This window comes from Coregonus clupeaformis, chromosome 19 (genome assembly GCF_020615455.1).
Source record: "Coregonus clupeaformis isolate EN_2021a chromosome 19, ASM2061545v1, whole genome shotgun sequence".
Taxonomy (NCBI): domain Eukaryota; kingdom Metazoa; phylum Chordata; class Actinopteri; order Salmoniformes; family Salmonidae; genus Coregonus; species Coregonus clupeaformis.
Genome location: NC_059210.1, coordinates 2156 through 74244, shown reverse-complemented (window position 1 = coordinate 74244; position 72089 = coordinate 2156). Strand labels below are relative to the sequence as shown.

Below are 72089 nucleotides of genomic sequence, written 5' to 3'. Positions count from 1 at the left end.
TTACTACTTTAATACACATAAGTGAATTTGTCCCAATACTTATGATCCACGAAAATGGGGGGACTATGTACAAAAAGTGCTGTAATTTCTAAACAGTTCACCCGATATGGATGAACCTCATAGTCATTGTATCATTTAAAATCCAAAGTGTTGGAGTATAGAGCCAAAACAGAAAATGTGTCACTGTCCCAATACAACAGGTAGGTACAGTTGAAGTTGGAAGTTTACATACACCTTAGCCAAATTTATTTATACTCCGTTTTTCACAATTCCTTACATTTAATCCTAGTAAAAATCCCCTGTCATAGGTCAGTTAGGATCACCACTTTATTTTAAGAATGTGACATTTCAGAATAATAGTAGAGAGAATGATTTATTTCAGCTTTTATTTATTTCATCACATTCCCAGTGGGTCAGAAGTTTACATACACTCAAGTAGTATTTGGTAGCATTGCCTTTAAATTGTTTAACTTGGGTCAAACATTTCGGGTTGCCTTCCACTAGCTTACCACAATAAGTTGGGTGAATTTTGGCCCATTCCTTCTGACAGAGCTGGTGTAACTGAGTCAGGTTTGTAGGCCTCCTTGCTCGCATACGCTTTTTCAGTTCTGCCCACAAATGTTCTATAGGATTGAGGTCAGGGCTTTGTGATGGCCACTCCAATACCTTGACTTTGTTGTCCTTAAGCCATTTTGCCACAACTTTGGAAGTATGCTTGGGTTCATTATCCATTTGGAAGACCCATTTGCGACCAAGCTTTAATTTCCTGACTGATGTCTTGATATGTTGCTTCAATATATCCACATCATTTTCCTTCCTCATGATGCCATCTATTTTGTGAAGTGCACATGCCCCTCCTGCAGCAAAGCACCCCCACAGCATGATGCTGCCACCTCCGTGCTTCACGGTTGGGATGGTGTTCTTCGGCTTGCAAGAACCCCCTTTTTCCTCCAAACATAACGATGGTCATTATGACCAAACAGTTCTATTTTGTTTAATCAGACCAGAGGACATTTCTCCAAAAAGTACGATCTTTGTCCCCATGTGCAGTTGCAAACCGTAGTCTGGCTTTTTTATGGCGGTTTTGGAGCAGTGGCTTCTTCCTTGCTGAGCGGCCTTTCAGGTTATGTCGATATAGGACTAGTTTTTTTAGTGGTCCTCTGTAGCTCAGCTGGTAGAGCACGGTGTTTGTAACGCCAAGGTAGTGGGTTCGATCCCCGGGACCACCCATACACAAAAATGTATGCACGCATGACTGTAAGTCGCTTTGGATAAAAGCGTCTGCTAAATGGCATATTATATTATTATACTGTTGAAATAGATACTTTTGTACCTGTTTTCTCCATCATCTTCACAAGGTCCTTTGCTGTTGTTCTGGGATAGATTTGCACTTTTCGCACCAACGTACGTTCGTCTCTACGAGACAGAACACATCTCCTTTCAGAGCGGTATGACGGCTGTGTGGTCCGATGGTGTTTATACTTGTGTACTATGTTTTGTACAGATGAACGTGGTACCTTCAGGCATTTGGAAATTGCTCCCAAGGATGAACCGGACTTGTGGAGGTCTACAATTGATTTTTCTGAGGTCTTGGCTGATTTCTTTTGATTTTCCCATGATGTCAAGCAAAGAGACACTAAGTATGAAGGTAGGCCTTGAAATACATCCACAGGTACACCTTCAATTGACTCAAATGATGTCAATTAGCCTATCAGAAGCTTCTAAAGCCATTACATAATTTTCTGGAATTTTCCAAGCTGTTTAAAGGAACAGTCAACTTAGTGTATGTAAACTTCTGACACACTGGAATTGTGATTATAAATGAAATAATCCGTCTGTAAACAATTGTTGGAAAAATTACTAGTGTCATGCACAAAGTAGATGTCCTAACCGACTTGCCAAAACTATAGTTTGTTAACAAGAAATTTGTGGAGTTGTTGAAAAATGAGAGAATAAGTTAGGCTGTTTGAGAAGGTTTGAGTCCTAATCAACCTGCCTACACATTGTTTGAAGTACAATGTACCAACATAGCTACTGTAGTAGGTCAAAGCTGTGTGCTGGAAAACCTTGGTAGAACATGGGTGAAGTCGGGATTGTGGTGCTATTGAATTTCCTTTCTTTTTCAGCTTCAGACCAATCCCAGCTAGCACATTTGGTTCCTTGGAAGTTGTGGGAACATATGTTTTTGGTTTTCCATTTGTTCTGGGAACGGAGCCATACGTTTCCTGAAAGTGTTTGGCTAAACGTTTTTTTAATGGAAGTGAAAATTTCACCGGTTCTGGAAACTTACATTTTTAGGCTGTAGGGAGGGTCTGAGAACACTTTACTTTTCCTGGGAGGTTTTATTAACAATCTGAGAACGGAAATTATAGGTTATTTTGAGGTTTTTTAATAACTTCCTTAAAGCTTTTCACTGAATGTTTCAATAAGACTTTTAATAACACTGCTAGCTTAGGTTAACTGTTTTGAACTCCAAGCGCAAATAGAACAAATGGAAATTAATTTGCTTAGGCATTAATCATGCAAACACATATTTTTTGTTTTTTTTGTGGCGCAGTGAGATTCAAACCTATGATATTCTGTTCTCTATTCATGGAATTAGTCCACTGCACCACCAGGATGGAGCTAGCATGCCATATTTTTTTTATATTCAAACAGACCCCATTTCAAAGGAAACAAGCAGTCATTAATGAGCGCAGCCAACACACCTGAACACACTTAACAAGATCGAGAATAGAGAGAGTTTTGTTGATGCTAGGAACTAAATGTATATGTTTTTAAATAAAATTCTTAGAACGTTCTTTGAACGTTACTAAAGTTTTCTTGTTTTTTATGGAAAGTTGTCTTAATGTTCTGAGAACATGAGTTTAAATAGAATCATGTGGAACCTGCAGAAAACGTTATGCTGAAGTACTGACATTTCCACAGAAGAAAGTTGCTTCTTAACGATCTCTGAACATTCTGAAAACATGACTATAAATAGTGGAAACCTGTAGGAAACATTATGCTGAAGTACTGAAATTCCCACCTTAGAAACATATGTTTCTTAGAACATGTGCTAGCTGGGTATCCTGCACCATTCCCAAAATGTTGTGGGATTTTGTATGCAAAATAACCATAGGACAATCACGCTCTCACCAAGTTCTAAGAAACATATGGTTCTCAGAACTTTATGTGCTATTTGCTATGCCTACTTCTTAAAACATCGTTTTTGTGTTTCATTGTAATAATGGCTTGGCTCTCTCCAGTCTAGTTTGTGAAAAGGTTTGCTGCTCATTTCCTTTATCCTTTCTGACAATCCATCCTTATGGACATTTGGAAGTGGATGGAAACATTCAGAGAGTGTGTGAGTGTGTTTGTGACGTTATGTGTGTGTGTGTGTGTGTGTGTGTGTGTTCATGTGTGTGTGTGTGCATTTGTGCGTGCGTGTCAAGAAGGGCCATGGTGTTCTCTGTGGACATTGTGCCCCCGTTTACAGCACGCATTAATCTGACCTACCACCTGAGAGAGCACCTTACCCTCCCTGGGTGCAGGACAAAACCAGGGGCTGGGGCCAACACAAAGACCTTGGACAAAGGCCTTGGACACCCTCCCAGGAAATATCATATCTCCCTCACGCCTCACTGGTCACCAAGAACGCTTTGTCCAACACGGAAACTTAAACACAGCAACGACGGGCGCTGGGTGGCACACGTTTTCGAACTAAGCCCCTGGTCTCTCCTGAGAGTCATGTGATGAGGTCACAGCCAATGGGAGAGTGAGAGAGGAGTGAGATCACCCCAGTAGTGAGGCACCCCTAGTACCAGGCAATTGTTTGCAGACAGAAGTGGGCATGCTGCCACGTGATACGTGACACCATTGTCTGGCCTTAGTAGTTTATATAAAAGGAACTGAGGTGGGGTAAGCAGGGCCCACAGTCCAACATGGCTTCCCCTTTAACTGCAGGAACTAATAGTTTCATCAACATAAAGTATTGTAACACGACCCTATAATCTGCAACAACGCCGTTCCGACAGGGCGTTTCGCATTTCAGTAATCTGCTGAATCATTTCTTTGCACTTGCATATTCCACACACCGACCTCTGTCTGTGTGTGTGTCTCTGTGTGTGTGTGAGTGTGTGTGTGTGTGTGTATGTGCGCACTTTCGTGTGTGCATGTGTATCTGTTTTGAGGGGAAATGCTAAATTGCTTTGTTTCAAAACTGTGAGTTGCCACTGGTATGTTTATAAATGTTGATGGTGCTCTAGTAGCAGCCTAAGCACAGAGCTCCTGTAAATGTACACATATTTAGTAATTGTTTTGGTGTTATTAATTGTTGATTTTTAATCAACTCTTTTGTTTATGATAACATTGAGTTTTTATTGCATATATCTGCCCTTACAAAAATGAATTTGTTGCTGCAAACATCCCGCAAGTTTGTGGCAAATTTGCTGCAAACTAAATAGTGTGCCACAAAATATTGCCAGAAGTTTGCAAACGTTTGCCACTAGTGGTGGGCAAACCTTTGGCAACAATAATATTTATTGCCACTAGTGGCAAACAGTTCACCAGAGTTTTTCTTTCTGGCAGACAATTCTCTCAAGATTCTATTTGAATCTGTGGCAAACCTGTGGCAGCAACAATTATTGCCACTAGTGTCAAACAGTTTACCAGAAGCTATTTCTGGTGAACACGAGTTCCAAGACCAGTAACCTTTGATGATCAATCAAGGGGTGTCACGCCCTGACCTTAGAGATCCCTTTTATTCTCTATTTGGTTAGGTCAGGGTGTGATTTGGGTAGGCATTCTAGTTTGTCTATTTCTTTGTTGGCTGGGTATGGTTCCCAATCAGAGGCAGCTGTCTATCGTTGTCTCTGATTGGGGATCATACTTAGGCAGCCGTTTTCTCACCTTAGTTTGTGGGATCTTGGTTTTGTGTAGTGGCGGTGTAGCCTGCAGTACTTTACGTTTGTGTGTATTTTGTTGGTGTTCATTGAATGAATGAATGAATGAATGAATGAATGAATGAATGAATGAATGAATGAATGAATGAATGAATGAATAAATATGTTCGCCTACCACGCTGCACCTTGGTCCGATCCGTCAATCCACGAGCATCACAAGGGGATTAGAAACATCTGTTGGAAAATGGAAACCAAGATATCTAGCTAGTTACAGTACCTACCAAAGTTATCCAGTGAGTGTCTAACTTATTAATTAAACTTCCTAAAAAACTAAATTGTATTAACTAAATGATGCCTAGTTAGCAATGTCATGTTTTATGGGATACATTTTTTGTTGATACCAGTTTCAATTTGTCAGTGCCACTGACTGACTGGCTAGCACTTAGCTAATGTTAGTTATATATATATTTAACAATTAATGTGATAGCTAGCTAGCTAACTAACTAATGATTTGCCTAAACACATATTTTTAGGTGAATATATTGCTGTCTTTTAATTCCAATATGCATGTATACATTCTAGTGTCACGTTCAGTAGCATGTTAGCTAGCACAACAGCTAAGGAAGCTAGCTAGCTAGCAACAATATGAGTTGATTTGATATCTAAGCAAACCTAACTTATACAGATGGATAGGAGGATGCATCAACACCCTGGAAATATGTTTGTGGTGCACTCACTCATAACTCTTTTTTGAGTGATACATTTGTGTATCGTCTTCAAAATTGACAAGGTAAGTAAATGCATTTATTGTTCTCATAAATGTAGCCCATGCATTCATTCTTTGTAACAATTAGTAGTAGCTCATCTTGATAATGTGTTGTTCCTTTTCTCTTTCTAGAAGCAATCAGTTACAAGGCAAAAATGCAGATTGAGTTATTCAATCAAACTGAAGACACAGAAATATGTGTGCACCAGAAAGGTCAAGGCTTCTTGCATGCATGGCTAGAAAATGTTGGGTGGTTTGGATGACCCAATTGCTGGGTTGCAGGCATTGGGTCAATAGTTGGGTTGTTTTCTGTAAATACAGCAAGGTTGAGTTGTTGATACTGGGTTATTAAGGTTGGGCTATGGCTATTTGCCCCAGCCAGTGGGTTATTTCTCCCGCCACCAGCACGTGAAGTCCACCAGATTACTTGCAACTATTCTAGTTCTAGTGCGACTGACTGACGAGTGGAAAACAGCTAACGTTATTTCGACAGACTAAGGATGTTTAGGCTGACTGAAAACGGTAAGTAACAAATGTTATGAATTTGATGGTCATTCAGGTTAAATAGGTTGTCCTATCATAATTAGTTAGCTAGCCAACGTTAGCTTGAGCGTTAGCCATTGTCAGCATTAGCCATTGGCAGCTTTAGTCAGACTTGTGAAGTTGAGGAGGACCGATGTAAATTCTGTTAGCTAGCTAACTTTAGAGTTTACCTTAAATTTGATGTAGCCAGGTTAGTTTAGCTAGATAGCTATGTTGCTACCATTTCTGTACTTAAATGCAGAGGTCAAGGCCAATGAATGGAAAGCTTTGTAAAGATACACTGAATGAGTGGAACCTGGCCTCTTTGATTCTAAAGTTTGAGGGTAAGTAAAACTGACAAATTCCTTTTTGAGAGTGAGGAGCTTTTGGGGGAAAAAAACACAGATTTTAATTGACCCTGTGTAAAACAGCATCTACGTCTTCCACATTGTCATCGGTAACCAATAGTACAATCTTAATGGAAACTTGAAAGACTTAACTTCACCAGAGCCTCTTAGAACCATGCAACCACTTTGGGACTAAATACATTACATGCTGCCATAGATAGTGACCAACTTGACACATAACACACATCACAGGCTGGGAGCAGCTCATGGGCACTTAGGGGTAAAGTGTCTTGCTCAAGGGCACAACAGCAGTAGGTAGTATACAGCAATATTGTAGCTGGTAACCCTCTGGCTGACGGATAACTCCTTGCAGATTTCCCCGCAGGCAGCCCGCGGCTTCAAATATCGGCCTGCCTTTCTAACCTCGAAGCTACTGCCGCCCCTATTAATTTTGCTCTTTCCTCACTCACTTGCCTTTGTTCAACCATTTCACCTGGCTTATCAACCCTTCCCTCAAAGTATTAAATTTAGAAATGTGGGTGAAACTATCCCTTAAAATCTCCCCACTAGCGGTTAAGCCTAGCGGTTAAGAACGTTAGGCCAGTAACTGATAGGTCGCTGGTTTGAATTCCCGAGCCAGCAAGGTGGAATAATCTGCCGTTCTGCCCTTGAGCAAGGGACTAACCCCCAACAACCACTGCTCCCCGGGTGCCGAAGACGTGGATGTGGATTTAAGGCAGTCCCCCGCACCTTTCTGATTCAGAGGGGTTGGGTTTAATGGATTCAGTTGTGCAACTGATTAGGTACCCCCTTTCCCTTTTAGCCTCTCTTTTGCAGCAGAATAGATGGACCAGGAAACACTCTTGCTTTTGGATGACTTGTGGTGGAAATTCTAATCAAGTGAGAGAGACTTTGTAATTTCTTCAAACAATCATCTTAATTTATATACAGTTGAAGATGGAAGTTTACATACACTTAGGTTGGAGTCATTAAAACTCATTTTTCAACCACTCCACAAATTTCTTGTTAACAAACTATAGTTTTGGCAAGTCGGCTAGGAGATCTACTTTGTGCATGACACAAGTAATTTTTCCAACAATTGTTTACAGACAGATTATTTCACTTATAATTCACTGTATCAGAATTCCAGTGGGTCAGACGTTTACATACACTAAGTTGACTGTGCCTTTTTTAAACAGCTTGGAAAATCCCAGAAAATGATGTCATGGCTTTAGAAGCTTCTGATAGGCTAATTGACATCATTTGAGTCAATTGGAGGTGTACCTGTGGATGTATTTCAAGGCCTACCTTCAAACTCAGTGCCCTTTTCTTGACATCATGGGAAAATCTAAAGAAATCAGCAAAGACCTCAGAAAACAAATTGTAGACGTCCACAAGTCTGGTACATCCTTGGGAGCAATTTCCAAATGCCTGAAGGTACCACGTTCATCTGTACAAACAATAGTACGCAAGTATAAACACCATGGGAACACGCAGCTGTCATACCGCTCAGGAAGGAGACACATTCTGTGTCCTAGAGATGAACGTGTTTTGGTGCGAAAAGTGCAAATCCAATCCCAGAACAACAGCAAAGTACCTTGTGAAGATGCTGGAGGAAACAGGTACAAAAGTATCTATATCCACAGTAAAACAAGTCCTATATCGACATAACTTGAAAGGCCGCTCAGCAAGGAAGAAGCCACTGCTCCAAAACCAGACTACGGTTTCCAACTGCACATGGGGACAAAGATCGTACTTTTTGGAGAAATGTCCTTAATCATCTGATTAAACAAAAATAGAACTGTTTGGCAATAATGACCATCGTTATGTTTGGAGGAAAAAGGTGGTTCTTGCAAGCCGAAGAACACCATCCCAACCGTGAAGCACGGGGGTGGCAGCATCATGCTGTGGGGGTGCTTTGCTGCAGAAGGGACTGGTGCACTTCACAAAATAGATGGCATCATGAGGAAGGAAAATTGTGGATATATTGAAGCAACATCTCAAGACATCAGTCAGGAAGTTAAAGCTTGGTCGCAAATGGGTCTTCCAAATGGACAATGACCCCAAGCATACTTCCAAAGTTGTGGCAAAATGGCTTAAGGACAACAAAGTCAAGGTATTGCAGTGGCCATCACAAAGCCCTGACCTCAACCCTATAGAAAATGTTTGGGCAGATCTGAAAAAGCATGTGCGAACATAGAGGCTTACAAACCTGACTCAGTTCCACCAGCTCTGTCAGGAGGAATGGGCCAAAATTCACCCAACTTATTGTGGGAAGCTTGTGGAAGGCAACCCGAAATGTTTGACCCAAGTTAAACAATTTAAAGGCAATGCTACCAAATACTAATTGAGTGTATGTAAACTTCTGACCCACTGGGAATGTGATGAAATAAATGCTGAAATAAATCATTCTCTCTACAATTATTCTGACATTTCACATTCTTAAAATAAAGTAGTGATCCTAACTGACCTAAGACAGGGAATTTTTTTTAGGATTATATGTCAGGAATTGTGAAAAACTGAGTTTAAATGTATTTGGCTAAGGTGTATGTAAACTTCCGACTTCAACTGTATATATTACTGTATATAAACCCCTATTGGTTTATGCAGACCCGCTAACCATTATTATTATTATGGAGGCTATAACTATACAGTGCGTTCAGATAGTACTCAGACCCCTTGACTCTTTCCACATTTTGTTATGTTACAGCCTTATTCTAAAATGTATAACATAAAAAAAATGTCATCAATCTACACACAATACCCATAATGACAAAGCGAAAACAGGTTTTTATAATTTTTTGCAAATGTATAAAACATTTAAAACAGAAATGCCTTATTTACATAAGTATTCAGACCCTTTGCTATGAGACTCGAAATTGAGCTCAGGTGCATCCTGTTTCCATTGATCATCCTTGAGCTGTTTCTACAACTTGATTGGAATCCACCTGTGGTCAATTCAATTGATTGGACATGATTTGGAAAGGCACACACCTGTCAGGTCCCACAGTCGACAGTGCACGTCAGAGCAAAAACCAAGCCATGAAGTCGAAGGAATTGTCCGTAGAGCTCCGAGACAGGATTGTGTCAAGGCACAGATCTGGGGAAGTGTACCAAAAAATGTCTGCAGCATTGACGTTCACCAAGAACACAGTGGCCTCAATCATTCTTAAATGGAAAAAGTTTGGAACCACCAAGACTCTTCCTAGAGCTGGCCGCCCGGCCAAACTGAGCAATCGGGGAAGAAGGGCCTTGGTCAGGGAGGTGACAAAGAACCCGATTGTCTGATAGTACTCACAAATGTCGATGAGTTAAAGCAGTTCTTCATGCAAGAGTGGGTGTTATGGAGTGTAAGGGGGCAATTACTTTTTCACACAGGGGAATTGGGTGTTACATAACTTTAATTAGATGAATAAATATATATTCAGGTTCCCTTTATCTAATATTAGGTTTTGGTTGAAGATCTGATAACATTCACTGTCACAAATATGCAAAAAGAGAGAAAATAAGAAATGGGTTAAATACATGTAAGGGGTTAAAAAAAATATTTAAAAAAAAGTCAGGATCTTTCTTATGTCTCAGATATAGGACTGACACTTCAGAACAAACTTCCTTGAGATTTTTTGGGGACAATCTGTTCCATGTAGTGAATCTCTTATTAAATGCGTATGTATGGAATAATAGCAGTAAGGTCATCAAATAGTTTTTGTGTCGTAATTTTTTAAATACTTTTTTTAAATAGTTCAAGGAGTCTTAAAATTCTAAATCAAATAGCAAAATTATCCTTGGTATGACCTTAAAACAATTCCATATAGCTTAGTAGAACACCCCCCCTCCCCCCTCCCTTGACTGGCACTACTTTGATGTCAGCGTGGTGGCAGCAGAATCACGCCCCGGATGCCCGGGGCAGGCACGGGGGTGGGGGGGGTGGATGGGGGGCGACACACGTCCTGCAGGAACCAATATGTCTCTCCTACTCCAAACAAAAGGAACCGGTTTAGGGCTTCCCCCATGTTTGCCAGTGGCATACCACGATAGGGAAAGGGGGTCCTCCTAGGTCCCCGGCACGCCTGGGAGCAGCTGGGCTGGTCCGTCTGGGGGACGAGAAGGACTCATGCTCTGGGCCAGGGCGGGGCGGGACTCTCTCTCTGCATTGCTCTCTGGGGCGCTCTGGTAGCTGAGGGCTTAATTGGCACAGTGCTCTCAGCAGGTGACTATTGTTGAGGTAAAAGAAGATTAGCAGCACGTCGCTAACTAACGGAGTAGGCCCTAGCCACAGCACTGATAGGTAACAGCCAGATACGGAGAGTCACTGTGGAAGGAGGTTAATAATCATATATGGTCTGAGCAGGAGGAGTGGGGGGTTAACACTAAATGGAGTTAAGGAGGGGCCAGGTGGAAGTTAAGAGGCCCCCCGTGAAGAAGTCAAGCGTGCCAGGCTGTGACTTTAGACACTCTCCACAGGTGCTCTGGAGAGCACGTGGCGAACATTGTTTGACTATTATTGTAGGCAACCCTGTTTATATTGGGGTAAATTAGTAAATAGTATGATGACACACACAACATCTACGGAGTAGGTTGCTGATTTGCATAATATGTGCCAAAGCAGTCAATGGTTTACTTTGATGGTTCTTGAAAAATCAGGTGCTTCAAATGTACTAAGCCCATACAGTGAGGGGAAAAAAGTATTTGATCCCCTGCTGATTTTGTACGATTGTCCACTGACAAAGAAATGATCAGTCTGTAATTTTAATGGTAGGTTTATTTGAACAGTTAGAGACAGAATAACAACAAAAAAATCCAGAAAAACGCATGTCAAAAATGTTATAAATTGATTTGCATTTTAATGGGGGAAATAAGTATTTGACCCCTCTGCAAAACATGACTTAGTACTTGGTGGCAAAACCCTTGTTAGCAATCACAGAGGTCAGACGTTTCTTGTAGTTGGCCACCAGGTTTGCACACTTCTCAGGAGGGATTTTGTTCCACTCCTTTTTGCAGATCTTCTCCAAGTCATTTAGGTTTCAAGGCTGACGTTTGGCAACTCGAACCTTCAGCTCCCTCCACTGATTTTCTATGGGATTAAGGTCTGGAGACTGGCTAAGCCACTCCAGGACCTTAATGTGCTTCTTCTTGAGCCACTCCTTTGTTGCCTTGGCCGTGTGTTTTGGGTCATTGTCATGCTGGAATACCCATCCACGACCCATTTTCAATGCCCTGGCTGAGGGAAGGAGGTTCTCACCCAAGATTTGACAGTACATGGTCCCGTCCATCGTCCCTTTGATGCGGTGAAGTTGTCCTGTCCCCTTAGCAGAAAAACACCCCCAAAGCATAATGTTTCCACCTCCATGTTTGACGGTGGGGATGGTGTTCTTGGGGTCATAGGTGCATTCCTCCTCCTCCAAACACGGTGAGATGAGTTGATGCCAAAGAGCTCCATTTTGGTCTCATCTGACCACAACACTTTCACCCAGTTCTCTGAATCATTCAGATGTTCATTGGCAAACTTCAGACGGCCCTTTATATGTGCTTTTTTGAGCAGGGGGACCTTGCGGGAGCTGCAGGATTTCAGTCCTTCACGGCGCAGTGTGTTACCAATTGTTTTCTTGGTGACTATGGTCCCAGCTGCCTTGAGATCATTGACAAGATCCTCCCATGTAGTTCTGGGCTGATTCCTCACCGTTCTCATGATCATTGCAACTCCACGAGGTGAGATCTTGCATGGAGCCCCAGGCCGAGGGAGATTGACAGTTATTTTGTGTTTCTTCCATTTGCGAATAATCGCACCAACTGTTGTCACCTTCTCACCAAGCTGCTTGGCGATGGTCTTGTAGCCCATTCCAGCCTTGTGTAGGTCTACAATCTTGTCCCTGACATCCTTGGAGAGCTCTTTAGTCTTGGCCATGGTGGAGAGTTTGGAATCTGATTGATTGATTGCTTCTGTGGACAGGTGTCTTTTATACAGGTAACAAGCTGAGATTAGGAGCACTCCCTTTAAGAGTGTGCTCCTAATCTCAGCTCGTTACCTGTATAAAAGACACCTGGGAGCCAGAAATCTTTCTGATTCAGAGGGTGTCAATTACTTATTTCCCTCATTAAAATGCAAATCAATTTATAACATTTTTGACATGCGTTTTTCTGGATATTTTTGTTGTTATTCTGTCTGTCACTGTTCAAATAAACCTACCATTAAAATTAGAATGATCGTTTCTTTGTCAGTGGGCAAACGTACAAAATTAGCAGGGGATCAAACTTTTTTCCCTCACTGTAGTTCACATATGTGTTAATGGTTTAGGTAGTGGTCATTGCTGGTGATTTATAATATAAATATAATATGCCATTTAGCAGACTCTTTTATCCAAAGCGACTTACAGTCATGTGCGCATAAATGTTTTATGTATGGGTGGTCCCGGGGATCGAACCCACTACCCTGGCGTTACAAGTGCCATGCTCTACCAATTGAGTTACAGAGGACCACATTTAGACCTTGTTCAACTAAGGTGAAATCCTAACTTGAAATGCATGTTCTTAACTCCTAGTGGAGAACATCATACAGGTCCTTAGCCTGTGTTGTTAATCTAAACATAATTTAACACAGAACTTACCTTCAGTGGATTACTAATAATGGATTACTTCATCAATCACTCGTCTTTTACTGAAACTCAGGCTGGGATTCAATCTGATCCGCACTGTAGCGCAGGTCACTCTTTATACAGCCGACAATTCGGCTTTCAAAAGCGTTTCCCCCTACATTTGCAGATATTGCATTCATGGTAAACGCTGCATGTAGGCTCAACCGTAAATTACCTATAGAAGTGGAATGCTCTATAGTTCTGCTTGGATAGAATCCTGGCCTCAAATCTATAGTTTCTGGAGCCAACATGTTGACTCAGTGTGAGCCAGGCCCCATGCAGACAGGGAACAGTCCAAAAGGCCTGTTTACCACTTCACAACAGGTTGCAGGCAGCCAGAGTGGCCCGCTTGTTGCCCAACAAATCCATTGTCTGCAGCCCCCTGTCATTACAGCTCTCTGCAGGGGAAGTGCAGCAGAGAAAGGGCCGGCCGAGCTGACATCTGTGTCAGGGCCACGGGGTTAGACTCCCAGGTAGCCCACCTGTACAGCCTCATTACTGGCCCTAAACACGGAGCAATTAACTGGACAACTGGCTAAGAGGTAGGGGGGGGGGGTCCGAATGGATAGTATGGTAGTCGCCGTCTAGCCGAAGATGGTTGGAGGAGTGGAGGGGGGATAGAGGGAAAGGATATGGAGGCATAGACAGATGTAGAGAGAGAGCTGTGGAGATATGGATGGAGGGATAGACAGCTGTGAAGGGGTAAAGGAGTGAAGGGATGGATGGAGGCAGAGCTTGGTGAAGGGGGTATGGAGGGAGTTAAAAGACAGTTCACGCAAATTATACAATTAGTTATTGGTTTCCTTACAGTGTAAGCAGTCTATGGACAAGGTACAGTATGACAGCAATCCATGCTTTGGTTTTGTTTAACTGGCCACTGCAAATTCAATGCAAGTCAATGGTACCAATATCAGCAATTTTTGCACGTCATATCCAAATAATCCGAAAGTATCTCAAATTGATTGTATAGCTCTATGAAATTACTTATAGATGATTTGGACATAAAGCGCAAAAAAATATAATATCGGTAACATTGACTTGCAATGAATTTGTACCACAAATGCTAAAAAGGCAGCATTTGGTTTCAGTGGCCTTGTCCATAGACTGCTTACAGGGTAAGGAAATCAATATATTATTTTAGTAATTTGGATTAACTTTAAGGGGATGGAGGGGCAGGGGAGGGGTGCTCTGGGAGTGTGGTGCCAGGAAAATAACCTCTCACTCAACGTTAACAAAACAAAGGAGATGATCGTGGACTTCAGGAAACAGCAGAGGGTGCACCCACCTATCCACATCGACGGGACTGCGTGGAGAAGGTGAAAAGCTTCAAGTTCCTTGGCATACACATCACTGACAAACTGAAATGGACCACCCACACAGACAGTGTGGTGAAGAAGGCGGAACAGAGCCTCTTCAACCTCAGGAGGCTGAAGAAATGTGGCTTTGCACCTAAAACCCCCACAAACTTTTACAGATGTACAATTGAGAGCATCCTGTCTGGCTGTATCACCGCCTGGTACGGCAACTGCACCGCCCGCAACCGCAAGGCTATCCAGAGGGTGGTGCGGTCTGCCCAACACATTACCGGGGGCAAACTACCCGCCCTCCAGGACATCTACAGAACCCGATGTCACAGGAAGGTCAAAAATATCATCAAGGACATCAACCACCCGAGCCACTGCCTGATCACCCTGCTATCATCCAGAAGGCGAGGTCAGTACAGGTGCATCAAAGCTGGGACCGAGAGACTGAAAAACTGATTCTATCTCAAGGCCATCAGACTGTTAAACAGCCATCACTAGCACATTAGAGGGTGCTGCCTATAGTCATAGACTAGAAATCACTGGCCACTTTAAGAAATGGAACACTAGCCATTTTAATAATATTTACATATCTTGCATTACTCATCTTATACACTACCGTTCAAAAGTTTGGGGTCACTTAGAAATGTCCTTGTTTTCGAAAGAAAAGCACTTTTTTTGTCCATTAAAATAACATAAAATTGATCAGAAATACAGTGTAGACATTGTTAATGTTGTAAATGGCTATTGTAGCTGGAAACGGTTGATTTTTTAAATGGAATATCTACATAGGTGTACAGAGGCCCATTATCAGCAACCATCAGTCCTGTGTTCCAATGGCACGTTGTGTTTGCTAATCCAAGTTGATAATTTTAAAAGGCTAATTGATCATTAGAAAACCCTTTTGCAATTATGTTAGCAAAGCTGAAAACTGTTGTGCTGATTAATGAAGCAATAAAACTGGCCTTCTTGAGACTAGTTGAGTATCTGGAGCATCAGCAATTGTGGGTTCGATTACAGGCTCAAAATGGCCAGAAACAAATAACTTTCTTCTGAAACTCGTCAGTCTATTCTTGTTCTGAGAAATGAAGGCTATTCCATGCGAGAAATTGCCAAGAAACTGAAGATCTTGTACAACGCTGTGTACTACTCCCTTCACAGAACAGCGCAAACTGTCTCTAATCAGAATAGAAAGAGGAGTGGGAGGCCCCGGTGCACAACTGAGCAAGAGGACAAATACATTAGAGTGTCTAGTTTGAGAAACAGACGCCTCACAGGTCCTCAACTGGCAGCTTCATTAAATAGTACCCGCAAAACACCAGTCTCAACAGTGAAGAGGCGACTCCGGGATGCTGACCTTCTAGGCAGAGTTGCAAAGAAAAAGCCATATCTCAGACTTGCCAATAAAAAAATTAAGATTAAGATGGGCAGTCTGAGATATGGCTTTTTCTTATCAACTCTGCCTAGAAGCTGTTCAGGGTTCCCCTGCTCGCACACACACACACACACACACACACACACACGTACCTACACACGCATTAATACATACAAAGACACACATACACAAACACGCACACACACTCACACAATCACTCCCTCACTCACACATAAGGGTGCCTTCAAACCAAAATGCATTAAACGCAGTGTTGTGGTGGGATGCAAAGAAAATGAAATTATTAGCTAGAAATGCTGTTCTACATTAAACTTTTCTGATGGAAAAGGCATTGAGGGCAAAGTGTGGATTTGGATGAGAAGGGAGAATCTGCCAGGGATAAGGGACGGATTTGGGTATGAAAGACCAAAAAGGTCAAGAAAACCTGTAGCAACTTTTTGCATGTATTCATATCACACCCTTTGCTTATATATAGTGACCAAAACAGAAGATACATTTTTCTACAATACATAATTTCCACAGACATGTTGAAACAGACCATGTTGATAAAACATTTTTAGGAAACTACATCAGTTACTGTAAGAGCAGTTAAGCTACTTTATGTAGCTCATTCTTGAGTCCGAAAAGTAAGATAATAATGATCTAAAATGAAGCCGGCAGGAGGGCAGAGGGCGGTGGTGTCAAACCCCTGACAGACGGACACACAGAGTAGGAGGGAGAGAGGGGAAAACGGTCATTCATTTAACACAAAGGTGCAATGACAACACTTAGGCCTTTTACTGCTAGTGGTTTATCTTTTTTTTTTTTTTTTTTAGGTCATTTAGCTGACGCTCTTATCCAGAGCAACTTACATATTATCTGGCACTGGTATAGCGCAAAGTGTCACAAAAAATGTAGCAGAGCCTGTGGTCTTGCGGTAACTGTCCCCAGCTTCAAATACATATATTGCTCCACCAGAGGTTTCAATCATTCTCCCACTTTCCTGCCTGGGTACCAATAATATCTACTTTCTTCTGAAGTATGCACACAGTCACTACTTCACACAAACCTAAAAGCAATGGATTGGTGGAGGCATGGGCTAGTGTTCCCACCATTTTCTAACGTGGGTCACATGTTCAGAATATGTGTGTATGATGACAGTCTGTTGTTTTGGACAATGGCATCATAAATTACCATATTTGCAATGGTAGTACTAAGACTTTACATGAAAGGTTTCCAAACTCAGTTGCTTCAATGGGGATTCAGTCAGATTTCCACAAAGGTACGTTGGCACGCATAGAAATCCTTTGGCTATGTATAGTTTTACTTCAATGGCAAATGGGAGGGGGTGAGGATCTTAATCGGAGAGAGGGAAAAGTGGCAAGGAAGAGTGAAAGGAGAGAAGTTCTTATCCCTTTAATTGTCAGTTAGAGAGGATAGGAGTAAACACTAACACCCACGTCCCCCACCTCCTCCTCCTCCTTCGCCCCTCATACCTCCTCCTCGCCACCCCTGGAACAATTCACAAAGTCACTCTAAAACCCTGCAATTAAGACAGAAAGGACCAGCAAAACCCTTGGAGCCCACTTCTCCTGCCAAAGCTAAGCTTTGGCGAAACAAAAACAGGTTTTTGCTGCCTGCACGGCCCCTCCTCCCCCTCCTCCTCCTCCTCTGCAACACTGAAAACAAAACAAAACCACACAGAGGACCACACTTAAAGGGCATGTAGCAGCTATTTCTGAAGGCCGAAACGTATGTAATAGTAACTGAGAGTACCCCAAGAAAACATTCCCAAATGTAAAACTGAAATACATTTTAATAATACTGTAATTCTGTTCTAAAAGTCAGCTCTGACAAATCAGCTCTAACTTCGGAAACAATCCCACAGCGGCGGTCAGTGTCACACATTGAGGAAATAAATATCTGTGCTCACCCTTCATATACTTGTGAAAAAAAGCAAAAAACACTTAGGTTAGTAGTATGGAGCTAGCTAGCAATTGCATTTTTATTCATCAAGATGGCCAAGCTTTGTGTGGTAGCAGGGTGTAGCAACACTTGCTATGCAAATGTGAGCATGCCTCTATGGCCACGCAAATTAAACAGTTTGCGAAAAGTGGAATACATTTGTGAGAAGGAAGCGGGCAAATTTGGCATCTATTCGTCAATCTGCGGGGCACATTTCCTCCTTGAGAACTTCCATGGCTATCAACAATGGAAGGAGGGCTTCAACAAAACGTTTTTTCTTCCAAAGTGGATGGTGTCCCTACCAACAACGTGGCTGCAGCACCAGCAGAGACAGAGCACTATCAGGGCTTCACCTGGTAAGTGAAAGAGCTAGCTTACTACCTCTATGCTTAAGTTAGCTAGCTATAGAGCTACCGCATTTAGCTCACGTCTTCCATCTAAATAACACTGATTAATGTTAAAGTAACATGTCTGCAAGCTGTTGGTAGCTAACGGCTGGTGCTGTCATACTACAGATAGTACAAGCCTATGGGAAAAGAGCAGTTTTGGTCGAGATGGAGGTCAATGTTTCTGTATAGAGCCCTGTGGCTGGGGCTGAAACTGTGTGTGTGTCTATGTGTGTGGATGGCAGGCTAAACCGAAATGCGATGCTTTGGCCATGTATTCAATCGTGGATCTGGTGGCATTTTGGCCAAAGAACACAGGTTTTCTTTAGAGGGATGGATTTTGCTCAATGGGAAAGTTTATTTCTGGAGTTTAACGCATGAGTTGTATTTTGGGAGCTGCTGGCTGTCTGCACTTGGGCTCTCTGTGTGTGTGGATGGCTCGTTGGATGGTGTCTGTGGTGCCGGGGAAGTTTTCTACAGAGCCTTCTTGCGGGCTAAAATTAAATGTGACGCTTTGGTCATGGAATTGATCGCGGATCTGGGGTCATTTTGGAGAAGTCCCAGAGACAGGCTTTCTTTAGAGGGGTGGATTGTGGATTATGTTCAATGGCAACGTTTATTTTTTTTAATCTAAGGATCAATGTTATCACAGTTGCTTCTTTTTGAAGAGGCATCAGCTAACATTAGCTTGCTATAGCTAGCTATCCTCTATCTCCATTTCTGAATGAATTTGTGTCAGTTTGTGTACTGCCATACAGTGGGGAAAAAAGTATTTAGTCAGCCACCAATTGTGCAAGTTCTCCCACTTAAAAAGATGAGAGAGGCCTGTAATTTTCATCATAGGTACACGTCAACTATGATAGACAAATTGAGGAAAAAAAATCCAGAAAATCACATTGTAGGATTTTTAATGAATTTATTTGCAAATTATGGTGGAAAATAAGTATTTGGTCACCTACAAACAAGCAAGATTTCTGGCTCTCACAGACCTGTAACTTCTTCTTTAAGAGGCTCCTCTGTCCTCCACTCGTTACCTGTATTAATGGCACCTGTTTGAACTTGTTATCAGTATAAAAGACACCTGTCCACAACCTCAAACAGTCACACTCCAAACTCCACTATGGCCAAGACCAAAGAGCTGTCAAAGGACACCAGAAACAAAATTGTAGACCTGCACCAGGCTGGGAAGACTGAATCTGCAATAGGTAAGCAGCTTGGTTTGAAAAAATCAACTGTGGGAGCAATTATTAGGAAATGGAAGACATACAAGACCACTGATAATCTCCCTCGATCTGGGGCTCCACGCAAGATCTCACCCCGTGGGGTCAAAATGATCACAAGAACGGTGAGCAAAAATCCCAGAACCACCCGGGGGGACCTAGTGAATGACCTGCAGAGAGCTGGGACCAAAGTAACAAAGCCTACCATCAGTAACACACTACGCCGCCAGGGACACAAATCCTGCAGTGCCAGACGTGTCCCCCTGCTTAAGCCAGTACATGTCCAGGCCCGTCTGAAGTTTGCTTTTGGATGATCCAGAAGAGGATTGGGAGAATGTCATATGGTCAGATGAAACCAAAATATAACTTTTTGGTAAAAACTCAACACGTCGTGTTTGGAGGACAAAGAATGCTGAGTTGCATCCAAAGAACACCATACCTACTGTGAAGCATGGGGGTGGAAACATCATGCTTTGGGGCTGTTTTTCTGCAAAGGGACGAGGACGACTGATCCGTGTAAAGGAAAGAATGAATGGGGCCATGTATCGTGAGATTTTGAGTGAAAACCTCCTTCCATCAGCAAGGGCATTGAAGATGAAACGTGGCTGGGTCTTTCAGCATGACAATGATCCCAAACACACCGCCCGGGCAACGAAGGAGTGGCTTCGTAAGAAGCATTTCAAGGTCCTGGAGTGGCCTAGCCAGTCTCCAGATCTCAACCCCATAGAATATCTTTGGAGGGAGTTGAAAGTCCGTGTTGCCCAGCGACAGCCCCAAAACATCACTGCTCTAGAGGAGATCTGCATGGAGGAATGGGCCAAAATACCAGCAACAGTGTGTGAAAATCTTGTGAAGACTTACAGAAAACGTTTGACCTGTGTCATTGCCAACAAAGGGTATATAACAAAGTATTGAGAAACTTTTGTTATTGACCAAATACTTATTTTCCACCATAATTTGCAAATAAATTCATTAAAAATCCTACAATGTGATTTTCTGGATTTTTTTTCTCTCATTTTGTCTGTCATAGTTGACGTGTACCTATGATGAAAATTACAGGCCTCTCTCATCTTTTTAAGTGGGAGAACTTGCACAATTGGTGGCTGACTAAATACTTTTTTCCCCCACTGTATGTCGATACAGTGGCTTGCGAAAGTATTCACCCCCTTGGCATTTTTCCTATTTTGTTGATTTTTTTTGGGGGGGGGGTTGTATAATTTGATTTACACAACATGCCTACCACTTTGAAGATGCCCCCCCCCCCCTCCCCCTCCAAAGTCAATACTCTGCAGAGCCAACTATAGCAGTAATTACAGCTGCAAGTCTCTTGGGGTATGTCTCTATAAGCTTGGCACATCTAGCCACTGGGATTTTTGCCCATTCTTCAAGGCAAAACTGCTCCAGCTCCTTCAAGTTGGATGGGTTCCGCTGGTGTAAAGCAATCTTTACGTCATTCCACAGATTCTCAATTGGATTGAGGTCTGGCCTTTGACTAGGCCATTCCAAGACATTTAAATGTTTCCCCTTAAACCACTCGAGTATTGCTTTAGCAGTATGCTTAGGGTCATTGTCCTGCTGGAAGGTGAACCTCGGTACCAGTCTCAAATCTCTGGAAGACTGAAACGGGTTTCCCTCAAGAATTTCCCTGTATTTAGCGCCATCCGTCTTTCCTTCAATTCTGACCAGTTTCCCAGTCCCTGTCGATGACAAACATCCCCACAGCATGATGCTGCCACCACCATGCTTCACTGTGGGGATGGTGTTCTCGGGGTGATGAGAGGTGTTGGGTTTGCGCCAGACATAGCGTTTTCCTTGATGTCAAAAAGCTCAATTTTAGTCTCATCTGATCAGAGTACCTTCTTCCATATGTTTGGGGAGTCACCCACATGCCTTTTGGCAAACACTAAACGTGTTTGCTTATTTTTTTCTTTAAGCAATGGCTTTTTTCTGGCCACTCTTCCGTAAAGCCCAGCTCTGTGTAGTGTACGGCTTAAAGTGGTCCTATGGACAGATACTTCAAACTCCGCTGTGGAGCTTTGCAGCTCCTTCAGGGTTATCTTTGGTCTCTTTGTTGCCTCTCTGATTAATGCCCTCCTTGCCTGGTCCGTGAGTTAGGCAGTTTTGTTGTGGTGCCATATTCTTTCCGTTTTTTAATAATGGATTTAATGGTGCTCCGTGGGATGTTCAAAGTTTTGGATATTTTTTTACAACCCAACCCTGATCTGTACTTCTCCACAACTTTGTCCCTGACATGTTTGGAGAGCTCCTTGGTCTTCATGGTGCCGCTTGCTTGGTGGTGCCCCTTGCTTAGTGGTGTTGCAGACTCTGGGGCCTTTCAGAACAGGTGTGTATATATATATATATATATATATATATATATATATATATATATATCTGAGATCATTTGACAGATTATGTGACACTTAGATTGCATACAGGTGGACTTTATTTAACTAATTATGTGACTTCTGAAGGCAATTGGTTACACCAGATCTTATTTAGGTGCTTAATAGCAAAGGGGGTAAATACATACAGTGGGGGAAAAAAGTATTTATTCAGCCACCAATTGTGCAAGTTCTCCCACTTAAAAAGATGAGAGGCCTGTAATTTTCATCATAGGTACACGTCAACTATGACAGACAAAATGAGAAAAATAAATCCAGAAAATCACATTGTAGGATTTTTAATGAATTTATTTGCAAATTATGGTGGAAAATAAGTATTTGGTCAATAACAAAAGTTTCTCAATACTTTGTTATATACCCTTTGTTGGCAATGACATAGGTCAAACGTTTTCTGTAAGTCTTCACAAGGTTTTCACACACTGTTGCTGGTATTTTGGCCCATTCCTCCATGCAGATCTCCTCTAGAGCAGTGATGTTTTGGGGCTGTCGCTGGGCAACACGGACTTTCAACTCCCTCCAAAGATATTCTATGGGGTTGAGATCTGGAGACTGGCTAGGCCACTCCAGGACCTTGAAATGCTTCTTACGAAGCCACTCCTTCGTTGCCCGGGCGGTGTGTTTGGGATCATTGTCATGCTGAAAGACCCAGCCACGTTTCATCTTCAATGCCCTTGCTGATGGAAGGAGGTTTTCACTCAAAATCTCACGAGACATGGCCCCATTCATTCTTTCCTTTACACGGATCAGTCGTCCTGGTCCCTTTGCTGAAAAACAACCCCAAAGCATGATGTTTCCACCCCCATGCTTCACAGTAGGTATGGTGTTCTTTGGATGCAACTCAGCATTCTTTGTCCTCCGAACACGACGTGTTGAGTTTTTACCAAAAAGTTCTATTTTGGTTTCATCTGACCATATGACATTCTCCCAATCCTCTTCTGGATCATCCAAAAGCAAACTTCAGAAGGGCCTGGACATGTACTGGCTTAAGCAGGGGGACACGTCTGGCACTGCAGGATTTGTGTCCCTGGCGGCGTAGTGTGTTACTGATGGTAGGCTTTGTTACTTTGGTCCCAGCTCTCTGCAGGTCATTCACTAGGTCCCCCTGTGTGGTTCTGGGATTTTTGCTCACCGTTCTTGTGATCATTTTGACCCCACGGGGTGAGATCTTGTGTGGAGCCCCAGATCGAGGGAGATTATCAGTGGTCTTGTATGTCTTCCATTTCCTAATAATTGCTCCCACAGTTGATTTCTTCAAACCAAGCTGCTTACCTATTGCAGATTCAGTCTTCCCAGCCTGGTGCAGGTCTACAATTTTGTTTCTGGTGTCCTTTGACAGCTCTTTGGTCTTGACCATAGTGGAGTTTGGAGTGTGACTGTTTGAGGTTGTGGACAGGTGTCTTTTATACTGATAACAAGTTCAAACAGGTGCCATTAATACAGGTAACGAGTGGAGGACAGAGGAGCCTCTTAAAGAAGAAGTTACAGGTCTGTGAGAGCCAGAAATCTTGCTTTTTTGTAGGTGACCAAATACTTATTTTCCACCATAATTTGCAAATAAATTCATTAAAAATCCTACAATGTGATTTTCTGGATTTTTTTTCCTCAATTTGTCTGTCATAGTTGACGTGTACCTATGATGAAAATTACAGGCCTCTCTCATCTTTTTAAGTGGGAGAACTTGCACAATTGGTGGCTGACTAAATATTTTTTTCCCCCACTGTATGCACGCACCACATTTCCATTATTTATTTTTTAGATTTTTTTTAAACAAGTATTTTTTAGAATTTCACTTCACCAATTAGGACTATTTTGTGTATGTGCATTACATGAAATCCAAATAAAAATCAATTTAAAATACAGGTTGTAATGCAACAAAATAGGAAAAACGCCAACAGGGATGAATAATTTTGCAAGGCATTGTAACATAGCTAAATATGTCACCGGTATGGGCCAGTAAATATCCTAAAGCTAGCCAGCTAGACAGTGATAGCCGCAGCTAAAACCAGGGAGAGAGGGAGGAGAGAATTAACTTTCTGTTTCATCTGCTGCTGGCTTGATAATGTTCACTCAAATACGTTTTTCCACATGTAATTGATGAAATTAGAATTTTATTCTATAAAGATTGTAATTGTGTCAATATGTTGTGACTAGTGTAGAAGAATCCTCACTGACATATTCCATACTTAAACGTGTTGCGCACCAGCTTATCATCTACGTTAGGCTCACCGTGTGAGTCATCAAAATTACGATCTTGCGTTCAAGCCTTTCCATGTGTTTACGTGTGGGGAGCATAAATTGTAAACTAACAAATATTTTTTCAAGTTGGAACCCATGTATATTAGGTAATATACAGCCTCAACTACATAAATGTCTGAAAGGATCCATTATATGCTACCTGGACTTTAAGAACCTGGTCTGAAACTAGGGTGTGACCAGAGCTGAACCACCCAAGGGAAGTGTGTGTGTGTGTGTGTGCGTGTGTGTGTGATTGTGTGATTGTGCGTACATGTGTGGGCCGCAGACATGCAATTATACATTTTACAGCTAATGAATGTTATAATAAGATAGACCATAATGCATTGCAGTCTACAGTAATATATTGTAAACTGAAAAAGCAGCACATTACAGTATGATTTAAAAAATTACATCAATTCGTTACAGTGTAACTAAAACGTCCAATTATTTATAGAACTGAGGTGACACTCCATTCAGGTGATCCTCAAGTTATCTCTGAACTTCCTGTGTGTGAGAAGACCCGGCCACCCACACGCCCACACAAAGCCAGCCTACACCTGAAACAAGCCAGAAAGTGGTTTACTTGCTCAACTGAAATGCTGAAAATGTTAGTACATTTCTGAATTAGACCATCACAAGCATAGGTCATATTTTATTGTACAGTGCCTTGCAAAAGTATTTTCCTATTTTGTTGCATTACAACCTGTAAATTAAATGGATTTTTATTTGGATTTCATGTAATGGACATACACAAAATAGTCCAAATTGGTGAAGTGAAATGAAGAAAAAAATAACTTGTTTCAAAAAAGTATTACAAAAAAAAATGAAAAAGTGGTGTGTGCATATGTATTCACCCCCTTTGCTATGAAGCCCCTAAATAAGATCTGGTGCAACCAATTTTCTTCAGAAGTCACATAATTAGTTAAATAAAGTTCACCTGTGTGCAATCTAAGTGTCACATGATCTGTCACATGATCTTAGTATATATACACCTGTTCTGAAAGGCCCCAGAGTCTGCAACACCACTAAGCAAGGGGCACCACCAAGCAAGAGGCACCATGAAGACCAAGGAGCTCTCCAAACAGATCAGGGACAAAGTTGTGGAGAAGTAGAGATCAGGGTTGGGTTGTAAAAAAATATCAGAAACTTTGAACATCCCACGGAGCACCATTAAATCCATTATTAAAAAATTTAAAGAATATGGCACCACAACAAAACTGCCAAACTCACGGACCAGACAAGGGGGGCATTAATCAGAAGCAACAAAGAGACCAAAGATAACCCTGAAGGAGCTGCAAAGCTCCACAACGGAGATTGGAGCATCTGTCCATAGGACCACTTTAAGCCGTACACTCCACAGAGCTGGGCTTTACGGAAGAGTGGCCAGAAAAAAGCCATTGCTTAAAGAAAAAAGAAGCAAACATGTTTAGTGTTCGCCAAAAGGCATGTGGGTGACTCCCCAAACATATGGAAGAAGGTACTCTTGTCAGATGAAGCATGGTGGTGGCAGCATCATGCTGTGGGGATGTTTGTCATCGGCAGGGACTGGGAAACTGGTCAGAATTGAAGGAATGACGGTGCTAAATACAGGGAAATTCTTGAGGGAAACCTGTTTCAGTCTTCCAGAGATTTGAGACTGGGATGGAGGTTCACCTTCCAGCAGGACAATGACCCTAAGCATAATGCTAAAGCAACACTCGAGTGGTTTAAGGGGAAACATTAAAATGTCTTGGAATGGCCTAGTCAAAGACCAGACCTCAATCCAATTGAGAATCTGTGGAATGACTTATAGATTGCTGTCCACCAGTGGAACACATCCAACTTGAAGGAGCTAGAGCAGTTTTGCCTTGAAGAATGGGCAAAAATCCCAGTGGCTAGATGTGCCAAGGTTTTGGAGACATACCCCAAGAGACTTGCAGCTGTAATTGCTGCAAAAGGTGGATCTACAGAGTTTTGAGTTTGGGGGGGTGAATAGTTTGTTTGTTTCACAATAAAAAATATTTTGCATCTTCAAAGTGGTAGGCATGTTGTGTAAATCAAATTATACAAACCCCCCAAAAAATCGATTTTAATTCCAGGTTATAAGGCAACAAAATAGGAAAAATGCCAAGGGGGGGTAAATATTTTCGCAAGCCACTGTAAATGACACCTTATTTTAAATTTAGTTGCATGCAGTAGTCATGCTGAGAAGCCAGAAATTACACCTAAATGAGACAGAATTAAAATGTACAAAATTATTTTCCTGACGAAGCATGGCAAATTGCACCTTTTCCTCCCTACATAAATGCTGAAACATGACAAGCTGAAAATACAGTGCATTCGGAAAGTATTCAGACCCCTTGAATTTTTCCACATTTTGTTACATTACAGCCTTATTCTAAAATGGATTAAATAAAACATATTCCTCATCAATCTAAACAATACCCCATAAAGACACAGCGAAAACAGGTTTTTAGTATTTCTTTCAAATTTATGAAAAATTAAAAGCAGACATACCTTATTTACATAAGTATTCAGACCCTTTGCTATGAGACTCAAAATTCAGATCAGGGGCATCCTGTTTCCATTGATAATTCTTGAGATGTTTCTACAACTTGATTGGAGTCCACCTGTGGTAAATTCAATTGATTGGACATGATTTGGAAAGGCACACACAATGCATGTCATTGCAAAAACCAAGCCATGAGGTCGAAGGAATTGTCTGTACCGCTCCGAGACAGGAATGTGTCGAGGCACAGATCTGGGGAAGGGTACCAAAAAATGTCTGCAGCATTAAAGGTCCCCAAAAACAGAGTTGCCTCCATCATTCTTAAATGGAAGAAGTTTGGAACCAGCAAGACTCTTCCTAGAGCTGGCCTCCTGGCCAAACTGAGCAATCGGAGAAGAAGGGCCTTGGTCAGGGAGGTGACCAAGAACCCGATGGTCACTCTGATAGAGCTCCAGAGTTCATCTGTGGAGATGGGAGAACCTTCCAGAAGGACAACCATCTCTGCAGCACTCCACCAATCAGGCCTTCATGCTAGTGTGGCCAGAAGGAAGCCACTCCTCAATAAAAGCACATGACAGCCCACTTGGAGTTTGCCAAAAGGCACCTAAAGACTCTCCGACCATGAGAAACAAGATTCTCTGGTCTGATGAAACCAAGATTGAACTCTTTTGCCTGAATGCCAAGCGTCACGTCTGGAGGAAATGTGGCACCATCTCTACGGTGAAGCATGGATGTGGCAGCATCATGCTTTGGGGATGTTTTTCAGCGTCAGGGACTGGGAGAGTAGTCAGGATCGAGGGAAAGATGAACGGAGCAAAGTACAGAGAGATCCTTGATGAAAACCTGCTCCAGAGCACTCAGGACCTCAGACTGGGGCGAAGGTTCCCGTTCTAACAGGACAATGACCCTAAGCACACAGCCAAGACAATGCAGGAGTGGCTTCGGGACAAGTCTCTGAATGTCCTTGAGTGGCCCAGCCAGAGCCCAGACTTGAACCCGATCTAACATCTCTGGAGAGACCTGAAAATAGCTGTGCAGCGACGCTCCCCATCCAACCTGACAGAGATTGAGCGGATCTGCAGAGAAGAATGTGAGAAACTCCCCAAATACAGGTGTGCCAAGCTTGTAGCGTCATACCCAATAAGACTTGAGGATGCAACAAAGTCAAGGGTCTGAATACTTATGTCTGTGATATTTCCGAGGGGGGTTAAATATAAATTTGCAAACATTTCTCAAAACCTGTTTTTGCTTTGTCATTAAGGGGTATTGTGTGTAGATTGATGAGGGGGGGCAAAACAATGTAATCCATTTTAGAATAAGGCTGTAACGTAACAAAGTGGAAAAAGTCAAGGGGTCTGAATACTTTTCAAATGCACTGTATGTTTAAATATCATTGTGAGGTGTGAGGGTAATGATAATAAAGATGACAGAAACTAGATTTCTATGAATTGCCACCGTTAAAAGTCATGAACAGTCAAAATCATCGTTTTTTTTTTGCTTGACATAGCCTGTCTTTTCAAACTTCCTGCTGGTAGTTAGCCATGAAAGAGAAATTGCTTTTCAGAATGACTGTTCAGGACCTTTAAACTATCATGCAATATGACACTGAGGATGGAATGTGTCACTAACTCATTCCTCATTCTCTGGAACATGTATGTAGCCAACTTTCTATTGCTCAATTGATCCAATGCACAGTTGAAGCTAGAAATCGTTTAGAAAATATACCACCAGCATCATTACAATAAATACAGTACACCCCTACCCTCTTCCTCCTCCTCCTTCCTCAATACTGCCCCTTTCCCTTCTCTCTCTCTCTCTCTCTCTCTTACCTCACGTCTCATACAATACCATGTTAATGTATCACTCAAAGGTATGTTCCTTTCATTTAACTGCCAGTTGAGTTGAGGTGGGGGTATATGCATGTCTACCCATGACAGACGTTTGGTTAAATTAATTCCCCATGTCTCTTAACTATCTGTTCTCGGTTTAAACATTAACTCTGCGCCATCCAATGGACGGAGTCCTGCGCACAGGTGCCGTAGGAGGATTTGTATCTCTCCATCATATCTGCTCCTGAGCAGAATGACTTGATGATGCGGCTATATACTCATTCACCGTGCAAAATAAAATAAGTATTAGTGTAAGCTACTGCATTAAGGGACATGCATAATAACGCATCTTGATTCGTTCTGATTAAATGAAACAAGCGGCGCAGATGTGGATCACCAAGACTCCAACTGTCCAATATCACACGTCACAAGTTTGACAGCTTTAGATCGTCAAATCAGATTGCGTGGAGAGAGGGGATAGGGCTCAGTCTTCACTGCTACTGCAAAATTAAGATTAGTTGTAGCCTACTTAATCACCTCCCCCAACCCACGCAGCAGTTCTCCTTACAGGTTCGGAGCGTTCCCGGAGCCCCACACGCGCCCTACTCCGTGTGACCCTACCTTCACCATGGTGAGTGTCCTGGTCACATCATTTGACAGTTAAACATTCATGTATGTTTTGTTTGTCCATTTTCCTAATAATATGGACTTTTTAGTTGTGTTAATGTTCATCAGCGCATGGTGACCATGATGCGCGATTTTACGCACAGTGTTCCCCGGCAATTTGATGCATTTGCAGACTTGCATGTGACGAGTTTTATAAATACATTTGATTAAACGTTTTGTAAAACATAGCGTAGCCTACCTACAATGTTGACTGAAGTGCTGAGATTTTGTGAGCTGGAGCCATGATCGGGAATTTGCACAGTTTCGATAAGGCAGACGCAACAGGTAGATAGATGATGCTGATCGCTGTAACTCTCGAGGAACTTTATCCGTATCTCACATTACGGCGTGGAAAATTGTGGATTGCTTGTGGCGTTGATTTAATTATTCAGTTATATTTTATACACATCTGATAGTTGTTTATTCGATCTGACTGGAATTCACATCAAATAAGGATGTTGCATCTAAGCATGATTGAAGCCAATTTATTTAATAGTTCCATGTTAGAGAGTAAGAGAGACAGACAGAGTTCACAATGTATCACCATTTATCCCAATTAATCACATCTGTCTACATTAGGTGATGGATTATTGTCACAATTGATAATCATGAACATGTTATAATATACAATTAGGTCTTTTATTGATAAACTATCACTTCATTGATGAGGTATCCCTCGTGCCTATTTGTTTTACAGAGCACAGCCCTGACTTGTCAAGATCTGAGCTTTGTAGGGGGCCAACTCTACAACTGCCCTTACCCAGCCCCAACGTCCGCAGACAGTGTTGACGTTTCCACGGTGACTCTGGCCTCCTTTTGGGCCGCTGGTCCCCCGGACGACACAGCCTGCCAGCACGAGCCGACACAGCGGGGTAAGTCTGTTGAAATTAATTTTTACTTCGCAGTGATATGCCAGGTTCAGCGCGAGACTCCATGTGGCTGGCTCGTTTATCACTGAAAGTTTCCTAATTTGGATATCACATAATAGGATTGATTTAAAATCACATCCTAAGGTTTTTGACTCCGTTTTTTTTCTTCAAATCGTTTGTTTATTTTCTCTATACTGTACACATTACTTACTCATGTAGGCCTATCTATCACAGGCCTTTACTGCTGTTTGCCGCTATTATTGTTAAATTTCTGATATTTAGGGTAATGTCTTTGTCTTCTCTTCCACCTAGAACTCTACTCCTGCTTGGACTTTGGGACCTCTCGACCTGACCCCATCTGGACTGACCACCTGTCACCACATTTGCAGAGAAACAAGCAGGTAGCTATTTACACGAACAAAACTGGAGGGTTTCTTCCATCAGAATTTCAGGTGCTACCTGAAAGGGCGGCAGGTAGCTTAGTGGTTAAGAGCGTTGTACCAGTAACCGAAAGGTCGCTGGTTCTAATCCCCAAGCCGACTAGGTGAAAAATCTGCCGATGTGCCCTTGAGCAAGGCACTTAACCCTAATTGCTCCTGTAAATCGCTCTGGATAAGAGCGTCTGCTAAATGACCAATTTATTTAAATTCATTCAGAGCAGAAACTATCCACTCAATGATTCTATTAAAAGCTGTGGGTTGTGTGTGAAGTGTGCAGGGGCGTAGGAGCCAGAGGGACAGGGGGGACCCCAATGTTAGAAGCAGGTCAAATGTCCCCTCAATAATAAAATAAATAAATGACTTTTATTTTGAAAAAATGAGTCACCAGATTAATTGAGGAACTTTTATTTTGAAAAGGCCTCTGCTGCTGGAATGTGAGTCACTTCCCCCACCTCCACTGACTGCTTCATTCTCACTCTTGGTTGTTACAAGCAGTGTGGCAGTGTGTGAGTGAGATAAAAAGCACTGTGCAGCACCGCCATTATTACTCACCGCACTGGGGAAAGTAATTGTTGTTGGCAACAACAAAGTCCGTTTAAGTAAAGAGTGTATGAATGTGAATAAACTGTGATATGTTAGAACGAAAGTGAGCTTTCTCCTGGCTAGTAGCTAGTTAGCTTTACATTTACGGTTTTAGTCATTTTTAGTTGTGTCAGGTTTTATCTAACTAGCTAACGCTAGGTTTTATCTAACTAGCTAACTTCTGGCTGTGTAAAAAACTGATAGTGAATGTTTTGAAGCCAATAATACTTGCTAGCTACAGAGTTACTTGCACAATCACTGGCATAGGGTCAGCAAATTAGCAATGGATGTGCCACCAGTCAAGAAGATTTAAAAAAAGAGGACATAAGAGTTTTTTTCAAAGGAGTGCATAGGACTTGGAAACTGCCAGTACACCACCCCTGGCAAATTTGCTTGCACATTTTAGTGATTTCATCTTAGATGTCTTTGACTTCATCACATGATTATGGGTCATGAAGGTGTGTTCCATGTGTTAAGACTTTGGTGCTATCATAATCATGGCAGGAGCGTAACAGCCATGAACAGACAGACAGGCAGAGAGAGTGAGAGAGAGGCCAAAAGCAACAGGTAATACAGTGAGAAGTGCCTCTCCAAGCTCATAGAGTTCATAGACGGATGATATGTCATAGTGTGAATCAATCTGAATGATCATATATGATCTCTGATGAAATGATAGCAGTTTAAGTCAAGAGGATTTATTGCATGTGTTAACTTCATGCAGGAGAGAGGCAGCCATGATTATATTTCATTTTTGGTCATTGTGTAGAGTTGATTAATTTCAGTTTGACCAATTTTTTTATTTATTAAAACAGTTTTTAACTTTGTATGTTACTGGTTATTATTACAGTATAATAACTGTATTATACGTTGAAAATATTACCATACAGTATGTATAGCACTATTAGTAACAACCTGACATAGGGGAACTGAGAAAAATACTAGGAAATTAATCATAATGCAGTAGAGAAAGAGTACAAAATGGTTGTTTAATTTAATATATCCACATTAACAGTCACACAGTATGAATGGCCATGGCCCTACGACTGATTGACTGTACCAGAGTAAGTGCCCCTCTGCAAGCCCCCCCTTAGCCTTGTAAATGTGCCCATTTGTAAGTTAAGATTAGTCTCTATCCCCCCCAGAATCGTAGCAAACACAAGGTGCAAGTTCGAAATGTGGTTGTGCATCAGCATATTTTTTTTTTTGTCTTATGTCTCTTGTTGGGAAGTTAGTCTAGCCAGCTGTCTAAATGTGTAGTTGACCGACCTCCAGGGGGCCCCCATTGATTTTGCTAGTCAATCTCACTCAAATTTCATTAACATGGCATAAGTCATGGCAAAATGTGCAGAATTGCAGAAAATTAGCTTTAAAACTGCACATATTTTCTCTCCACCCCATGGCAAAATGGGTAGAATTGCAGGAAATGTACTTTAAAACTGATTTTTTTCTCTCTCTGCTGTCAAGAGTGGAGCCACTAAAATGGATTTTTCATCTTCTGTTTTTCTTCTTCTTTTTCTTCTTCAAATGAGTAAATAAAATAATGAATATATCATTTGTACTGTAGATACTTACAAATGTTTCTTTCATTTTCCTAAGCTTCAAGACACGTTGATACAAAGAGAGGGGGAACTGGCAAGACTGCATGAGGAAAATAACAAACTCAAAGAATTCTTAAACTCCTCATTTGTGAAAACGTTGGAGGAAAAAACTAAGGTAATTACTTCATAATCAAAGATCATTCATGGCTGATTGGTTGATTAATTTCAGCTGAGTTTATCTCTAGTTATCTCTAAAGTCTATCTCTAAATGTAGCATAATAAGTGTGCCCTTTGGAAAGCCTAGTTTTCCCAGTTTACAGAGGTGTAGTTTCTCTCAAACAGCCTCCTCACTTGTGTTCATCCTTTTCCATAGAGACTTCTCTCTGCTCAGAGTGGCGATAGGAGGAGGAACCGGAAGCGGAATTCCAAAATCCAGAATCTGCATGGTGTTGGAGAATTCCGGAACCTCAGTGCCAGTCAGCTTCTCCTTGGTTCTCAGGTGAAACGGACCTGCCGGAACTTGTCCCTGCAGTTCTGTTCCGAAGAGGAGCTAGCCAGCACCCCACCTGTGGACCTGTGGATCCTGCAGACCTTGGGCCTGAAGGACGAGGACACCATCGATACAACATCCACTGAATACAGCTTCAATTCCTCCATTGACTCCCTCACCAAATGCAGCTCCAACACAGACTCCTCTGGTGACTACTGCCAAACAACCAATCATAAAACCATCGCTTATGACACACCTACTGATGGCCCTGGCCATGGTGCCAGAATAGGACAATACACTGATTACTGCTTTAACACCAACATTGACTATAGTGTCTCTACAGACTCCGGCTCTAACTTCACTGGAACTGTGCCCTCCATCCAATACAACCCTAGCATAGAAGTCACCCCCAATTTCCAGGCCACCCCGTATGAACCCCCACTGGCCCAATTGGTCAACACTCTCTCGTCAACTGACCCAATACAGCCATTCAGGCCCATCTTAGCCTCCTCTACCTATCTGTCTCAGGACAGGAGTCCCGGGCTGCACCACACTCCCAGCCCGCAGTGCCGCAGCCCCTCCAGTCCTGTAGGGGGTGATGTGACGACTCAGTACCCTGAACTGTCTACCCCACGTAGCCGGACAGAGCTAGCTTTCAGCATGTCCCTAAACCCATCCAGCAGCGTCAGACTCAAGACACACAGCTTTCCTCAGGGACAGGCCTTCGTCCGCAAGGACACCCATGGAGGCTGGAACTTCACCTGGGTCCCCAAACAAGGCCCATAAGCCTAATTTATATCTTACGGACAGACGCAAGAAATACAATAAGCTATGCAAAATGGTGACCCTGCGTAGGTGCAAAGCAAGAATAAGCAAACGTGTGCAGCCCCGTGAACTAGATGCAAATACGCAGGATCGCCATTTTGCGTAGGTAACTGTGTTTGTGCATAGGCCTGAATGAAAAGCATCGTCGGTAGCTAGCTCCTAGTCCAGAGGACGATGGATAACTTGCTGTTCTAAAAGAGAGAATAACTGCCACAGAGACAATTGCCCTTGCTGCTGTAAAACACTGTTAACCACAGAAAAGTAAAACACTGCCCAGTACCCTTCAGCTGCAGACACAGAACTGGAAAAACAGCCTTAAAGTAGCAGTGCAGTTTGGCAAAGAGGAAATAGTGCTGGTGATCCAATACAAGGCTTACTGCTCCAGACCCCTGATAGGTCACACTGCCTAGTGCCCTAAGCCTTGAGCAATTTGAAAACTTCACCTGTACTGTAGAAGAACAACACAAATGTACAGATAAGGCAGGTAAACAGGTTGTAAAATGTAGCCTGTGGAAGTTGATCAAATGTACCTCTAAGCTATAACAATGTTATTAATGAGACATAAGCTGCCTAACATAAGTGCCAGACAGAAGTCTACTGGTTTAATTTTAATGTGTAAATAATCCTACTACATATTAACCCTACTTTGAGTGTCAATGATGATATAGGGACCAGAGTTTTTCTTAGACAGTTCAAATGGTCAGGAAAAACTTATTCTACAAGCCTTATACAGACCAAAAACAGAGCCTGTCATCCAATCAGGGCTCAATCAAACCTGGCACAGTACCTGACCAGTACCCAAGGAAAAGCTCCCTAGATATACACCATAGATACACTACAGTGCCTTGCAAAAGTATTCATCCCCCTTGGCATTTTTAATATTTTGTTGCATTACAACCTTTAATTAAAATGGATTTTTATTTGGATTTCATGTAATGGACATACACAAAATAGTCCAAATTCTGAAATGAAAAAAAATACTTATTTCAATAAATTCAAAAAAATAAATAACGGAAAAGTGGTGCGTGCATATGTATTCACCCCCTTTGCTAGGAAGCCCCTAAATAAGATCTGGGCAAACCAATTACCTTCAGAAGTCACATAATTAGTTAAATAAAGTCCACCTGTGTGCAATCTAAGTGTCACATGATCTGTCACATGATCTCAGTATATATACACCTGTTCTGAAAGGCCCCAGAGTCTGCAACACCACTAAGCAAGGGGCACCACTAAGCAAGTGGCACCATGAAGACCAAGGAGCTCTCCAAACAGGTCAAGGACAAAGTTGTGGAGAAGTACAGATAAGGGTTGGGTTATAAAAAAATATCAGAAACTTTGAACATCCCACGGAGCACCATTAAATCCATTATTAAAAAATGTAAAGAATATGGCACCACAACAAACCTGCCAAGAGAGGGCCACCGACCAAAACTCATGGACCAAGCAAGGAGGGCATTAATCAGAGAGGCAACAAAGAGACCAAAGATAACCCTGAAGGAGCTGCAAAGCTCCACAGCGGAGATTGGAGTATCTGTCCATAGGACCACTTTAAGCCGTACTCTCCACAGAGCTGGGCTTTACGGAAGAGTGCCCAGAAAAAAGCCATTGCTTAAAGAAAAAAATATGCAAACCAGTTTGATGTTCACCAAAAGCCATGTGGGAGACTCCCCAAACATATGGAAGAAGGTACTCTGGTCAGATGAGACTAAAATTGAGCTTTTTGGGCATCAAGGAAAACGCTATGTCTGGCGCAAACCCAACACCTCTCATTACCCCGAGAATACCATCATAATGTGGGGATGTTTTTCATTGGCAGGGACTGGGAAACTGGTCAGAATTGAAGGAATGATGGATGGTGCTAAATACAGGGACATTCTTGAGGGAAACCTGTTTCAGTCTTCCAGAGATTTGAGACTGGGACGGAGGTTCACCTTCCAGCAGGACAATGACCCTAAGCATACTGCTAAAGCAACACTCGAGTGGTTTAAGGGGAAATATTTAAATGTCTTGGAATGGCCTAGTCAAAGCCCAGACCTCAATCCAATTGAGAATCTGTGGTATGACTTAAAGATTGCTGTCCACCAGCGGAACCCATCCAACTTGAAGGAGCTGGAGAAGTTTTGCCTTGAAGAATGGGCAAAAATCCCAGTGGCTAGATGTGCCAAGCTTATAGAGACATACCCCAAGAGACTTGCAGCTGTTATTGCTACAAAAGGTGGCTCTACAAAGTCTTGACTTTGGGGGGGTGAATAGTAATGCATGCTCAAGTTCTATTTTTTTATTTTCTTATTTCTTGTTTGTTTCACAACAAAACTAAATTTGCATCTTCAAGGTGGTAGGCATGTTGTGGAAATCAAATTATACAAACCCCCCAAAAATCGATTTTAATTCCAGGTTGTAAGGCAACAAAATAGGAAAAATGCAAGCCACTGTACATGACCAAAAGTATGTGGACACCTGCTCGTCGAACATTTCCTTCCAAAATCATGGGCATTAATATGGAGTTGATCCCCCTTTTGCGGCTATAACATCCTCCACTCTTCTGGGAAGGCTTTCCACTAGATGTTGGAACATTGCTGCAGGGACTTGCTTCGTTCAGCCCAAAAGCATTAGTGAGGTCGGGCACTGATGTTGGGCGATTAGGCATGGCTCGCAGTCGGCGTTCCAATTCATCCCAAAGGTGTTCGATGGGGTTGAGGTCAGGGCTTTGGGCAGGCCGTCAAGTTCTTCCACACCAATCTCAACAAACCATTTCTGTATGGCCCTCGCTTTGTGCACTGGGACACTGTCATGCTTAAACAGGAAATAGCCTTCCCCAAACTGTTGCCACAAAATTGGAAGCACAGAATCGTCTAGAATGTCATTGTATGCTGTAGCGTTAAGATTTCCCTTCAATGGAACTAAGGGTCCTAGCCCGAACCATGAAAAACAGCCCCAGACTATTATTCCTCCTCCACTGAACTTTACATTTGGCACTGATTCATCCATCGGACTGCCAGATGGTGAAGCATGATTCATCACTCCAAAGAACGCGTTTCCACTGCTCCAGAGTTCAATGGCGGCAAGCTTTACACCACTCCAGCCGTGTCTTGGCATTGCACATGGTGAGCTTAGGCTTGTGTGCGGCTGTTTGGCCATGGAAACCCATTTCATGAAGCTCCTGACGAACAGTTATTGTGCTAATGTTGCTTCCAGAGGCAGTTTGGAACTTGGTAGTGAGTGTTGGAACCGTGGACAGACAATATTTTGCGTTACGCGCTTCAGCACTCGGCAGTCTCGTTTTGTGAGCTTGTGTGGCCTACCACTTCGCGGCAGAGTCGTTGTTACTCCTAGACGTTTCCACTTCACAATAACAGCACTTACAGTTGAACGGGGCAGATCTAACAGGGCAGAAATTTGACGAGCTGACTTGTTGGAAAGGTGGCATCCTATGACAGTGCCACGTTGAAAGTCACTGAGCTCTTCAGTAAGGCCATTCTACTGCCAATGTGTGTCTACGGAGATTGCATGGCTGTGTGCTCGATTTTATACACCTGTCAGCAACGGGTGTGGCTGAAATAGCCGAATCCACTAATTTGAAGGGGTGTCCACATATTTTTTGTATATATTGTGTATCTATACTGTATTTCTAGGGAGTTTTTCCTGGTGTGAGAAAAAAAACCTGGTCCTACTGAAAGCTACAAATACAGAGCATTTTACACACTGCCAACAAAAACTAGAGTAAAATGTGCCCTTCCAGTCACTACAAACCACTGCAATACACTGTCCCTTGATTTTAGATGTGAAACTGTACACAATGTGATTTCATGATTTTGTAAGTTGACCTGAGTTTGTGATCAAAAAAAGAAATACTGATTAGCAATTTTCTCTGTGAATTTTGTTCCAAATACTGTGACATAATCCATTTTAAAGCCAGTTCTATCACATTTCACACTTTTTTTGTCTCCCCTTATTATCCCATGATGGTGTTAGATTTAGTCACTGTCCCAGAGTGGTCTTCACAGGACCAGTAGAATCTGCATCTTTTCATTGCTCTACCACTTTACACATTTTTTGTGGATATGATTCCTGTTCTCTCTTTAACCTTTTTTCATATGTCTCAATGGCTAATTGTCATGTCTTGTAGGCAGTAGGTTTGTTTGAACTGCATCAACGCTGAACAAACTGAGTAAAAATGTTGTCCTAAGACTAGTTTGAGAACCAATAGATTGCCCCAAGACTAGTCATCTGAAACTCTATGGCATAAGGGTGGAACAAAGTCCTTGGACTTGAGATTTATATATCGTCGCACCAAGCCAACCGTTTTTTTGTAAAGGAGTGGGGCAGTCTCACTCACACATTTTTTGTTTATTGGATAGAACAGACATATAGAGGAACAATAGAGCAGAGATTGTGCTGAAATAGCAGTGGGCATGATTCAAACCCATGCTGCAGTGGTGTATCTGATCAGAAGGAGTCGGCATAGACAGCTAGACCACCCTAGGCCACACCCAGCCAACCTTGTTACAGGGATGACCTGCCATGCTACATTAACTAAGCTCACTACGGCACTTGTCTCTCCATACTTTCCAGGAGCTTTTTGTTCCCCTTTACTAAAAAAACAAAAGACGACCAGCAGCTCCCGGGAGAGATACCCACCCTGATCCGCCCACCAAGGTAACGATGGGCCGCATCCCATGGGGGGAAAAAGACGGGATACTCCCCCGCTCTTGGGCTCCCCTGAGAGCTTACGGAGGGAAAGTTCAGTCTCAGAGTTAGCCATGGTGAGCGAGTGGTCTATCCTTAATGACAAGGTAAAGCCTCTACAGATGTCCACCAGATTGGGTTGGTAAGATGTATGAAAGGTAGACAGACCCTGAGACAGGAGGCTTGGCTGTTGAACCCACGGTCGGTCCTCTATTTCCTGGCTAAGTGTTGGGGAGGCAAAGGGGTCATTAAGTGGGCCTACCCTGCTGAAACTCAATATGGCCCGAGTGTTTCTGAGGAGGGGGATCATGTTGTCAATTCTCACCCAGCTGACATCCTTGCTAACTATCATCATCGCTGGCATATATTACACGTCTAGGGGGAATGGAATGACTGACATTAGTTAGTCACGTATACGAATGTACCTATGGCAGGTGTTCTTAAATGGAGAGAATTAATTGAACAGTTTGGCCCTCTATTACCTAACAGTCCTTCGACAAGAACGTTGAGTTAGACACTGAGTGCCGGTTTCCCGGATACAGATTAAGCCTTGTCCTGGACTAAAATGTTACTTCAGTGGAAATCTCAGCTAACCCAGAACTAAAATTGTGCATAATTTGGTCAACTGCGCGATTAAGTTCTGGGTCTATACATGTTAGAATTGGAGAGTTCCAGTTTGCAAAGTCTCCACCCTCGCAAAAGGAAACTCTCAGGCAAAGCCCAAAGTGGGGAGGGACCTACCTGAATTTGTCCAATAAGAAACTCTGTTTTTGTTGGGAAAATGTTTTCCTACAATATGCACTAATGAATACACCCCAGGTTTCACAGTGCAACAACCAACACTAGCAGGGTAGGGTAGAGTATATGTGAATAAAAGAGGGAGCGCAGGGGAAGCGCAGGGGGAGCGCAGGGGATTAGGAATGGTGGTGAACTGGAAATAGGTGTCCGGATAGCAGGTGCAGGTGGCTGATATAGTGGAGTTGAGAGGGATGAATAAGGTTGTTTTATGGTAGGACTAATGTAACCTACATACTGTAACACAGGTGGTTTGGTGATCAAGTTCGCCTGATTCCTGATGAAAAGTTGCACTAGCTCCCCGAGGCAATTCCCTAAGATTTGGCTAAAGGGGCTAATATGCTCTTCTGGTGTGCAGGAGACCCAGGTTCAAACCCTATTGGTCACAATAGGTTAAGGCTTTTATGATATAACCGCACACTCCTCTGCACAGTCCTTTTCCTCCATCATATCCACAGGGGGCAGCAGTGAGTTCAGCCCGCTATCAAACCCAACCCACTCACTCCAGCAGAAACTGGATCTGCACTTGATCATGCTCCTTCTCAGTGGAAGTCCCATGGTACGTGGGCAGGGGTAGACTACTGAGGTTATATCTTTCTATGATTAGAATGCAGTCGTTTAGTATTACTGTTAAGGCCACTGCTGCATACTGCACACAGGAGTGATCCTTACTATCTGTGTGGTTTACTCAGTAGAAAAAGGTGAGTGTAACATTAACAATGGGCCCCCAGTGGCTCCAACCACAAACATACTGGCTCACTACTCATTAACCTTTAATGAGCTGTCAAAGTGGATCAGTCGTCCCCCTAGACACCACACACACACACACACACACACACACACACACACACACACACACCAGATCATACCACTATGCCATCAGCATCACCAGCAGTGGATAAGGCAGCCGCTATGGTCCACCATAGCTAAGAGCCTGAGTTTTTCCCTGACCATCATGTACATGAGCAGGAATGGCTTGGGGCCCCGGACATAGGCTATAGCAATAGGATCCTGATTATGGTGGTGCAGTGGAATGGCTAAGTTGCCTGAGTAGTCATTGTGGTCTAGGAAGAGTTGTCACACATTGCTACAGTGCATTCGGAAAGAATTCAGACCACTTGACTTTTTCTACATTTTGTTACGTTACAGCCTTATTCTAAAATGGATGAAATTGTTTTTTTCCCTCATGAATCTACATACAATACCCCATGATGACAAAGCAAAAACAGATTTTTAGAAATGTTTGCAAATGTATTTAAAAAAAACAGGACATATCATATTTACAGTATTCAGACCCTTTACTCAGTACTTTGTTGCAGCACCTTTGGCAGCGATTACGGGCTTGAGTCTTCTTGGGTATGACGCTACAAGCTGGGCACACCTGTATTTGGGGAGTTTCTACCATTCTTCTCTGCAGATCCTCTCAAGCTCTGTCAGGTTGGATGGGGAGCGTCGCTGCACAGCTATTTTCAGGTCTCTCCAGAGATGTTCGATCGGGTTCAAGTCCGGGCTCTGGCTGGGCCACTCAATGACATTCAGAGACTTGTCCCGAAGCCACTCCTGCTTTGTCTTGGCTGTGTGCTTAGGGTCGTTGTCCTGTTGGAAGGTGAATCTTCACCCCAGTCTGAGGTCATGAGTGCTCTGGAGCAGGTTTTCATCAAGGATCTCTCTGTACTTTGCTCCATTCATCTTGCTCTCGATCCTGACTAGTCTGCCGCTGAAAAACATCCCCACAGCATGATGCTGCCACCACCATGCTTCACCGTAGGGATGGACCCAGGTTTCCTCCAGACGTGACGCTTGGCATTCAGGCCAAAGAGTTCAATCTTGGTTTCATCAGACCAGAGAATCTTGTTTCTCATGGTCTGAGAGTCCTTTAGGTGCCTTTTGGCAAACTTCAAGCGGGCTGTCATGTGCCTTTTACCGAGGAGTGGCTTCCATCCAGCCACTCTACCAAAAAAAGCCTGATTGGTGGCGTGCTGCAGAGATGGTTGTCCTTCTGGAAGGTTCTCCCATCTCCACAGAGAAATGTTGGAGCACTGTCAGAGTGACCATCGGGTTCTTGGTCACCTCCCTGACCAAGGCCCTTCTACCCCGATTTCTCAGTTTGGCCGGGTTGCCAGCTCTAGTAAGAGACTTGGTGGTTCCAACTTCTTCCATTTAAGAATGATGGAGGCCACTGTGTTCTTGGGGACCTTCAATGCTGCAGAAATGTTTTGGTTCCCTTCCCCAGATCTAGTGACATAATCCTGTCTCGGAGCTCTATGGACAATTGCTTCGACCTCATGGCTTGGTTTTTGCTCTGATATGCACTGTCAACTGTGGGACCTTATATAGACAGGTGTGTGCCTTTTCAAAATCATGTCCAATCAATTGAATTTACCACAGGTGGACTCCAATCAAGTTGTAGAAACATATCAAGGGTGATCAATGGAAACAGGATGCACCTGAGCTCAATTTCGAGTTTCATAGCAAAGGGTCTGAATACTTATGTTAAGAAGATATTTCTGTTTTTTAATTTATTTATAAATTAGCATATTATGTCATTATGGGGTATTGTGTGTAGATTGATGAGGAGTTTTATTTATTTAATCCATTTTAGAATAAGGCTGTAACATAACAAAATGTGGAAAAAGGGAAGGGTTCTGAATACTTTCCGAATACACCATATATCAAGATTGATGTTTTCGACTTTTATTTCAGCTAGCTAATGCTTTGATGTTGTACATTTTCAGAAGTTGTTGAATACATTCATTCTGATATCCATCAATTCCAACACTTAATTATTTTTAGCTGCTTGATGAGCGGATCATCTTGACAGACACACACACACACACACCCACACACACCCGAATGAGTCACAGAGCCATGACTAAAACACCAAGTGGTGTTAAAGATTCACAAGGCAGAGAGTCGGTCTCCAATTAATAACAAGTAGTTGTCTCTGGAGGTTGATTGGATTTTGGTAATATATGATGTATAACCTCTGTAGTCACTGACCCTCCTGCCCTTGGGAAGAGGAAGGGTGTGGCCACTGGACAGACATTGAATGTGTCCCAAATGGCACCCTATTCCTTATTTATTTAGTACTTTTGACAAAATAGGGTATATATAGGGAATAGGGTGCCATTTGGGACACAAGCTAATGCTGGGATCACAGCATGATATTTTGTGTTTAAAATGCGTGCTGCTGGGGAGCATTGCGTCTCAGAAAAAGTATAATTATTTTCACATTGAGAAGCCCAGAGTGCAAGTGCTAAAAGATGTGAGGCGTAACGTTTCGGAGGAGACGAGTGCCAATAGCGACCACATCTTTGAAAACAATTGATAAGAAGACTCAGGTGCTTTGAAAAGTGTGTCCTGTCCTGTTTGATCCCACCCTACAGGAGTAGTGCAGTGTCCCCAATCATATGCCCGGATTCCTCACGGCTTAATGGTTAATGTGTTTTTATGGCATTCTGACTGTGATGAGTAACCACATACAAACCACTAAAGTCTCCATCAACCCAATTAAACTAAACACACACACACACACACATAACCGATTTGTGCTCACCGGGGTTGGGGTTGCCAAGGAGACATAACGGTTTACCATGCTTATACGTAGTATATGATTTGTTTGCTTTTTCACCTTTGTGACACTGATTGTAATTCATGCAATAGTAACGTTTCTCAATAGACACACACACAGAGGGACAAGTTGTGGGGTTGAGTGCGTGTACAGGAGGTCCATAATGGTGGGCCCTGCTCCTGAAATAAACCTGTTAAAACGGTGTGGACCCTGGCTGCCACCCTGCCTGTCTGTCTCCGATAGGTAACGATCCTGATTCCAGCGATGCCGCTAGAATTATACAACCTTGTTGACACAATAGAACTGCTGGAACGGACATTCCTATTCAATGCAATGTTCTGTGATTGGTTGACACCTCCTGGCTGGTGGACTGGTGGCATATTAAGTCTGCCCATGAGTTTTCCAGTCATGTTGCCTTTGTCTGAGGGGATTTGTCCCATCTAGTTATTATATTTCTATGGTTGACACCTCCTGTCTGCTGCCACTCTGACAGACAAACTGGGCTTTCTGTCCTCAGGTGAGCACCATGCTTATCTCCTAATGAAAAGGATAGCGAGGTGCCAGAGTCTGGTCTAGTGGTTAGCCCATTTACACAGGCAGTCCAATTCTGATCTTTTTTTCACTAATTGGTCTTTTGACCAATCAGATCAGCTCTGAAAAAGAGCGGATGTGAAAAGATTTCATGTGATTGGTCAAAAGACCAATTAGTGGAAAAAATATATTTGGGCTGCCTGTGTAAACGCAGCCATATAACCCCTAGTGACAGGGGTTCATGCCTCATCTCGACCACCTACCCATCTGTGCCCCCCTACACTTACCCGCTGTTCTTTCATACTTAAGGTAGATTTGACCTCCTATCTCCTTAAACAAAAGGGACAGCACGCTTTTGGGAAATCTCTAATGCTCTGTGTAAAAGTGATGCACTAGCATAGGGAATAGGGTTTCATTTGAGAGGCACATTCTAACCCCCGATAGGTCAGAAAAGAACCAGAGTTTAGTACCCTAATTCGCGTACAGGAAGGATAGAGGAGGATGCGAGCGGAGTGTACCACTGTTTTCACTACTGAGGATTGACATATCACACTCACCGATATACATATAGTGGATGTGAAACTCGCCCGTAGCATGTTAGCTGGCCAGTACATGGTAACATCACCTTCCCTAAGATCTAAAAGGCAACTGTCGCTCATGGAGTGCTCTGTAGGCTGAGGTGGTTGGTTGGCTTTGAGTGGGGTGTGTTGTGTAGAGTTCAAATCCCACTTGGGACAGAAGGGAAATGCACTATTATACATAGTGAAGCAGATGGAGTGTTTTGACAGAGAAGATTGTCTACCGCACACAACCCATCTTTAGTTTTTTAAAATTCACAATCGTGCCCTACTGTCAATCTGTCTCAGATCTGAATGTCAGTATTCTGTACTTTTGATGCTGTGATAACAACCACTCGATGACATGCCTCAAGTGAAATTCAGCATTACAGCAAGATTGAAATTGAAAGGCAATGTTCCGGCGTTAGCGGAAATGATTATCAAGAGCGAGGCACTGTGCCATGGTGGTGGTGGTGATGCTTTCCCATGGAATACGCCACCTACTGGTAATAGAACACATCACATGCCAGTCACAAAACGTCAGTACTCATAAATACTTTGTGAAAAGGCTGCATACTTCTTAACAGTGAATGCAAAGTATATTAAACAACATTATGGAACTATAGTGTCAATGTTATGAAAACCTAATAGAAAGTCAGACAGTAGGGAAAAAAATCATGTTTCTTTTTTATTTTACCTTTATTTCAACAGGGACATCCAATTGAGACCAATGTTTATTTTACAAGGGAGCCCTGCATTGTACAATTTAGATATTTTATAGAATACAAGCAACAGTTAAAATACACAAAAATCTAATATACAATCTTAGATAACATCTACAATCAATGGTCTTCAATCAATACCCTAAACTGTATTTAATCAATACCCTAAAATAGAGTCAAAAAGACTGAGTTAAAATGTTGCACAGAGCACTGTTCCAGGAGAGGGATCAAATAGCCGTGGTCATGTGTTGCAAGTGTATGAGGAATGTGACATGACCACATACCCAACCTTCATCATGGCAGGGGCGCTTGTGGCCCATCACAAACACGTGTCCAGAAAACTGCCCTTTGACTGGCACCCAGCCTGAAACACGAGGACACAATTCCGGCACAGTCGGGGCAAAAGTATGTTTTAATGAGGATTTTGATCCAGGCAAAATAAATTATTTTGTAATCTTGTATTGTAATGCATGTGATCCCATAGTGTCACACTTTAAAGAAACTACAACTTTAAAAGGTTTTATAGGACATTCATAAACTATTCATAAGCACTACATAAATACTTCATTTATAAGGAAAATTACACTACCTAAAGGGGGACATAAAAGACTAGTCATTATATCTGGTGCTTTGCCAAATGTAGCATAACCCTTTTGCCACTCTTTGTAAACCATTACATTTGCTTACAAATGATTTCTGAAGCATCTGTAAGCCGTACAATGGGTTTATGAAGGCTCCATTTGTAGTTTGTTTGAAATGAGAATACATTTTAATACAATGTTGTATTATATATATTTTTTAAATATGACTGTGTGACTCCATTTGCAGCACCACTATGAGATTAATTTGATAATGCCTCATTAAACAAACCCGGGAACATAACCTGTTCGGGGAATATATTTATTTCAGAAAAAAACACACAATGAGAATACTTGGTCAGATTAGTTCAATGGATTTAGTCTCCTATTTGGCAGGCATCCCACAAAGTGCAACTATAATGATGTAGTGTGGTACAGTGGAAGGGAGAGCGGGACAAACGTGAATCACTATTCTCCCCTGAGGGACACAATGTGGCGTCTGGTAAGTAATTGTCATTTGATTGGTCGCGTGGCCATATGGATCCAGGAAGAAGAGTTGTATTGATCATTGTACAGAGACAGGCGTCCATTTCTGTGGTCAGTCTCACATACTGTACAGCAAGGGTATTGAATTCTGGGCCTGGAGGCCCACAGCAATGCTTGTTTTCATTCTTTCCTTCTAATAGGGATTGATTTAAACCTGGAAGCCAATTGTGAGAGGGCTCTCTGACCAATCAATGACATTAATTGATTAAGTACCAGAGAGAATATAGAAGCAGTGGAGGAATATTGAATAGCCCTGGAGTACATTGGGGGTATGGAGGTTAGAGAGGCAGGCCATTTACAAAAGGGTTGGTGGTTCAAATCTCAGGACTGATGGGTAGTAAGCTGGTAGAGCACGGCGCTTGTAACGCCAAGGTAGTGGGTTCGATCCCCGGCACCACCCATACACAAAAAAACAATTTTTGCACGCACGACTGTAAGTCGCTTTGGATAAAAGCGTCTGCTAAATGGCATATTATTATTATTATTATAACCAGCTGGTTGCTTGCATCAGAATCTCAGGTGCCACCTAGTTGTCACGGATTCCGCCGAGGCTGCTCCTCCTCCTTGTTCGGGCAGGCTTCGGCGTTCGTCGTCCCCGGAGTACTAGCTGCTACCGTTGGATGTTCTCTGTGTTTGTTTGGTTTTGTCTGTTTGGTGCAGCTGTGTCTTATCCTGTCCTGATTATGTCACCTATAAGTTTCCTTTGGTGTTGTTTGTAGTTGTGTGTTGTTGTACGCCTGTCCGTTGGGGTTTTGGATTTTGCATTCTTGTTATTAAGTGTATTGACGCACTGTTTGCGCATCGCTTATGTTTAGTGTTTTACGCATTGTTTTGCGTATCGCTCGCCTCCGTTGTTTGAGGCCCTTTATTTTGTATTTGTCATTTGCTGACAAGTAAAGTCTGTTTGGACTAAGCTTCTGTGTCCTGCGCCTGACTCCAACACCACATCCACCTCAAAACACTGACACTAGTACCATTGTGCCCTTGAGCAAGGCACTTAACCCCTAACCTGCTAAGGGCATTGCTCTGTCAACTGACACTATGTGATTCCAGCCTCTTGGGTGTGTTGTCTGGGGAGAACAGGAATTACAGAACAGACACAAAAAAGACACAGTGACTGACCTACCCCTTTTATGGATTTCCCTATCATAGACATTACAGCTGCAAAAATATGCACTGATATAAGTTACAGTATCTATGTATGTGTATATACAGTGCATTCGGAAAGTATTAAGACCCCTTGACTTTTTCCACATTTTGTTACGTTACAGCCTTATTCAAAAATTGATTAAATAGTTTTTTTTCCCCTCATCAATCTACATACAATACCCCATGATGACTAAGCAAAAACTGGTGTTCAGTCATTGTCATTTGACTGGTCGCGTAGCCATATGGATCCAGGAAGAAGAGTTGTATTGATCATTGTACAGAGACAGGCGTCCATTTCTGTGGTCACACATACTGTACAGCAAGGGTATTGAATTCTGGGCCTGGAGGCCCACAGCAATTCTTGTTTTCATTCTTTCCTTCTAATAGGGATTGATTTAAACCTGGAAGCCAATTGTGAGAGGGCTCTCTGACCAATCAATGACTTTAATTGATTAAGTACCAGAGAGAATATAGAAGCAGTGGAGGAATCTTGAATAGCCCTGGAGTACATGGGGGATATGGACTTGTTTGAGCTATTTTTGCCATAATATGAACTTGGTCACAACACAACTGATTGGCTCAAACGCATTAAGAAGGAAAGGAATTCCACAAATTAACTTTTAAGAAGGCACACCTGTTAATTGAAATGCATTCCAGGTGACTAACTCATGAAGCTGGTTGAGAAAATGCCACGAGTGTGCAAAGCTGTCATCAAGGCAAAGGGTGGCTATTTGAAGAATCTCAAATCTCAAATATATTTTGAATTTGTTTAACACTTTTTTGGTTACGACATGATTCCATGTGTTATTTCATAGTTTTGATGTCTTCACTATGTTTCTACAATGTAAAAAAATGGTAAAAATTAAAGAAAAAGCCTTGAATGAGTAGGTGTGTCCAAACGTTTGACTGGTACTGTATGTACAGTGGGGAGAACAAGTATTTGATACACTGCCAATTTTGCAGGTTGTCCTACTTACAAAGCATGTAGAGAGGTCTGTCCTGTTTATCATAGGTACACTTCAACTGTGAGAGACAGAATCTAAAACAAAAATCCAGAAAATCACATTGTATGATTTTTAAGTAATTCATTTGCATTTTATTGCATGGCATAAGTATTTGATACATCAGAAAAGCAGAACTTAATATTTGGTACAGAAACCTTTGTTTGCAATTACAGAGATCATACGTTTCCTGTAGGTCTTGACCAGGTTTGCACACACTGCAGCAGGGATTTTGGCCCACTCCTCCATACAGACCTTCTCCAGATCCTTCAGGTTTCGGGGCTGTCGCTGGGCAATACAGACTTTCAGCTCCCTCCAAAGATTTTCTATTGGGTTCAGGTCTGGAGACTGCCTAGGCCACTCCAGGACCTTGAGATGCTTCTTACGGAGCCACTCCTTAGTTGCCCTGGCTGTGTGTTTCGGGTCGTTGTCATGCTGGAAGACCCAGCGACGACCCATCTTCAATGCTCTTACTGAGGGAAGGAGGTTGTTGGCCAAGATCTCGCAATACATGGCCCCATCCATCCTCCCCTCAATACGGTGCAGTCGTCCTGTCCCCTTTGCAGAAAAGCATCCCCAAATAATGATGTTTCCACCTCCAAGCTTCACGGTTGGGATGGTGTTCTTGGGGTTGTACTCATCCTTCTTCTTCCTCCAAACACGGCGAGTGGAGTTTAGACCAAAAAGCTCTATTTTTGTCTCATCAGACCACATGACCTTCTCCCATTCCTCCTCTGGATCATCCAGATGGTAATCGGCAAACTTCAGACGGGCCTGGACATGCGCTGGCTTGAGCAGGGGGACCTTGCGTGCGCTGCAGGATTTTAATCCATGACGGCGTAGTGTGTTACTAATGGTTTTCTTTGAGACTGTGGTCCCAGCTCTCTTCAGGTCATTGACCAGGTCCTGCCGTGTAGTTCTGGGCTGATCCCTCACCTTCCTCATGATCATTGATGCCCCTTGAGGTGAGATCTTGCATGGAGCCCCAGACCGAGGGTGATTGACCGTTATCTTGAACTTCTTACATTTTCTAATAATTGCGTCAACAGTTGTTGCCTTCTCACCAAGCTGCTTGTCTATTGTCCTGTAGCCCATCCCAGCGTTGTGCAGGTCAACAATTTTATCCCTGATGTCCTTACACAGCTCTCTGGTCTTGGCCATTGTGGAGAGGTTGGAGTCTGTTTGATTGAGTGTGTGGACAGGTGTCTTTTATATAGGTAACGAGTTCAAACAGGTGCAGTTAATACAGGTAATAAGTGGAGAACAGGAGGGCTTCTTAAAGAAAAACTAACAGGTCTGTGAGTGCCGGAATTCTTACTGGTTGGTAGGTGATCAAATACTTATGTCATGCAATAAAATGCAAATTAATTACTTAAAAATCATACAATGTGATTTTCTGGATTTTTGTTTTAGATTCCGTCTCTCACAGTTGAAGTGTACCTATGATAAAAATGACAGACCTCTACATGCTTTGTAAGTAGGAAAACCTGCAAAATCGGCAGTGTATCAAATACTTGTTCTCCCCACTGTATATGTGGGTGTGTGTGTTCGCACACAGTGTGTGCTGACATGCTCTATTTGCTTGTACAAATCAACACTTGTGTCAGATCTGCCCTGCAACTGATCAGTTATGACTATGATTATGACTGATAAACATATCATCAAACATATATATGAAATAACACAAGATACAGCTATTCACGTACAGTAGTTCAGGTATAGGCAGGTATGGAAACACACACACACACACTCTCACGGACACACTCAAGGACACGCACACATGGACAATCATGGAAAACCAGAAACAAACACACAGACACACACACAGACATGGTCACACACACACCGACACATGGCTTCAACTTTAATAAACATTCCTATCTCACCATCATTTCTTTAACAGCCCTTTCCTTTTAGCAGTGTCAGGAAGAGAGGATCAGGAAATGTGGATGTAAATGACTGGCCTGAGGAAAGTAAAGTTTTGAATAGAGAATCATTTTTACGGAGTTATGAAAAGACATGCAGATCATGCGTGTGTGAGGGTGAGAAAGGAAGAGAGAGAGACAAAGGGAGAGTTGAAAGCAGTACGATGACAAAGCATGGGTGAGAGAGAAATGGTGTACGTGCTAAAGATGTAGAAATACTGAAAAGAATTTTGAAATAAATTGACCCCAGATGTATCTGAGTATTATAGAAGCAAGAAAATGCTGACATGTAGCCCTTATACAGTGCCTGTTGACTTTTCCACATTTTGTTAGGTTACAGCCTTATTCTAAAATTGATTAAATTGTTTTTTCCCCCTCATCAATCTACACATAATGACAAAGCAAAAACAGGTTCTTAGAAATTTATTAAAAATAAGAAACTGAAATATATGACATTTACATAAGTATTCAGACCATTTACTCAGTACTTTGTTGAAGCACCTTTGGCAGCGATTACAGTCTTCTTAACTATGACGCTACAAGCTTGGCACACCTGTATTTGGGGAGTTTCTCCCATTCTTCTCTGCAGATCCTCTCAAGCTGTCAGGTTGGATGGGGAGCGTTGCTGCACAGCTATTTTCAGGTCTCTTCAGAGATGTTAGATTGGGTTCAATTCCGTGCTCTGGCTAGGCCACTCAAGGATATTGAGACTTGTCCCGAAGCCACTCCTGCGTTGGCTTGGCTGTGTGCTTAGGGTCGTTGTCCTGTTGGAGGGTGAACCTTCGCCACAGTCTGAGGTCTTGAGCGCTCTGTAGAAGGTTTTCATCAAGGAACTCTCTGTACTTTGCTCCGTTCATCTTTTGCTCGATCCTAACTAGTCTCCCAGTCCCAGCCACTGAAAAACATCCCCACAGCATGATGCTGCCACCACCATACTTCACCGTAGGGATGGTGCCAGGTTTCCTCCAGACGTGACGCTTGGCATTCAGGCCAAAGAGTTCAATCTTGGTTTCATCAGACCAGAGAATCTTGTTTCTCATGGTCTGAGAGTCTTTAGGTGCCTTTTGACAAACTCCAAGCGGGCTGTCATGTGCCTTTTTACTGAGGAGCGGCTTCCGTCTGGCCACTCTACCATAAAGGCCTGATTGGTAGAGTGCTGTAGAGATGGTTGTCCCTCTGGAAGGTTCTCCCATCTCCACAGAGGAACTCTAGCACTCTGTCAGTGACCATTCTGTTCTTGGTCACCTCCTGACCAAGGTCCTTCTCCCCCAATTGCTCAGTTTGGCCGGGCAGCCAGCTCTAGGAAGAGTCTTGGTGGTTCCAAACGTCTTCCATTTAAGAATGATGGAGGCCAGTGTTCTTGGGGACCTTCAATGTAGCAGAATGTTTTTTGTTCCCTTCCCCAGATCTGTGCCTCGACACAGTCCTGTCTCAGAGCTCTATGGACAATTCCTTTGACCTCATGGCTTGGTTTTTACTCTGACTATCACTGTCTGCTGTGGTAGCTTATATAGACAGGTGTGTGCCTTTCCAAATCATGTCCAATTAATTGAATTTACGACAGGTGGACTCCAATAAAGTTGTAGAAACATCTCAAGGATGATCGACGGAAACAGGATGCACCTGAGCTCAATTTCGAGTCTCATGGCAAAGGGTCTGAATACTTATGGAAATAAGGAATTTCTGTTTTTTTATTATTAATACATTTGCAAACATTTCTAAAAAACTATTTTCGAGTTGTCATTATGGGATATTGTGTAGATTGCTGAGGATTTATATTTATTTAATCAATTTTAGAATAAGGCTGTAACGTAACAAAATGTGGAAAGAGTCAAGGGGTCTGAATACTTTCCGAAAGTACTGTTTAGTTATAGCCTCCATAATAATTATAGTGCCAATTGGCATATGGCTAGCTGGTCTGCATAAACCAATAGGGTTTTACTGATATATATATACACATTACCGTTCCAAAGTTTGGGGTCACTTAGAAATGTCCTTGTTTTCAAAAGAAAATGATTTTTTTATCCATTAAAATAGCATCAAATTGATCAGAAATACAGTGTAGACATTGTTAATGTTGTAAATGGCTATTGTAGCTGGAAACGGCTGATATTTTATGGAATAACTACATAGGCGTACAGAGGCCCATTATCAGCAACCAATGTGTTCCAATGGCACGTTGTGTTTGCTAATCCAAGTTGATAATTATAAAAGGCTAATTGATCATTAGAAAACCTTTTTGCAATTATGTTAGCACGGCTGAAAACTGTTGTGCTGATTAAAGAAGCAATAAAACTGGCCTTGAGACTAGTTGAGTATCTGGAGCATCAGCAATTGTGGGTTCGATTACAGGCTCAAAATGGCCAGAAACAAAGAACTTTCTTCTGAAACTCGTCAGTCTATTCTTGTTCTGAGAAATGAAGGCTATTCCATGCGAGAAATTTCCAAGAAACTGAAGATCTCGTACAACGTTGTGTACTACTCCCTTCACAGAACAGCGCAAACTGGCTCTAACCAGAATAGAAAGAGGAGCGGGAGGCCCCGGTGCACAACTGAGTAAGAGGACAAATACATTATAGTGTCTAGTTTGAGAAACAGGTGCCTCACAGGTCTTCAACTGGCAGCTTCATTAAATAGTACCCGCAAAACACCAGTCTCAACGTCAACAGTGAAGAGCGATGCCGGGATGCTGACCTAGGCAGAGTTGCAAAGAAAAAGTCCAGTGTTCTTTTGCCCATCTTAATCTTTTCTTTTTGTTGGCCAGTCTGAGATATGGCTTTTTCTTTGCAACTCTGCCTAGGTGGTCAGCATCCCGGAGTCGCCTCTTCACTGTTGACGTTGAGCCTAGCCTTCATTTCTCAGAACAAGAATAGACTGACGAGTTTCAGATGAAAGTTCTTTGTTTCTGGCCATTTTGAGCCTGTAATCAAACCCACAATTGCTGGTGGTCCAGATACTCAACTAGTCTCAAGAAGGCCAGTTTTATTGCTTCTTTAATCAGCACAACAGTTTTCAGCTGCGCTAACATAATTGCAAAAGGGTTTTCTAATGATCAATTAGCCTTTTAAAATGATAAACTTGGACAAGCAAACACAATGTGCCATTGGAACACAGGACTGATGGTTGCTGATAATGGGCCTCTGTACGCCTATGTAGATATTCCATTAAAAATCAGCCGTTTCCAGCTACAATAGCCATTTACAACATTAACAATGTCTACACTGTATTTCTGATCAATTTGATGTTATTTTAATGGACCAAAAATTTGATTTTCTTTCGAAACAAGGACATTTCTAAGTGACCCCAAACTTTTGAACACACACACACACACACACACACCAGTCAAAAGTTTGGACACACCTACTCATTAAAGGGTTTTTCCTTTATTTTTACTATTTTCTACATTGTAGAATAATAGTGAAGACATCAAACTATGAAAGAACACATATGCAATCATGTAGTAACCAAAAAAGTTTAACAAATTAAAACATATTTTAGATTTTAGATTCTTCAAAACATTAAGAACACCTGTTCTTTCCATGACATCGAGTAACCAGGTTAATCCAGGTGAAAGCTATGATCCCTTATTGATGTCACTTGTTAAATCCACTTCAATTAGTGTAGATGAAGGGGAGTAGACAGGTTAAACAAAGATGTTTAAGCCTTTAGACTAATGAGACATGGATTGTGTATGTGTGCCATTCAGATGGTGAATGGGCAAGATAAACGATTGAAGTGCCTTTGAACAGGGTATGGTCATAGGTGCCAGGATGCAACTCAATATTAGGAAGGTGTTCCTAATGTTTGGTATACTCAGTGTATATATCACAGAAACGTCCACCAAAAGGAAATATAAGATTCTGTTTGACAGTGTGTGTACAGGTATGTGTGTGGGAGGTTGGTGGGGGTTGTCAGATTCTGTTTGACAGTGTGTGTACATGTATGTGTGTGGGAGGTTGGTGGGGGTTGTCAGCCCATCACCCAATATGTGGGCCACATCCCAAATGGAAACCTATTCCCTTTATAGTGCACTACTTTTGACCAGGGTCCATATGGCTCTGGTCAAAAGTAGCGCACTATGTAAGAGTTGTGGTAAACATCCTGGGAAGTTGTTAGGTTAGGTCTTCAGGTGTTCACCATGTCCCTGAGTCCAGATAGAGTGGGATGCACACCCCCCCCGGGCTTCCCACCGGCCCCCCAATGGCCTTTTTACTGGTCCATGGGAGCATGCAGTAGGTCGCCAATAACTCCATAAAGACAGATAACGGTCGAGCCCTGCATAAACATGCACTTTGTCACCTTCGACACTCGCACCTGTCCACGGGGTAGAAAGAGCAGGGAGTATACACCTGCTACACCAGGGGTGTGTGTGTGATGGTATCTGCACCTGTACGCTACTGTTATACCCTCTTACCCTGACACAGACACACACACACACACACCTCCAATCACAGTCCTTATCTGGTCGACCTTTCAGAAGCCATAAAGAAGCCAGGAAGATGTCAGTACAGGGTGGGGACAGACGCGGTGACATCAGGGCCTTCCTGTTACCCCCTGCCTGCCTGCCTGCATGCCCACATGCCCAGGGACAGTTTTGTAACCACTGTACTGTCCATGGAGCATCCTATGTAATAGAACATAGTAGCTGTGGCATGGCCACCACTCACTGTGTTGTTTTAACTCTCTCATCATGTCACCACATACAACAATAATGTTGGGAAACCTCTGCCATGTTTTGATAACCCTGTATAATTGATGGTCAGTGATAATAGTGATAGCTGCCTGTAGTAGTTCTCTCGTACTGTATATTGTGTTTGATGATCCATCAGCAGCTGTGTGGAAATATCATTCCCTCTACCAGAGCGGACTGAGTTGGCCAACAAAATGAAATCCTTTTCTAAATGACCCTGGTCATCTCAATAAACATTCAAAATTAGATATCCTTATTTATATCCTTGTGTAATACTAATGTGGTATAAATAATATTCTCGTCACCTCCTGTCAAATCATTTCCCCTAATATATAAATTGCCCATTTCTCTTACGATGGCATTTCTGGGTTACTTTCCAGGCCCCTCGGTGGCCTAAATAAACCTCAGTGATTTGTTTGTGTTACTGTATACTTCTAAACCAATTTACTGCCACTCAATCTGAGCCGCGATTTGGTTAATGTCCGCCTTGCTCATGCTCGAATTGTATCTCAGGTCCTAAGAGGTTGATCAAATCAATTTCCAGGACTATTGAACAAAAAAAACAAAATCTCTAGGAGACTTACCTGATTAAATAAGGTTAAAGGAAATACGTTTTTTAAGTGTAATGACTAAAGAGGGACTGTCTTCTGCACTATTCAGGTGCAAGCTTAAACAATTCCCTTCAATGTGTGTGTGTAATTTGCCTCGATTGTTGAAATGAAATGAGCACCTTCACCGAAAGCAGCCGTTTAGAAAACAGACCCTCCCACCCAGCACAATTTTCTCTACTCTCTCTTTCTGCACTTCAGCATTGTGAATGTGCTTCATAACACAGTATGTAGTCATTGAATTTGCCTCAATCTATTATCCATATGGAATACGGTTTCAACTTTTGTGCCGATTGATAATACAACACATTCATTTCATAAGGAAATACACTATAATGACATGGTGTCAAGGTAATGGTTGCTGTAGAATTCTATTGAGTTCTATTGAATTGCACCTTCATTGAGACGGGAATTTGTTGTATAGCACATCAGAACCCAGTCTTTAAAAAACGTGCATTGGTAGAGCTGTATGGATTTCTGAACATATGGCATACATAAACCAAATTTAAGTACCATTTGTCATGGGCTCAAAGGACCACCAAAGAAGTAACATGATAGTATATTACGATAACCTAGACACTCAGCACAGAGCAGTTTGCTTGGCCAGGTAGTTAGTATCTGTCAGTCAGTTCCAACAACCTCTAATCGTTTATGGTCCTCATTGTCCCAGAAGCCTGTCTGACTGGCTGCTACCCCCCCCCACCCCCCCCCAACCCCCCCACACACACACAGATAAACAGATTGCAGACAAACCAACCCAGGCCAGTGAATGGTGAAAGGGTGACATCTAGTGACGTCTGACATAGGTCAGTGAAGAACCAAATGAGATACAGAACAGACAATCAATCACATAAACACCTGCCTTTAATATTTCACGTCAAATGTTTCTCACTACATACCCATAAAATTCATTTTCCAAATTTCTCCACTTCAGAAACAAAGTTGTCTCCTCTGCTATTTCAATGCGATGTGTCCTTGGCATTTTGCCAGCAAGTTGTAAGTCAAGTCTATTGCAGTTGCCCCTGTCTTCAGCCAGTGTTCTACAGTGCACAGCCATGCCTGATATTGTTGCTGTTATTGTTATCTAGGTCACACACACAGTTGTCAGAGTTCTGTGGTTGGCTAGGGGAAGGATGTGGTTGTTCTGCTTGAGTCTCAGTACTCTTAGGGTTAAGTCCTGCTTGGGTCTTCGTGCTGCTTGGATGAAGTCCTGGTTGGGTCTCTGTTCTGTTTAGATTAAGTCCTGCTTGGGTCTTCGTGCTGCTTGGATGAAGTCCTGGTTGGGTCTCAGGTCAGTTACTGTTTACTACGGGTTGATGATGAAGCTGAGTCTTCGCCGACGCCCTACCCAAGACCCCGCGAGGCTCCCTAAAACTCACACACACACTACAGTTCTTACCGTGGCCAACCTCTTTAACCTTCGACATCTCTCCTCTGCTGCGCGCCCCCTGTATCCTCTGTATCCTCCACTTGCGCCCCCTGCCTCTGCCACCGATGCCTGCATCCCCCTTCCCATCCCTCTGCGGCTCCACAGCATCCTGCTGCTGGCGCTGAAGGAACAATGAAGCGGCCAGGTCGGAGTGGGACGAGGTACTGTCGATGAGCCTCCTCCCCAGGGCCAGCGGCCTCACAGGCAGGGCCAGGCGCAGGCGCTTCCAGAAGCGAGAGGTGGGCGGCTCCGACTGGCGTCCCCTCCAGGTGATGGTGTCGGTACTGCGGCGTAGCTGCTGGGCCTCAGTGCAGGAGGCCAATAGTCTCGGGAGGGGGCCGTAAAGGATGGTGATGATGTGTGCATGGCTGGTGAGCTGGATGTAGAGGCCCAGGCGACACTCCAGCAGGCTGACGCTCTTCTCTGTCAGATAGTCAGGGCTAAGGACCAGCAGGATCCGGCAGCTTGACTGCATACACCTGAGGACAGCCTCCGACACATCTAGGGGAGGGACTCATCTTAGGAACCCACCAGGACAGGACAATGACACTATTGGCAACATTCAATCAAAACCGCATTGCGGTATTTAAAGATACACTACGTACGTTTAGTTGCCATATTTTGGCTAGAATGCATGTGCTAATATATACAGTTGAAGTCGGAAGTTTACATACACTTAGGTCGGAGACATCTGAAAATGATCGGAGAGGTTGAGGGTAGAGGAAGTTCAGGAGTAAAAACAAACAAAATATAATTATTGTAAAATTTACTGTGTCCATAACATTTATATAGTATGAATAAGCTGGAAGTAGAGGCCTAAGCATTGTTGTTCACTAGTTTACTCCAATTAGGGAAGGTGTGGTGGGGTTTGAATGTAATAAAGGGAAATATATTTAAAGAAAGGATATGTATATATATGTATGTATATGTATTTACATGTATGTATGTGTATATGTACAGTTGAAGTTGGAAGTTTACATACACTTAGGTTGGAGTCATTAAAACTTGTTTTTCAACCACTCCACACATTTCTTGTTAACAAACTATAGTTTTGGCAAGTCGGTTAGGACATCTACTTTGTGCATGACACAAGTCATTTTTCCAACAATTGTTTACAGATTATTTCACTTATAATTCACTGTATCACAATTCCAGTGGGTCAGAAGTTTACATACATTAAGTTGACTGTGCCTTTAAACAGCTTGGAAAATTCCAGGAAATGATGTCAAGGCTTTTGAAGCTTCTGATAAGTTAATTGACATCATTTGAGTCAATGGTCCCATGTAGCTCAGTTGGTAGAGCATGGCGCTTGCAACAACAGGGTTGTGGGTTTGATTCCCACGGGGGGCCAGTATGAAAAATAAAAATAAATGTATGCACTCACTAACTAAGTCGCTCTGGACAAGTCTGGTTCATCCTTGGGAGCAATTTCCAAACGCCTGAAGGTACCATGTTCATCTGTATAAACAATAGTACGCAAGTATAAACACCATGGGACCACGCAGCCGTCATCCCGCTCAGGAAGGAGACGTGTTCTGTCTCCTAGAGATGAATGTACTTTGGTTGCGAAAAGTGCAAATCAATCCCAGAACAACAGCAAATGTGAAGATGCTGGAGGAAACAGGTACAAAAGTATCTGTAAAACAAGTCCTATATCGACATAACCTGAAAGGCCGCTCAGCAAGGAAGAAGCCACTGCTCCAAAACCGCCATAAAAAGGTCAGACTACGGTTTGCAACTGCACATGGGGACAAAGATCATACTTTTTGGAGAAATGTCCTCTGGTCTGATGAAACAAAAATATAACTGTTTGGCCATAATGACCATCGTTATGTTTGGAGGAAAAAGGGGGTGCCTTGCAAGCCGAAGAACACCATCCCAACCAAGAAGCACGGGGGTGGCAGCTTCATGCTGTTGGGGTGCTTTGCTGCAGGAGGGACTGGTGCACTTCACAAAATAGATGGCATCATGAGGAAGGAAAATTATGTGGATATATTGAAGCAACATCTCAAGACATCAGTCAGGAAGTTAAAGCTTGGTTGCAAATGAGTCTTCCAAATGGACAATGACCCCAAGCATACTTCCAAAGTTGTGGCAAAATGGCTTAAGGACAACAAAGTCAAGGTATTGGAGTGGCCATCACAAAGCCCTGACCTCAATCCTATAGAAATTTGTGGGCAGAACTGAAAAAGTGTGTGCGAGCAAGGAGGCCTACAAACCTGACTCAGTTACACCAGCTCTGTGGGAAGCTTGTGGAAGGCTACCCAAAACGTTTGACCCAAGTTAAACAATTTAAAGGCAACACTACCAAATACTAATTGAGTGTATGTAAACTTCTGACCCACTGGGAATGTGATGAAAGAAATAAAAGCTGAAATAAATCACTCTCTACTATCATTCTGACATTTCACATTCTTAAAATAAAGTGGTGATCCTAACTGACCTAACACAGGGAATTATTCCTTGGATTAAATGTCAGGAATTGTGAAAAGCTGAGTTTAAATGTATTTGGCTAAGGTGTATGTAAACTTCCAACTTCAACTGTACATTTCTTATCCCATTAAACCACACAAATCTTACATTTTAAGCTAACAAACATGTATGATTTTGCTCATGAATGTGGGGAGGAGAGGTAGGCTCATTTATAGATAATATTTCTGTCTATTTAGGGGACCCCTTTTGGCTGAAGTGCACCCCTACAGGCAAAAATTCTGCAAAGCTAGATTTTTTCTGTCACAGATTCAGCCGAGGCTGCTCCTCCTCCTTGCTCGGGCAGGCGTCGGCGTTCGTCGTCACTGGAGTACTAGCTGCTACCGATCTATGTTTCTGTGTTCTACTTGTCTTGTCTTTATTGTTCACACCTGGTTCACATTAGGTATTGATTACTTCCCTATTTAACCCTCTGGCTCCCACTGTATGTTGTGCGTGTTTGTTCATGTTTGGTTGTCGTCTGGTGAGCGGGTTTGTTTCCTCCCTGCGTGGTTATGTTATTTACGTTACCTACGAGTAAAGTACGTTTTCGATTAGCTCTGTGTCCTGCGCCTGACTTCGTCCTACCGCATCACACTGACACCCTGACATTTTCCTACGGTCAAATAAAGTTACAGAATAGTTTTGATGTACTGTAAAAAACGTACTAACCACTAACAAGTGGACTCACCTCACAACTGTGCACATTAATCACACTGATTAAACATTGCTATGGCAGGTTCCACTGAATTTCAGCCTATACATTTCCCACGATCAAAAACAATGACAAATGCACAATGTCAACATACTCATAGCTATCATAGATATCACCTTCCAGAAATATATTTCAACCAGGAACTCCAAACACACAGCCATGTGAAAGATAATAATATACCATATGCATAATATGACAAACTTTAATGAAAATGTGATGAAATTAAATGACATGACATGGATGAAACGGATATTGAGATGTAAAAAAATGAATTTATTCAGATAAACATTTACATAATATGAAAGAATTATACAAAACGATATAACATGTGGGACTCTTTCAAAAGAGCATTTAACAGAATGCAAAACAAATGGATGAATAGCTTGTCACTCACAAAAAGGAAACAAGACGACAGTGAAATGATGGAACAATGGTGTGTGTGTATGTGTGTGCGTCCGTATGTCACGTATATCCTATGCCATTCTGTATTCTAAGCGCGAGTTGCATCTCCCCTATGTTATTATGCACGCTGTTTGTGTCTATAGCTATATTCTGCAGTGGTATCGCGTTACTTGGCTCTGTAGCGGGTCTTCAATCCTTCTGACAGGCAGCTCCACACGCAGTCGCTTCCAGAACCTAGAGGACAGATCACTGGATTTGTCCCCTTGCCAACGGACCAGCGCCAGGGCCACCCTCGCCCGCCTCAGCTCGCGCACCCAGCCGTCCCGCCTCAGTGGCTTATACTGGACCAGGATGACCCGTAGATGCCCACCCCACGCCATGCTGTCCAGCCCTGCCTTGAGCTCCAGCAGGGCCTGGGTCCCCTGGAGGCCGTATCCTGGGCTGAGCACCACCAGGAGGCGGCGACTGCGGCCCACAAAGGTCAGCGTCTCGTCTGTGATGGCTGGGAAGGGGGAGGGGATCACACCATTCTCACTCAGTCACACAGTGTGTTCGAGGGGGTCGGCCTGAACAAGGTACTATGCAGATTCGCTAATCTTGATCACATAATGAGTAGTAATTTGGGATGCAAGATGACTTGTAGATCAGTGATTCAGAGCAGAGCCTTTGTTCAGGCCAATCCTCCGAAACCTCTAATGGTAATAGCATGTGTCATTGTTAGGGCCAGAGGAGGTTTGCTGACCATGTGACCTGACCAGGGAAAACTCCAGGCCCTAGTTGTAGGCTATTAGGGACTAGAGTTTTTCCTGGTCAGGTCATGTGGTCAGGAAAACCTCCTGACTCCTGGTTTACTCTTACATTCTGTTCCCCTTTCTCTCATACACTCCTCATCCCGCTGTTGGACTGTTCCATACTGATATCAGTGCCTGAAGATAGACTATACCATTCTGTCTAAGCAGGGGGGTTATCCCATACTCACTCCCTCCAGGAAGGCTGTCCCTGTCGAAGATGCAGACAGTATATCCCAGCTCGTTCTCCAGGACCCTGCGCAGTGTCAAGAGGACAAATTGCTCCTCGTCGCTATTCCTTGCATACGAGATGTAGATGTCATACTCCTTGTCGTCTGAATGAGAGAGGAAGCAGAAACTCAGTAAATATGTATTTCACAGATGTCATTAGTAAGGTCAGGAGTTTCCTGACCACATGACCTGACCAGGCAAAATTCAGGGTAACTAACTAAGGCCTGGAGTGCTTGGTGTTTTTCCTGGTCAGGTTTAATAAGTTGGAGCCACACTTTCTTGGTCAGGTCAGGTGGTCAGGAAAAACTCCTGGACCTAGTTGGTTATTCTTAGCGAGGGCTGTCTGTACAGTAGGTGTGGCACCTGTACAGCGTTCGTCAGTTCCGAACCAGGAGCGATAGAACAGCAGCAGCTCCAGCCAGAAGATGTTATAGACCAGGAACAGCACCAGCATCAGGAACAGAGTCACGCCCAGGCCACAGCCCAGCTCCACGGATGGCAGGTACACTGAAAATACATTACAATAGAGAATTGGGTGCCTAGGGCTGGCATAGTGGGTAACACAGTCACCTGCAGGATATACTGTACCTGTATTCAGGGAGACATTTTCGCAGTGCAAAATAATTGTGTAAAGTATGAAAAATAGCATAAACCTATTTAGTCATATTAAGATGGTCATACTATGGATTATTAAGCTATTTCATTTAGAATTGTATGACCCATTTAGGTATAAAAACAATATGTAAAAATGTTTTTGATAATATATTGATTTTGGCCTTTACTACTAAAGCCCATAAAAACACATTGAATAACACATTCATAAATGACAAAGAGGACAGTCAAAAAATCTATCATAAGAAACAAGGTTTTTAAGTGTCTGTCCTAAATCTAGGAGATATAAAAAATTAAAAAACTCTGGAAATATATATTTATATATATATATTTTTTTACACATTCTTAGCACCTTTTTTGAGTAGGCACAAAACTACCTTCATACTTCCACTTTTTTTTTTTTTTTTACCCGTACCGGTTACCTTCAGACTAGTCCCGTGACACTTGTGGGGGTCCTAGAGAAAAACGGAGACGACCATCGTGTTTGTGAGAATCTCCCCTTTCCACAGTGGGGGTCCCATTAGTTTAGTGGTTCGGACACTACCAAACAGAAGTTGGCACATCGACGGTACCGACTACCGACTTCAGATATCTCTAGCTTAAATTGACAGATTTTGATGGGGATTTTTTTGTTGTGTCATTTAGATTGACGCACCGGTGCGTCAATCGACTCTATGGGGTTAAGCACCTTTCACACGAGTCATTGCAGCCCAATATGCTTCACAAGTTATTGTTTGAAATAATAAAACATAGTCGTACACTAAAGAATGCAGCATGTAAAAATAAAACAAAAAAAGCCAAGTGATAAAACAGAGCAAGATCTAAAACAATGGTATAAAATAATACTAATATATACTAAGATAATTTATCAAATGTTAAAAGCAATAAAACTGAGAATAAAAGGAAAACTAGTTAAAAATCAAGATAATTAGAATATTTTAATCATGTTACAGTAAACAGTTCACATTTGATCTCTGCTGCTTACCCTCTGCAGAGGTGAATGAAATAAATATTTCACAACTATTTCCATTGAGTGTTTAAAAAAAAAAATCTATCATGGAAACCATCACATAACAGTCCACAACATCAACCACAGAGCACTAGCTACACACTACTTTCCCATAGTGACTAATACGACACTCAGCACATTCCCACACAAATGCTCTGTGATGTGCTAACTCATTCCTCACCCTCCTCTTCTAGCACTGCCCTGCGGGTGGCCATGCCTCGGTTATTGCGTCCAGAGCAGTTGTATTCTCTGGTCAGGTCCTCTGAGCTGAAGTCCTGGATGTGGAGCACATTCTCAACTGTCCAGTCCCCATAATAAACCAACACCACCCTGTAGGATAGCGAGATGAGGGGAGGAGAGAGGAGATGAGGGGAAGTAATACATTGGACAGGAGTGACAGAAGAACGAGAGGAGAGGATAGAAACAATCAAAAAGAACAGTATAGAATAAGTGTAGAGAAGAATAGAGATGAGAAGAGAAAGTAACAGAAGAGACGAGACAAGAAAATACTAAAGAGGATGAGACTTACCTAGAAGTGAATGAGATGCGGGGGTCAGCTAGCTGCTCTACAGTCTTCCCATTGATGGTCCACCAGGTCTCCCTGGGTCCTTCCAGGTAGGGCAACGACACTTTGCATATGAGATTCACCTCTGACCCTGCAACAGTCACCACGGTGATCAATACTGCTGCATTACCATGGGAACAATGTCTACTGTGCTACTGTGTCACCATGACAATATGGTGAAAAAAGAAATATCAACAACTCACAAAAAAATGCAAGTAACATTCTGTGAAATGGTAGTGATTTTACTCGAGTTGCCAATGATGTCCTGTAAAATGTTATACAGCATGAAGTTTTTTAATTACATCAATTTAATGTGGAACTGTCACTTTGGTCTGTGATGGAAATATTATTATTGACACAACCAAAGAACAGCTAAACTTGTACAACACTCTACTCTAACTGGTGCAACAACTAATAACCTATAACAAAGCACGCTGGGAAATATGTTAATGAGGCCCAGAAGTCACAATACCATGCACCCATAAGTGGTCAATAGGTTGGAAATGTATTCTATGTGGTAATATTTCTGTAACACCTGAAATACAGATATTCTTTCCTCACCCATGACAATTTTCCCACAATGCAGTGTAATATTTTGTCAAACGTTTACAGTGCCTGTAGCCTTGCTGTTAGAAAACAAATCAAAGTATCCGACTTTCTGTTATCACATATGCATCTCCCCAAACGCACTCAATAATCATCGCCCATCTCAACTTTCAAATTAGTGACAGCCAACACATAAGATATGTTTAGCAAACTCAGTTAACTTCTAAGTTCTAAAACTGATCTCAAGTCAGTTACTAAAAAGTTGGAGATGGAAAGGCCTCAATGTGAGATTCACCTCTGACCCTGCAACAGTCACCAAGGCGATCAATAATGCGGCATTACAAAGGGAACAGTCTACTGTGCTAGATATTGTCACCATGACAATACCACCGCTACAGACATAATTACAACATTGTCACATTAAACATTTGTATAATATGAAAGAAGGAATAGCCACAACTCTGATGTTGATGATTCAATGTGTCAATGTTTAGTATAATTATTTTTCTATATTTATTGAGACAACTGTGTCACATCCATAGGCTTAGTATTCATTCTAATTCTATGATCACAACAGTGAGTAGTGGGATTAGTGGGAAGTGATGGTTTAATCTTGAACTGAATTGTATGACTTGTTATGGGGAAAGGTTTGAATTTGAGTTGAGTAAGTTGAACTTGATATATGTTGATATGCACTGAGTGTACAAAACATTAGGAACACCTTCCTAAATATTGAGTTGCTCCCCCTTTTGCCCTCAGAACAGCCTAAATTTGTCAGGGCATGGACTCTACAAGGTGTCCGAAAGCATTCCACAGGGATGCTGGCCCATGTTGACTCCAATGCTTCCCACAGTTGTGTCAAGTTGGCTGGATGTCCTTTGGGTGGTGGACCATTCTTGATACACACGGGAAACTGTTGAGCGTGAAAATCCCAGCAGCGTTGCAGTTCTTGACACACTCAAACCGGTGCGCCTGGCACCTACTACAATACCACGTTCAAAGACACTTAAATATTTTGTCTTTCCCATTCACCCTCTGAATGGCACACATACACAATCCATGTCTCAATTGTTTCAAGCATTAGAACTCCTTCTTTAACCTGTCTCCTCCCCTTCATCTACACTGGTTGAAGTGGATTGAACAGGTGACATCAATAAGGGATCATAGCTTTCACCTGGATTCACCTGGTAAGTCCATGTCATGGAAAGAGCAGGAGTTCCTAATGTTTTGTACACTCAGTGTATATCTTATAATATATTGATATGCTGATGTATCTGATAGTCCTTCTCTACCTACCTTGTTTGACAGGATAGAGTTGCTCCTTGGCAGGGTTGAGTATATTGGGCTCTTTGGGTAAACCACTGGAAGCTGAGAGAAACACAAAGTAGAAAATACGCCCAACTTGATAAACGTTTTCATAGTTATCCACAAAACCTAACCACAGGAAATACTCAAAAACATACATATCATTGAATTTATTTCATGGTCGCAAATGTTAACAAAAGGATGTACAGTGCAAGGTTCATAGTCTCAAAACATTCAGATAGTTGTAAAAAAAGGCCTTACACACTGCAGTTACATTGACCACTCTAGTGAAGTTGATGACTCTTCCTTTGGTCTCATAAGTGACCACACAGTGGTACAGTCCTTGGTAGTGCTCGAACATTATATAGATGACCAGCTTGTCTTCTTTGAGCACACGATCAAAGTTCCTGAAGGCCTTACAATCCTGCTCAAGGTCAACACAGATGGGGGGGAGGGGGGGGGGGCAGTTACCACTTGATGTGAACACAGATACTGTACAGTGACAGCATGAAGAGAAAATAAAACAGCTGTAATGAGTTGTACACAGGCTGATGGAACTGAGCACCGTTTAAGTAAGTCACTCGAAGGGTACAAAACCCTGTGGTGATATAGTCCATCTACATTACCTCTTTCTGAACAGGCCCTGTGTTTGGCAACAGTTGGGCTATGTTATGTTGTGTGTTATGTCTGGTTCCTTCCTTCAGCAAATTAAGGTTACATTCATAAAGTGGTGTATTATTAAGTGATATTGCCCGAGAGGTCCGGCCCGCTGGTGGTTTGAGTAAATTTGTTTATAATAATTAATAATAATAAAAAATTGGAACGAACTCAATACACTTGACTAAAACCAAATTGAAACTGTGTAGAAATTATAACCGACCTACATTCATACAGTTTGACTGTATCCAGCTCGCTAATAATCACATAAATGAAAGCTAGACAGTCAGGGAGCCTCATAAATTCCGATGGATAGAGGACACTTGTGACAGTGAGGAAACATTTTTTTTAAATCATTGCGGTTCCGGATCTAGTTGAAAACCGAATGCGTTTGACAGCCCTGGCATAGTAGCTATAGTTCAGCACATCAGAGCTTGCCGAACAGTCTGACAATTTGGATTTCATACAACCATGACAGCAAAAACTTAAGATATGTTCAGCAAACTCAAAACGTAAAAGGTTGATTTAACTTAGAAAGTTCTAAAACTTAAAATACAGTTACTAAAACATTGGAGAGGCCTCAAATTGTGTCATCAGTCATGAAATCAGTCAAACTTTATAAATCAGTCTTGAAATGGCACAACATGGGCATTCATTTAGAAAATAAAAGAACTTACTGTAATTTACTATCCGGTATCTTAGCTGAACATTTGTTGTTCATTTTACAGCTAACAAATGTAATAATTTGCTAGACCAGAATGCATTGTGGTCTACAGTAATATATTGTAAACTGGTGTAGCAGCACATTACTGTATGATTTACTGTAAAAATAAAAATACATAAATCCGTTACAGTGCTGGTTTTCTTGTTGAGAAGACAAAATATATCCAGATTACAATGAACTGGTCTTTGTTAAAAGCAGGTCAAGTCAACATTTTCATTATGTGATCAAGACATCATGTTTTCTGGTATATTAATATTGTGGCATCTCATTAAATATGCGCACATTTGCATATCCTTTTTGAAAATACTAATATTAATAGACCAAAATACCAACAAATCTCAAAATGTATAGGTAGATGCAAAAATGTCATTTTAGCCTGTGGTGCCTGGCCTTAACCAAATTATAACCAAAAACATGTTTACAAAACTTCCTTGTACAACTTAGTATACAATCTGACAACAATGTTTTCCCCCCTGGGGTTTATATTGATGATAGCAGTGCCTTTAAATAAGGAACCTATTTTGTAAATTGTATCAAGTAATACACCATCTTAGCTGCTATTGGTACTATGTACTGTATACAAGTGATAGTACTAGCCATTCTCTCATATTGTTAGTGAAATTAGTTGTACACAGACAGACCGAGGGTCACCTTACATGGTACCAGGTGACAGAGTGGCTAGAGTTAGGTCGCTTGATGTCCTCCAGGTCAGGGCAGGTTAGGGTCTTGCCCTCCTGTATTGGCGCGATGACTAAGGTGGGAGGCACAGCAGACTTCACCTCACAGTTAGGGTTCTGGCCACGTGGCACCACCACCAGGCGCACGGCAATCTTGGCACACGATGTCCTGTTTCTGAGAGGGGAAAGTACACACACACACACACACACACACACACACACACACAGATCATGTGAATCAGACAAACTTTGACTGTCATCCTTCTAAAAAACAGATATTGTAGGTCAGGAAGTTTTGGCTCAGGATATGACACACTTCCTGACCGTCCAACAGATAATGGATGGGTTCAAAAGATTAAAAGAATGTCTAACTTTTTATACAAACATCTGCTCATAGACCGGTTTTCTTGGTCGCATGGGTCAAAACCCCTGGCCCTACCGAGCCCAATCTCCATCCTACCTCAGCATGCAGATGTACTGGCCCGTGTCCTGCATGGTGGTTGGCTGCAGCCACAGCTTCTCCCTCTCCTTGCTGAGCCTCTGGTCGAGGTGGTGGAAGTCGATGGGCTGTTCCAGGTCCTGACCTGCAGCCACGTGGTACCACACCAGGTTGAGGCCCGCTGCCTGGGTCGAGTTGTAGTTGTAGACAGTGGGGTGGGAGAAGAGAGGGCAGGACAGCCAGCCTGCCTCCCCCTCCATCACCCACACGGCTCCATTGTCTGACTCGCCCCAGTCGTGGCACTGGGACTCTGAGAGAGGGATAGAGGGATTACTCTAGTCAGACAAAAACTCTCTCTCTCTCGGTGTGTGTGAGACAGTGTCACAGAAAACACAACACACATCCACAGAACATCAAAGAAGATTATGGACAAAGCTATTACAGTGGATGAATGATGATCATGATTATTATTATATAACCATGTTAATAAAAGTGAATGCGTTACTTTACATTGTACCCCACTTCACATTGTATTTAGGCACATTGGGCTTGGAGAAGTGGGGTAGGGAGAGGGAGAAGATGGGGGGCCTGTACTACTGTAGTAGTCATCCTCATATGTTTCTGTAAAGGGGTGGAGGTGGGGGGCTATGCTAGGCTGCACGACAGTTTGACGGTAATTGCCCTGTCAGATTCACAGAGAGAGTATTAGTCTTCCTATTAAAATCCCCCATATGGAACGTTACAAATTTCTGGAACCATCCATTTCCAACAACACCTCCTCCACACTGACACTTAACACAGACCCCCCCTTTCACCCACAACTGCGTGGGTTAGAAACGACACCAACGCCATCATCAAGTTAGCTAATGACACCACGGTTGTAGGCCTGATAACCAACAACTACGAGTCAGCCTATAGAGAGGAGGTAAGTGAACTGGCATTGTGGTGCAAAGACAAAAACCTCTCCCTCAACGCCAGCAAAACAAAGGAGTTGATTGTTGACTTCAGGAAGCAGAGGAAAGAAACATGCCCCGATCCACATCAATGGGACTGCAGTACAGAGTCAGCAGTTTTAAGTTCCTCGGCATCCACGTCACCGAAAACATGGACCAACAACAGCACCACTCTTGTCATGAGGGAGCAACAGTGTCTCTACTTCCTAAGGCAACTGAAGAAATTTGGCATATCACCCCTGGTCCTCGCCAAAAACGACCGCTGCACCATCGAGAGCGTCCTGACTGGTTGCATCACAGCCTGGTACGGGAATTGCTCCGTCCACAACCGCAAGGCCCTCTAGCGGGCAGACGGTATTGGAGCATGACATCTGATAGAAACTGTCTCTGAGTCATTTGGTATTTACATTTTCATAAATGTATATTTGAACTGGACTGACCTCCTGCTCCGATTCTCCGCACCTTAGCACACACACATTCACAACTTCTGCTACAAGATTTATTTTTAGGGGTAGATTAGCTTTAATATTGCAGATAGATTGTGGCTTCCATCAATGTAATTGTCTGCATCATTTCCAATCCCCCATAGAGTGAGGGAAAAAAAGTATTTGATCCCCTGCTGATTTTGTACGTTTGCCCACTGACAAAGAAATGATCAGTCTATAATTTTAATGGTAGGTTTATTTGAACAGTGAGAGACAGAATAACAACAAAAACATCCAGAAAAACACATGTCAAAAATGTTATAAATTGATTTGCATTTTAATGAGGGAAATAAGTATTTGACCCCCTCTCAATCAGAAAGATTTCTGGCTTCCATGTGTCTTTTATACAGGTAACGAGCTGAGATTAGGAGCACACTCTTAAAGGGAGTGCTCCTAATCTCAGCTTGTTACCTGTATAAAAGACACCTGTCCACAGAAGCAATCAATCAGATTCCAAACTCTCCACCATGGCCAAGACCAAAGAGATCGATTGACTGACTTTTTAAACCACCCAGCAGTGCTATTTGCAGAGTTAGCTCCAGGTAAATGTTGCAATTCTTCAGCTATTCCTGAACCTGCGACCAAAAACAAGCTACATATGGACAGTCTCTTCGCAGCAAAATCTGCAGAGGTGGGATGGTTGTATCCCCCATATATATAACATTCTATTGGTTGCAAGATTTTTTTATAATAATTTAAATGAAAAAAACTCTAAGTTTGGAATCCATCTTCATTTTGTGTATCAGTTCATAAACCATGTGCCATGGAATCGGTACATCGAAAATCTCTTCCCAACTATTCTGCAATCTATTTGGCACAGCTGTCCATTTTTTGGTCCTTAAATTAAACTGGTATACTTTTTTATTTATCACAGTCTTTTAAAACCAATTTTGGTCTTTAATGCTGGGGCGACAGACAGGTTCCTTATTTTCTCCCCTATCCACTTGCCTCTTAATTTTTGCAGTAATGCTGCAATTAGTTGGTTATAATTTTGAGTAGAGCAAACATTTCCATATATTTTTGTTAGCTGCATGTCTGACATAACTCCACCAATCCTATTTATGATATCATTTACAAAGATTATACTTTTATTTATCTCCAAAAATATAGTTGTTTTTATCAATTAGTATATTTGAGTCTTTTCTAGTGGATTAAACTGAAATAGCAACCAACTTTCTATGGCTTGTTTTAAAAATAACAATATTTTGGAGATTGTTTTATTTTCAAATAACCGAAAGTGAGAGGTTTTAATCTGAATAAGGGGAAAAAGGCCATTCTTGAACATGGGGTGAGACATTCTTAACAATCTCCTGGAGAACCAGTTTGGATTTTGTATGACTGAAGCCTTTAGTGAGAGGTCTAATGCTTTAATATTTAATAATTTCTGCACTCCAAATTCATATTAATTATATAAATAGGCCCGTTTAATTTTGTCTTTTGCTCATATAATTTAAAAAAACAAGTTGCTAGGTGTAGGCCATAAGCAAATAGGTAAACTGGGATAATACTAAAGAGTTAAATCAGGGTGATTTTTCCACAAATAGACAGGTATTTTCCTTTCCATGGTAGCAAGATCTTATCTATTTTTGCTAACTTTCTATTAAAATGTATTGTAATGAGATAATTTATTTATTTTGTGATATGAACACAGAGTATGTCCACATAGCCGTCAGACCATTTAATTGGTAAACTATACAGTAATGTAAAATTTATATTTTTTTGTGATCCAATACGTAATATAGTGCATTTATCATAATTTGGTTGTAATCCAAAGAGGTTAGAAAAATTATCTAGATCCTCTATGAGGCTAGGGAGGGATCCAAATTGTGGATTTAAAAGAAAACAATCATCAGCGTACAATAACACCTTTGTTTTAAAGCCCTGGATTTCTAGCCGCTTGATATTATTGTTAGATCTGATTTTAATAGCTAACATTTCGATGGCTATAATAAATAGATATGCCGATAGTGGACAACCTTGTTTTACTCCTCTTGACAGTTTAATACTTTCTGAGAAGTATACATTATTTACTGTTTTACACCTAGCTACTATACATAACTTTAACCCATTGTATAAGAGATTCTCCAAAATTGAAATATTCCAGGCATTTATATATAATTCCAGTCGTACTTTATCAAAAGCCATTTCAAAGTCAGCTATGAATACCAGGCCTGGTTTCCCAGACTTTTCCCAGTCCATTTAAAAAACATGTCTGATTAGGATTAATAATATCCGAGAATACCTTTTTAATTCTATGCGCTATGCATTTTGCTATCATTTTTTCAGCAGTGTAAGGGGTCTCCAATTTGTTTAATGGACTGGATCTTTATATTTAACACTTGGGTCCTGTTTCAATAATAATAAAATCAGACCTTCTTGTTGAGTATATGATAATCTACCATTTTTATAGGAGCGGTTAAAACATGCTAATAACGGTGCTCTGAGTACATCAAAAAAGGTTTGGTATACCTCAACTGGTATGCCATCCAGCCCTGGAGTTTTCCCGGACTTACAGTGCCTTGCAAAAGTATTCATCCCCCTTGGTGTTTTTCCTATTTTGTTGCATTACAACCTGTAATTTAAATTGATTTTTATTTGGATTTCATGTAATGGACATACACAAAAAGGTCCAAATTGGTGAAGTGAAATGAAAAAAATAACTTGTTAAAAAAAATTCTAAAAAATAAATAACGGAAAAGTGGTGCGTGCATATGTGTTCACCCCCTTTGCTATGAAGCCCCTAAATAAGATCTGGTGCAACCAATTACCTTCAGAAGTCACATAATTAGTTAAATAAAGTCCACCTGTGTTCAATTTAAGTGTCACATGATCTGTCACATGATCTCAGTATATATACACCTGTTCTGAAAGGCCCCAGAGTCTGCAACACCACTAAGCAAGGGGCACCACCAAGCAAGCGGCACCATGAAGACCAAGGTCGTGGAGAAGTACAGATCAGGGTT

The 72089-nt window shown here is 42.2% G+C and overlaps 1 protein-coding gene across 1 annotated transcript; it reads right to left on the bottom strand.

Annotated features, from left to right (window-relative positions):
* Nucleotides 1-55966: 55966 nt before the first annotated feature.
* On the bottom strand, nucleotides 55967-67998 carry LOC121560263 (interleukin-1 receptor accessory protein; the record flags this gene model as incomplete). The annotated part of the gene is made up of 9 exons (XM_045205189.1): nucleotides 55967-57050; nucleotides 61115-61258; nucleotides 61518-61661; nucleotides 62957-63105; nucleotides 63305-63431; nucleotides 65183-65254; nucleotides 65453-65615; nucleotides 67229-67424; nucleotides 67710-67998. Coding segments are annotated over 9 exons (1922 nt in total), but the record flags the coding sequence as incomplete, so codon positions are not given.
* Nucleotides 67999-72089: the final 4091 nt, after the last annotated feature.